Source organism: Ixodes scapularis, unplaced genomic scaffold (assembly GCF_016920785.2).
Source record: "Ixodes scapularis isolate PalLabHiFi unplaced genomic scaffold, ASM1692078v2 PGA_scaffold1__304_contigs__length_218370807, whole genome shotgun sequence".
NCBI lineage: Eukaryota > Metazoa > Arthropoda > Arachnida > Ixodida > Ixodidae > Ixodes > Ixodes scapularis.
This window is the reverse complement of record NW_024609846.1, coordinates 1862881-1934969: the sequence shown is the minus strand read 5'-3', so window position 1 is coordinate 1934969 and position 72089 is coordinate 1862881. Positions and strand designations below refer to the sequence as shown.

The 72089-nt window shown below is 42.3% G+C and overlaps 3 protein-coding genes across 3 annotated transcripts in view; 2 read left to right on the top strand and 1 right to left on the bottom strand.

Annotated features, from left to right (window-relative positions):
- LOC115314217 overlaps positions 1-4031 on the top strand; it is a 7053-nt gene extending 3022 nt beyond the window's left edge. Inside the window, exons 3-4 of the mRNA XM_029973293.2 lie at positions 1638-1727; positions 3891-4031. Coding sequence (XP_029829153.2) covers positions 1638-1727; positions 3891-4031 — 231 coding nt within the window. The remainder of the gene's footprint in view (positions 1-1637; positions 1728-3890) is intronic.
- A 9314-nt stretch (positions 4032-13345) lies between these two features.
- On the bottom strand, positions 13346-41593 carry LOC115314209. The gene is made up of 8 exons (XM_040208417.1): positions 41545-41593; positions 37694-37732; positions 37023-37090; positions 35569-35646; positions 35274-35406; positions 21888-21952; positions 16923-17000; positions 13346-13531 (listed from the first exon to the last, which is right to left on the bottom strand). Exons 1-8 carry the CDS (start codon positions 41591-41593, stop codon positions 13346-13348), a joined length of 696 nt encoding a protein of 231 aa, XP_040064351.1.
- An 8250-nt stretch (positions 41594-49843) lies between these two features.
- On the top strand, positions 49844-59672 carry LOC120838484. The gene is made up of 5 exons (XM_040208424.1): positions 49844-49895; positions 54120-54218; positions 56396-56421; positions 57977-58084; positions 59520-59672. The coding sequence occupies exons 1-5, from the start codon at positions 49844-49846 to the stop codon at positions 59670-59672; spliced, it is 438 nt and encodes a 145-aa protein (XP_040064358.1).
- The last annotated feature ends 12417 nt before the right edge of the window (positions 59673-72089 follow it).

Here is a 72089-nt window from a genome sequence, read left to right as displayed (position 1 = left end):
TGTGCATTTCTTCTGTGGAGAGCTGTCACGTGCCGATTGGCTCTATTGTCTTCATTGGTTCACGCAAGCTGTAGCGTTCGTGCTTTGCCAAGCTGTGCTGGAACGATGAGGTATATGCGGAGTAACATAAATGCTGAAACTTTAGGCATAATTGAAGCTTGCTTCATCCACTGTGCGTGATTCTCGTCCACAATCCGAAATGTCGTCATGATATTCAATAATTTGTAGCCTAAAACACCTAATTAGCATTTTAGTGATACCGCAGGCACGTAGCCAGGGGGGGGGGGGGGAATGGGGCCCGGGCCCCTCCCCCCCCCCCCAAATCTTCCACTTTGCAGGGGCCTCCTCTCGCCTCTCCCCCTCATACAGCATTTTGTCATGGGCGGCATGTAGCCAGCAAACAAAATCCTGGCTACATGCCTGGATACCAGTCATTATGTCCTAAAGGTGGTCAGAGCAACCATAAACGACGGGTCCTCAGTGAAATAAAGCTGGCGCCTTTTGGCTCGTTTTAGGGTTTCAAAAGGCCGCACTTCTATGTCGGTAAGCATTTGACATCATCACCAACGACCGCGTCTCAAGTGGCACAGCTTCTGCCGGGAGCAAACCCGTGACATCATAACCAACGCTGGATTTGTTCAGTTTGACATATCCGCAGTGAACCCTTCCTAAAGCAACGGACATTTTGCATAGTTGCCACAAGATGCGAGACGTCATGATGACTTGGCTGGGACATAAGTACTCATCAGCAACATGAACATCAATGGCACAATTTACAACTGAGCTGGGACTCTAAACTCGTCAAACACAAAGTTTGGGCCGAAGTTAACGGAGTGCACCAATTGGTCTCTTTCGACGATGACTTCGCGCTTTTTTTGCCGGCGTCCAATCGGCCCGCTCCGCGAACTTTGGGCTCCAACTTGGTGTCTAACGAGTTTAGGGGCCCTGGTATTCGTCTAACGGTGGTCAATTCTGAAGTTGTCAGGCTGCAAGGGGGCTTCTGCGCGCGCTAGCTCAGGAGTAGGCGGAATGTGCCCATCTTAGTTGAAACGAAATGTACAACGAACGCTAAAAAAAAGAGTCTGGTTTGATAAGCGCAATCGTTTAATTTTTTTTCTAACGTATTCTTGTGAAAGAGTGAGCATGTGCATTGCCATAAAGCCCGGTCTTCCATGTGCCCGGTTACTCTTTCGGGCAGTTTTGGTATTGATGCATCCATTTTTAAATAATATTGATCACTACGTAAAGCAAGGCGTATTTTGTAGTATGTGCAGTTTGCAAATTGCAAAGAAAAAAAAGGGAAGGTATAAAATGATGGAAAGGTGGCGTGATCAAACAGCTTAGTGAAACGCAAAAAGGTTAATGGGAAATTCGAGAAAACATGAGTAACGGCAGGAAAACAACATACGGTACCTCAACATGTAAACCCAGGAGAGAAAAAAAAAAAGGAACGGACGAAACAAAACTTATCCTTTTTTTTTGTCTGATTGGGGTTTTGTGTCTACCTTTTTGTGCCTGCCATTTTTCCCCTCTGCTCCTGGTTCATTATGTCTATCTTAAACCAGCTCGCCTACACTTTCGCTTTAGCTTCTGTACTATGTGTTTCGTACTAAAGACAGAAACGGGTATTGTTTCAGTTTCTCAATCCATGCCAATATGTCTGCTTTGAGAGACTCCTTCTTCCCAGCATCTCGGTAAGGACGCATCCCGACGGCACGTTGTGCACGGTAAGTTTAATGCTGTCCAGGCAGACTGTTCCAATATCGGGCCCTTGCATTAAGCAACCTCTTTGTAATACCTCTTTCAGATTGAGGACATACACACATAGGCGTGGTTACACCGTCTATTTGATACGGACTCAGAGGCAGAATGAAAACAAAATTATTTTCTTAAATTAAAATTTTTTTGAATAATTTGCTTGAAATCAGATTTATTTGGTTAATATAGATATATATAATTTATATTATATCTATTTTATATCACTCAGATTCATTTGATTTAAATCACAGTAGTTAAAAATAGTGATACTTTATGACAAGATCTATTCTTAAGCCTGGCAGATCAATTGGCCATATCCGTCCGATCACCGATTATTTTGCGCATGAAAGTAGTTTAATTAACTAGCATTTTATTTATGTAGACACGCTTGATTAGAAAAAAAGAGCCTGTTATTCTAGCTAGTTAAAGAGCTGCATTTGTTTTTTTTTTATCTGATTTACTTGCCATGGGACATTACATTTCAAGTTTTCGTGTTTTTTTTTTTCTCTTTTTTATTTGCTTTACATAACTGACGAATGAAGTGGAAGGTAGAAATAAAGCACAATGATCTGATTGCCCAAAAGAACACTTGTTTTTGCTCGTGTTAAGGAGGACACAACCCCCCAAAAAAAAATTTCTGCAAGAAAAGTTGATCTTTAATAATGCCATATTTACATCCACCAACATCTAGAGAGTATTCAGAGAAAGCTTCATTAGTTTACACTCCATAGTTAATTGTTTTTATAATTTAGTTTCGGTCCGCCGATGCTAAAAGAAATGTAGAGGTTGGAACACTTCGAACGCATTTTTTTTAATTCCACTTTTGAGCATAAATTTCACTTTAGGAAAACTATACTTTTGTTACTACGTAACTTAGATTAATTTTTGTGAGTTTTTCTGGGGTGAAATTTTAAGGGGAGATAGCTATGAACTTGTATATTTATTTTTGTAACTTTTCATGCTCAAGAACTAAACTCTTGGACAAAAGATGGAAATCTAAAGAAAAAAAAAGTGTATTTGTGTTTATGTGGTCTTTTTGTCGTGAAAAATGGTATAATGTAGAAATATAGCTCCATTGTTATCTCCTCTGAACTGTCCTATAGCAATATAACACGTGAAAACGACAAATGTGTAAGTAATTTCAAAACGGTAGTTTTTCTACGCAAACATGCCCACTTTAATCTTTTAACATTTGCAATTTTGGTTATACTTCACTCAGGTTAACAAAATTTGGTCAGAAATGTTATCAACAACAACAGAAACAAGCTCTGTAAATGTCATTTGAATCAGACAAGTGGTTCAAGCATTCCTTTTTTGGGTAGTGTACCCCCTTAAACCTGATATAAATATTGATTCTTTTATGATATTTTGATTTAAACATAAATTAACAAATGGACACAGAGAGGAAGCACCCAATTATAGATAAATGGTAAATAAAATATTTTCAATTTCTTTTTTTTTGCCTGAAAGGTTTCATTCAAATCATGATAGTACAACTGGCTCAATTTAAATCACGAATTAAATAATAATCTATATATCAATGTAAATATCTATAATTTTAACCGTTATCCTGCTCAAAGGGCTTGCGGAAAGTGAGCTACAATTGTATAACTTTGCCTTGAAGTTTGCGTAAACAATAGTTTACCCATCGCCTCATAATACTTTGTGCCTACTCGAGCAAGAACTTCAGATTAGGCAAAGCAGTGAACTTCAAATGTGTCGCGATATCCAAGCAAGATATAGACTGCTGCCGAGGAGAGGTGGGGGGGGGGGGGGGGGGGAGCGGAAGATTACATTATCGGATTTGTTTGCCTGTATTTTTGTCCAACAGTGATAATTCAAGTCTTTCGTGATTTCTAAGACGTTTCCGGTATGTACCATCAAAAAGTGAGAAATGGCAAAAAGAAACATGATCTCAATAAAAACAATTGTAAATGTACTTTACTCACAGAACAGATTATCAGCTTGTATGCTTTAGTCTGAAATAAACGGAAGTCAAAGATGTTGTACCAACAATTTGATTTTGATCTTATTTCTTCTAGGGTTCTTAAAATGAAAGAACCCATTAAGGTGCACCGTTGTTGCTCGATCGAGTCTGACATGCGTTTTTTTATTCTCTTCTTTTCCTTTAGTCTGCGTTTGGAGTGCTGGAGATTGGATCCTGTCGCAACGGAAGCTGCGTTCAGTCCCCATCGGAATCGACGGTCCGGCCCGTTCAGCCAACTAACCAGCCACAGACAACAACACCACATGCCGTGGAGAGGTCGCCTTGAAACACTACCGACCGGAATTAACCAGTTTTGATTCGTGTGGTATCCTGATGCTTAGGTCATGGGTGACCCGTTTACAAATATTACATGTCACACCTTTAATTATGTAATATTGTCACCAACCGTCTCGGCGGAACGAAGTACCGCAATACAAATTACGATTTTATAATCTTTCAGAGCTCGGGTTTTGTTTTTTCTATGGTATTTTGTATATGAGTTGCAGATGTTTCCTATTAAACTGACAATAGGCAATAATGAAGGTGCCAATTTTTATGTAATGGCAAGTCTGAAGCAACTAAATAAAACAACGCAAGCTTCAGTATTCTATATAATATACAGTTTTGTTGTCTTTGCAGTGCAGTTAAACTGTTGCTGCTTTGAGTGCGCGTTCATATTGCTGAGTTTATACGTCTAACTTCGCTCATGAGTTACCATAACTATTGTTTTATTGTATATGCACAAGTCGACAGCACACAGAAAAGTAACGAGACACCGTTAATAACACTACAAAAAGTGAAAGCCGTTTACAACTCCCTGTAACGCCGAATTGGAGCGCAGCTCTTGGGCAGGAGGAGGGAAGGGTACTGAGGGGAGGGTAGACCCCTCCTTTTCCTTCTCCTCCTCTTCCCCTCATTCTTTAATATGCTCCGGGGGTGTCACGTGACTTCCGGGGGAGGGGGGGTCACGTGACCTCGGGGAGCGGGCCACGTGACCTTGGGGGGGGTCACCTTGGGGGGTCACGTGACCTTGAGGTGACCTTGGGAGGGGTCACGTGACCTTGGGGTGACCTTGGCGTCGCCGTCGGCGTCGGCGTAACCAAGGCAACCCCAAGGTCACGTGACCCCCCAGGTCGTGTGACCCCCCAGGTCACGTGACCTTGGGGTGATCTTGGGAGGGGTCACGTGACCTTGGGGTGATCTTGGGAGGGGTCACGTGACCTTGGGAGGGGTCACGTGACCTCGGGGGGTCACATGACCTGGGGGTCACGTGACCTTGGGGTGACCTTGGTTACGCCGACGCCGACGCTGACGCCGACGCTGACAGCGACGCTGACGGCGACGCCGACGCCGACGCCGCTCAAGCCGGAATCGGGCGCCTAAGAGCTGCGCTCTAAAAGTAAGCTAAATGACACCAATATACCTGAAAACCTAGGAGTCCGAGCGTCATTACCTGTTTAAAAGTGCGATTTGTTTGATGCTGTATAAATAAATGTTTGTTACAAACAATGCAAAGTGGAAGATGCATTCCAAGTGAAAATGTACCCCAAGCATGATGTGCCTTTCAATTGCCGTAACATACAAAACCCAGTACTAAGATCAAATTTCAACCACAGAGTTTATAACTCAGATCAGCAACTGAGGGATCAGCAAAGCGTTAGTGGAAACGGGGTTATTCAAAATCTCCAGGTAAGTGGACAATTGTTTGTGTTAGGGAGTCTGCCCATGGTTGCAGATGAAGTATCCATAAAAGTGTCCTCGAGCAATGCCGATGGGTTGACTTTCACGAGTGGCTACAGTTTCTGGACATCAATTTCAAGTTTTAAAAAATCATGCTTGCTAAAAATATGAGCCAAGATCTAAAAAAAATATAAAAGATATGCTTCCCTTTGATTTTGCGCATTCAAAGCTGGTGAAGAGAGGAGAGGCAACCTCATTGATGCTCACCGCGCTAGGAAATCGCGTGAACACGTTGCTAGATCAAACTACCACAGCCAAGGAAGCCGCCTGCAAACGTCGAGTTATTAAGAAGGCAATCTTATGGAAATCACCGAAAGCCTCGTGTCAAAGCTAAACAAAAAGGGAAAGTGAACCGGAAGGCATCTTGAAAAATAAACAGAAATTGGCGGTTTTGCCGCACATTCATAGACTGTCCCATACACTTAAAGAGATTGTCGGTAATTACGGGGTTCCTGCTGCGTTCGCTACACCGTCAAAGTCATCCGGATTATGCCCAAGGGTAAATAATAAAGTACACAAGGGGAAGCGTGCTCATAACAGCATGTAAACAAATATGTAGATTGCGAAACATCGGTGGTTTACGAGATACCAACGACATGGCGGGAGTGCGTATATAGGGTAGACGGGGAGATGCGCAAATGAGAGGGCCAGGGAGCATGACCTTTCTCTAATGCGGTCACCTTCAGAAAAGTTGGTCGTTCATTGTGACAGGTGCCCTTGTTCTCCTGGACTCAATGACATGCAGACGTTGGGACGGTATAAAGCAAACAAGAAGATACATCTCCCAGGCTTTTAAAATCAGTGTGAAGGGCGATGAAGCATACATCAGCACATCGCCAATCTTTTTATCAGATAATAAATTTGAATTGATCTCACGAGAAGTTTTATTATGAGCGAATGGTTCGCTTGGGAGTGTATATATGTTCGTCTTTTCCGAATAAAAATTCAGTTGACAGTAGCGCATCGTTTGGTCCAATTTTTCCTGTTGTCTTTGTTCTTTGGCGCATTTCTAATCTGAGATTAAAGTGGCCTCCAATGTGAATTCAGGTAATATTTATTACGGAGTGATGCTATAGATAGAAATACACTCTAAAGTATAAAATCATCATCCTCTATTTTCAAATGGCCGCTTGGTGTGCACAAAGGTAGAGTTTGTTGGACAGAAACCAAGATTCCGATTCAAAAGTTCTTAAGGCCTGTGCGAGGGCTGAAATAAAAGTCTGTATTAGATTTGTTGTGAATATTTGCTTAGCTCATACCTAAGGCGACTGTAGAAAAGACATAGAATAGACACTACTACACATATTTATGCTCATTGTTATGACCACAAAACGATTGTTATAATGTTAACATACAAAATGGAAATGCCAGTGAAAATAACATGGCTATTATTCCAAGAATAACTGATTGAGTCCGGTCGTTAGCCATGAGGGATCGACGGCAGGGTTGAGAAGGGCAGGCGCCCATCGTACACAGAGCACTTTAATAACGAAATTTACGGAGATCGCCGTTGCGAGTTGCCAAAACAGACTTCTTCCGTGTCCCTTGGTCACGGCATTTACGACAGCCTGGTTGTCACAGATGATATTAGATCTCTGAGTCGTTACCAGGGCGGGAAGGCAGAGCGAGGAGGCCTCTCGGGCGTAGATGTCGGCGGCTGGCCGAGTGACGACCGCGAGGTTCCCAACCCTTGTTGAAACTCCGAGGCCGGTTGAGCTTGCGTGGGACGCAGTTAACTACGGAGGTTGGGGGATGCGCCAAGGAACTCAGTGTGGGAAGCACTTTCACACCATCTTCAAGGTCCCGACATAGCCCATGGGGCAGATCAACGTTCCAGGAGGCCTTTTTAAATTAGGGAGTAAGCACATGGTAATAAAATCTATACAGTAAAAACAAGAATATATCCCGAAATGTTTAACTTGACGCTGAAGCGTCTTCTTGGGGAGGTCTGTCTCCAAGTGGTCCAAAGACGGTAGTGAGCAACTGAACGCGGTCGACTGTATGTCTGATCATCCCCATCCCTCGAGGACAAACCCGAGGAACGTCATTGTTCTCTGCGGTTCCTCTTGGGTGTCCTTTGGGTTGACCTCAGAACCGCAGGTCTCGAGGTCGGCCACAAAGCGTTGGGTCTCCGCCGCCAGAAAGTCTGCTTCTGGGTGTGCCAGTAAGATATTTTATAGATGGGCCCAGGCTTAGAAGCCTTTTGATCTAAGGTGGCGCGGCAAGGCTGTGGAAAGCTGTTGCATGAAAACGGGTCTGGTTTCAACCTGAGAGGGAGACAACTAAATGCGTAGTAATATATGAGTTTACGATATGAAGTCGGTTTCTCAGTATTTGTATCCTTCGAACGATTCTTGTTCGATAATTATCTACTATGTAGTAAAGAGCCTAATCGGACTAGAGGTAGAATTGCTGAGTAATTTAAGCGACGGTCATAACTTAACAAGAAGCACGTTATTTTATCGGTTTTACTAAAATTTCCACACACATCATGCTTCAATACAAATTATCGCAGAACTACGGAACGTGCTAATGCTTTATCTTTTTTTTTTTTTGCAGTCAGGGTAGAAAGCCATTTACGGCTTATGCTACAATTAATTAGAAAGTATCTAGAAATTACGTCAAATCGCAAATCGCAAATCGCCCATTGAAACACAATTTTTAACGCTTTTAAAATATTTACAACAGAAGGTCGCTTGCTCAATCGGTTCCAGATAAACGCACCAAAACAATAATGGTCGTGAAGGTTTGTAGCAGTAAGCACATACGGGGATAAGTAAAGTCATAAAAAGTTGCGACCAGTTTACCGAAAGAAGAAAACAGTATAACTTTTCGCTAACTGAAGTATGGAACAGGAAATCTAAGTGGAATTCTTGCTGGAAGCCTGAAATCCAGTTTGCAGACAACTGTCTGAAAAATTTGGAGTGGAGCGGTTGAATTTTCAATTACATAAAGGAATAAATAAACAAATAAGTAAATAAATGAATAAATACATAAATAAATAAATAAATAAATAAATAAATAAATAAATAAATAAATAAATAAATAAATAATAAAAACTAAATAAATAAATAAATAAGTATATAAATAAATAAATGAAAATACTAACAAGGGCAGGAATCATTGTAACTGGAAAAATTTAGATAATTAGATTTAGAGCAACACCTTTGATAGCGTGCTTTTTTCTTCTAAGCTTCTAGTTGGCCTTGTAATTTGTAATCAATGGCCAGATGCTTAAAACGACAATGCACGGAAAAAAAATTGATTAAGTTTGCAAGCCACAACCAACAAACCAAGGGTGTACCGTGTTTACGTGGCTGGAAGACTTTCTGCTTTTTAACAAAGCCCAGGCTCCCACGTTTCAGCAGATACATTCGATCGTCGCGTACTACATAATAACTAAAATAAATAACGTGATCAAGAAAAAGATTTGCTGGGAAAATGCAATCTATGCAGAAACAAGTTTTTGTGTGAGGACGTTATAGCTGCACCATAAGTAGATCGCGATAATTCTCTTTACGCGTTTTTCATGTGACTGTGCAAGATGTATTCTTAAACAGCGCATCTATTACTCAAGTGTACGATTCGTGAATGCCGCATGCAGATAGTTTTTTGAAGGTTAAGTTGCATAATGCACGAATTGATCTTGCAAACTTGTTTATTGCCCGTCTCTCCTGCGTGGTTAATAACGCATTCGAATGAAATAATGAGACAATTCGTGGTTAGTTAAAAAGGATGCACCAAGTGAGTCACACGGGTATTTTCAAATCAAACTTTATTTCGATAGCATACAATGGGCAATTTTGATGCAATCGATCATGTGTGTTATTAGTTAAAAAATGGCTTTTTAAAAGCCTTGAAGTGCATTCTTCGGTTCAGTTGCTTCAAACGAAGTTACTCTTCGCTAGAAAGAAAGGGGGGTGGGGAGGTAAAGTATGAAGATTAGAAATTGATCGAAGCACATTCACTCAGAATTTATTGATAAATGGGCTTCTAGCAAGCGTGGAAGGGTCACTGCAGCGAGAAAGAATAATTTTGTTGTATTTTTCTTACAAAACACGCCAATTATGCAAGAACAACGAAGAAAAAGACCGACCAAACATGAACGTCAATCCGTTGTAAACCAAGTGTATAAACTCCATAAAAATTGGTGTTTTTTGCCTGTAATTCAAAATGACGAAACGAAAAGGTGAGCGAAGTTTCCGTTTCTTTCTTTCTCGTTCTCAATCGCTAATTGCAATTTTTTATCTCAAAGGCGGAGCGAAGGAGCTGAAAGATGGATACCGTAGCTTCCGCATCCTCTCTTAGTACGAGAACCATTTAGTGATGAATTGAGAGAGGGAATACGCAGAAAAGTCATCATCATGGAAAATTTGAAATTAACCTTTTTTGTGTTCTTTGAGAATATTTGTGACATGATTCATTTTACGCGATCAGACTTGTTCGACACTAAATACTCACGTTGTCTCGTAGAAAGAGATTTTGTGTGACAGTTCATGGTGAATTTCATTTTAAAATTATTTTGTAGGTCTATTACGGAGTTGTAAAAGGGCGAAATAAGTGAATAAGAACAATTCTTTTAGTTGTTTTAGTTAACAGGTTATTCCAAAATCTTAATTTATTCTTGGAGCACGGTGACAATTTTACCACTTTATGCCTTCACATAATGATGCTACCAAAACTTAGAAATGAAATCAAATACGTTTAGGTTATTTTGCAATCATCTGAGGTAAATAACAGAGAAAAGCGGAGCCTGAAATAGTGTTTTCTCCATCTTAGCGTATTTAAACTGATAAACCTGGTTTGACCATTTAAGAAGGCTCTATCACACTGGTGAGACGTCCGATTAAAATGCTATTAAAGCTCATATTTGGAGACTTTTTCACTGGACGTGTTTTGATTATTTGATGCAAGCATTTCAAGTTCACTTAAAATTTGGAAAAAAACTCAGATGAACCTTGAGGCCCTTTATTGCAATTTATATTTTTATATAGTTTTCGCAATTGTAAAGAGGTACCAAAAAAACTGAACAATTAATGCTGTCCATGTTTAAAAACCTTGTTCCTAGATTTGTTTAGAGTTGTGGTGAGACTCCGCGTCCTCAATAAACATGCTTGAGTACGGGGCTAGAAGAATAACTAAAGTTGGAAAACATTTTTTTTTTTTTTAAGGTTACAACAGTTCTTCGGTAATATTTAGGCGGCGCATTTTGCCGACAGCCTGGGGAATAAATTCTGAGAATTTATACCGGCGGTCGCCTCTGATTGGCCACCTGTGACCACGTGACAACTGCCGGTAAACCATGCGTTATTTTTATTGCCCGGCACGAATACTGTGGCTGCCAACAGTTTTCAAATGAACTACAATAGGGATTGATGGAAAGGTACTCAGGCATTCTCGTGAGAATAAACCATAGCGAAAAATACACCGTGACGTACTCACAAGATGCTGTTTAAGACGATTGAAATTGTGGTTGTGCTACTTGTAATGCTTGCCCTTCACGGGAGGTATGTCCGTGAGACGCAATCATAGCAGAGTAATCCTACAAGTTCATAAATACGCTGCTAAACTCAAGCGCGATTAAGATTACTCTCAAAAACAAGTGCACTTGATGAAACTTCAATCATTTTCGTCCGGTTTGTTGCTATTCGCTTAAGTACTTCCACTTACCGTGGATACAATAATATAGTAATTAGTGTCAGTTTTAAGGTTCGGGCATCCTGCCTGCTATCCTCCCAATGAAGTTCTTGACGCCTCAACTGTTCCTTTATAATATACTTCGACGCCTTCGCATCCTGTTCAGAATAAAATGATGGAGCTTCCGGCAACAGTGAGTGGCTGGCCAACATGTTACCTACTTAAGGTAATGCCCTAAAGAGGTGACGGAATATAACAAAAACAAATTCTACTAGCAGCTGTTACGTGGGTGCATATAGCCAGCTGTAGGCGACTGCCGGTATATATTGTGGCTTCGGGTTGTCGGCAGTGTAATTTTTTTAAATTAGTGGTTGGGTCGCTCAGGGTTACTATACTTAACTCAGGATATTTCATAGGGCATTTTCAGTCTCAAAATACTTGTTTCAGTTTGATAATTTATCCCATGTTCCAGGGCAAAAAACAGCTACCGGATAGCCCAAAAACACGATTTTCGTATTCGACTTATCAAATATTCGGAACTGAAGAAAATCACCCATCTGCGGTATGCGCTTATTTTGAATTCTTTTTTACACATTCCGTCCATTGAAAAGCACAGCGAAAGACCCCAAATACGTGCTCGACCTACCCCCGTCTTTTTCTGCGCGTCCGTCTGCTATAGGCTACTGACGCTTTCACCACGTGTTTTTGAACCGGCTTTCGAGGATTCGTCTTTAGGCCGCCAGGCGCTGTGTATATTTGACGCTCGAGAAGGCTGGTGATCGAACCTGCCGCCAAAGCTTTCTGTTCTAGCCGCTAGGTGCCGTCGATTTCGCTTGAGTCGTCAATAATATCCGAATGTCAATAGATACATATGCGGACCGAGCGTTGTAAGCCAGCAGCAGCCACGCCATCGTCCGAATGCCGTCTGCAACCGACGCGGCAACGCTGTCTTGAAGTCCATGCAAGGCTTCCAATAGACTACGCCATACGGGCAGTTACGTCTCACTTCGCCCCACTCCGTTCTAAGAAAATTGATTATACTCTCGTGGTCGAGCGTGCACCAAGCGTAGTCAAAACACCAAGGGTTTGATACGCCACCTCCTTTCGCTATCAGCGTCTACGTTCAGAACGGCGCGTCCGACTTGGGCTAGCGTTGCGACGTTCGTTTTAAGGCTGAACCGCAAGTAAGCGATTTATCGAGCGACGGGACAAGCGACGGTGACAACGAGGACAGTCAGGGAAAAGGGACGGAAATTTCTCACTGTCATTTGTCGCGTCCCTCAGTTTTTGGATTTCTAGAAAACCTCGTTCATCGACATTGTCGCCTGCTCCAGTGGCTTTCATGCGGTTTGCTCTGTCGCGCAACTGACCGCACGACAGCGAATCGGGTCGCCGTCGCTTGTGTGGCCGCTCGCCAAATCGCTTGCATGCGGTTTACACCTTAGCCGACGAGATACGGGGGATGGCATCTGCCATTGCTAGGTTTAGACGCTGTGCTCACGAGATTTACTATAAAAAATACACTTTGTTGCCATGGTCACGCTGACCAAAGCAGACGGACTCTGTTGCGCTGAAGAAGACTGTGGGATGGCGAGACCAGATGCGTATTTGGGATTTTCGCCGTGCTTTTCAATAAGCGTAACATCAAAAAAAAAAAAGGAAGAAAAATTAGAAAAGAAGGTTTTAATTTAGATGGCTGATTTTTTATAGTGCCCAGTATACTGACGAGCCTTACACGACAAGTATGTTTTTAGCTCGTAATTTGAACGAAGGTTTTGGGCACTTTAACAGGAGGCCATACTACCGATATGCCATAAATTAAATAAAAGAAATTTATGTGAAAAAGGGCAATTAGAAGTTCAGGATCTCCCCTCGGCTGTCTCGGAAATATGTCGGCACATTAATTATAAAATAGACAAGATGACATAAATAGGAACGAGTAGGTGTTGATCAAATATATAACAAATAAAGACAAAAGTATTTTCTTTTTTTGTCATCGGATTTCAGCCTCGTAACAAAAAATGAACACATGCGTTGTATTTTTTTGTTGTTGGTAGAAATGGATTTTAAAAGAGAGCCCCGCCCAACTCGAAACAGTTGCGTGTGCTCGCTTTCTTTCCGCCTTGTGTGCACATCTCGGTATGGTCAAAAGTCCTTAATTTCCTCGTTAATATTTTTATTCAAAACGTACCATTTTTATACTACAATTTAAAGGATACCAATTCAAAATAGACGATATGCGCTGGCATGTGTTTTTCTGTATGATTCGTACCTGAGTAAGTCGGAGTTCGTGATTAATTCTTTCTTTACATCTACGGTTTCACTCGGATTACGAGAAACACATGTTCCATTATGGCACTCTCCCACTGTAAGTCTTACTTCACCTGACTCTGTATTGTTCTGATATACCTGGGTTAAAAACAAAATCAAAGTAACACGTGAGGGTTATTTATTCGATCAAACTGAGGAACGTTATTTTGAGGCGTCAACTTTGAGAAATAATTTCAGGCAAAACATTGAATGTGAACTGTACGTCCAGTATTCCTCAATCCCAAAACTGATAAAAAAAAAAAAACAGGTTGCTATTAGAGCGGCATTGGAGGTTCAAATGAAACTACACTTTTGTCACTGGCAGCTAACCAAACGTAAGGCATGGCAAATCCAAGCATGTTCTCACTACGCAGCAAGTGAGATGGCGGTACCAGGGCGTTTAAGTAACTCGTTTTCACTTACCGCTTCGAGCCTGGCCAACTGCTCATGCGCAGCCGCCTACGCTGAAACTCAGAGCGGCCGCGCATGCGCAGTGGCGAATGCGCCACTCTGTAGGGTTGACCGGGCGCACAAAAGCGGTCTACCAAAACTCGCTAATAACTGATAAGAACGCTCAAGAAGAAATCACAAAGCAAAAAAGGTGAAGATACTGAGCCTTGCCCTGTGTCTCTTAAGCGCCGAGTGACTAGAGTCTGTCGCAACATAAGAGCTATAGGAGAGCCCCAGAAGAAGAACAATCTCTCCACTTAATAAAAGTTCACTTGGGCATTAGGAACAAATTTATTTACGCCATCTAATTTTTAGAAAAAAAAAAAGACATTGTCGAATGCTCCTTCCCCCCTGTGACATCAAAAAATCTTTGATTTCGTGCTGAGAGCAACGGTGCTCTCAGCACTCAGTTGAAAAACCAGCTCAGTTGTGGAACTTTCGCGGACGGCGGGTACTCCCCTCACCTCCTTTACTCCGCCCCCGTCGTTAAAAGTGATATCTATATTTCTCTTTTAAAAACTGCATATTCCATATGGTACGGTCAAACGCCGGCTGTAGGCGCTGCGCTTCAAACCATACGTATTTCATAGAAAGTTTTGTAGTTACTCTATCAGCCGTCCTCATAACGGTGGCGCGTCGAACGGCCGGAGGCGAACTCCGGGAGGAGAGGGGGCCCACTGTACGTGGAAGCAGAGTCTATGGGCATCCGGCTAGTACTGTAACTGAGCTAATCTAGTAACGTTGGTACTGAGTCATATAGTGACGTCATTTCTATACGGGAATTAGATGGTAGACACTTTCCCGCAGTTCTTATGTCGCAGCATATTAGATTCGCTGATAGTTTAAGAAACGCAGGTCATGGCCAATCCACAGCATTTTATCATCACTCCACTACCTATAAAATTGCGACATTAGGCGTTAAAAAACCCAATAACAAATCACAAAGCTATAGGTAAGGACAGCTTAAGAAACAGGGTCCGTGACCTTCACACTTCTTGCTTCATGATTCATTCTTGGGCGTTCTTATGGACTAATACCGCAGTCTTAATACCTGTGTATGCTGCTCGGGAGTTGTCACTCCTTGCGTTTCTCATGATTTCAATGTATAAAATCATTGATATAATAAGCAACATCCTGCTTACCTTAGGTTCTCAGTGGCTATGTAAGATACTATCGAGATTTCTACCGCCAGGAGTTTATGAAAACATGAGCCCTACTTTCCCCATCGAAGAAGATTACTATTCTCACGATTGGAAAAATATGTATTAGCTCTACATACACCGGAAAAATCAATGACCGGAAAAATAAATGCCCGGCTCAAAGTTCGGTTCACAAGGTACAGAGTGTTCTAAAAAGATAAATATTACAAGATTTGTGGTCGCAAAACTAAACTACGCATCGCCGAACGCTCACTCTCCGCCCAATTGCAGAGCTAGAGATACGAACCAGGTGCCGAAGTTTGAGAAGTAACCGTTATCTAATTCAAAAGTTAAAGCGATTTTCAATTGTTTCAATGGGAAAATGGCGGTCGATTACATTGCGCTGAATGGCGCCGGTTGTAAAAAAAAAAGTCATTTGTAACTTTTGTATGAAATAACGGCTACTTAGTAGGCATCTGGTTCAGACCGCTAGAGCTGAATTTACTAGGAGAATAGAGAGATTCGGCGTTTCGTGGTTTATTTTGCAATAAAAACAACACTAATATATTTTTTTAAAGGCGGGAAGGGGGGTACCCCGTATGCACTGTAACCACTGAAAAATATAGAACAGCAGGGTGCGTCTTTCGAACGCCTGACCTCCAACACGCGTTTAATGCCTTTGCCATGTGTTTTCTGGGTGCACGTGCCCGAGGTGCACGAGACGTGGAACGATGTCGAAGGTAGGATGTTCGCGCTGGAGGTTCCTCCCTGCCGTTCTAACCTAATCAGTGGATACAGCCATGGACTCCTATATATACTAACAAAGCCTGGAAAATCGCCACGAGAAGTGGCCGCCGAAATGGAAAAGGTGGAGCGGTAGGCAATGGGTGAGAGGAGAGCCACGTGACTGGCGCCCCGCTGTGGCGAGATGCCGAAACACACTTCTCCCGTGCGAACAAGTGTGTTTCGGGTCCTCGCCTCGCCAACAGCTGTGTGCTAACGTCCACGTTCACCAAAAAATGGCTCTTTGATGCTCTCTGCTACCAGATCCTCGCGCTCCAAATCTGCGACCGGGCACTCTATGGCTTCGTCGTCGAACTGCCAGGCTTTGTGAGTATAGAAGAGGATATGATACAGCTTATGACTCCATTGATAGGTTTGCGTTGAAACGCCCAAAACGCGACCATCATTTTTTTATGCAGTCGGGAGAATAAAATTAATATTTTTGTTTAAGACGTTACAAGTTACCCACGAATGAAGACCAGAAAAGAATACGACAATGGCAAAAAATGCAACGAATAACAAACTTCTCAAAATTTACATTGGAACTGTTTCCAAGTGTTTTAAATTTGGTTAGTTCAAGAGCTACGCCATATTTTAGAAAATTCGTGATATAAAATAGAAACTCGGGTCTTTATTAATACATTGCGTTAAATATTTTTTTATTAAAAGTTGCTAAATTTTTTCATGAATCAATGAGGCGTCAACCTCATTGAGTTGACGCCTCATTGAGCGTCCCCCAACCTTCAATGAGGCGTTCTCATTGAAGACAGGAAATAACTTAGTACCCAGAAAAATTGTTTATAACAATGAACTCATGCACCCACAAGTAATTCATGCCACGTGATTAATAAAGTTCGAACTATAAATATACTTTCTTTTCAAATTTAACGCTTACAATCAGAGTGCAGATAAGAAATTACGTGTTAAAGGTTTTTGCACACAGACCAGGTCTAGTCCAAGTGATGCGATAATATAGAATTGGCAATAGGCCACGTTTGTACTGCTAGATTTGATGTTTCCACAATCGCAAAACATATATAGTCGTTCTCTAGCATCACATTTGGATTTATTAATGCTCAAGTAAATTAGGTAATATATATAAACAATATTTTACGTACAATACACAGTGTGCAATCCGGTCGTATCGTTTTATTTAACTGAGATTCACAGGCTGTGCACGCCATGGAAAGTAAATACTGAAACCAAGAAAAGCACGAGGACGTAAACAAGTCATGGTCAAAATTGTAAAATTCGACAAACATCCTCCTTCCATCACTAAGGTAGGGAAAAAAAACCAACGACAAACTTGGCCTTTCAATATATTTTTGTTTTTTAATCTTGACACTTCACATAAGGGTTGTGAAATTAACTGATAGTCCTACGAACTAATCGATTAATGAATTCTTCACCGTCTAATTTTTTCACCGATTGATCGGGCGAAAACGATTCATTTGATGAGGCTCGCGTGTGAATCCTCTTCGTCACTTTTAAGTTTAAGAACAGGGACTTCAGAGCAGATGAGACTTCTGCGCCTCCGAGGTTATATGTTCCTTGTTTCAAAGGCCAAACGGATCCTATATATTTCATTCACCTCTGTTCTGCGTGAAAAGGTATTTAACAGATCACTAAATGAATAGCATTAATAAACCAGCTGGGTAATTCAAACGGAATTAAATTGGCAGTATAAAAATTTTATGTTTGTGTTACATACATTTTATTTATTAAGACCGTGGGGAACCATGAGTAGTAAAATGAATTTTGAGTCCGTGTAAGTCTTGTCTGGAAAGATTTGTTGCGTGTCTCGCGGGTCTTATTTTTTCATATTGTCACGAATGACAATTGAAGAAGTGATGAAAACTGAAGCAAACTAAACGTTTAATGGGGCGAACTTGTGCCCAAGACAAAAGAGGAGAAGGTTAGCGTCGCAGGCGTTGATGTCGGCTAAACAGCAGGATCGAGTGCTTGGGCGAAACGGACTCCGCTCGCCATGCGGAGTCTCGTATGTACGCGCGTGAGTTTCTGGAACATTCGGCGTAGAACTTTCCGTGCGCAGAAACATTCGGAAATCGATCAGACGAGAAACTTCTCGAACTTACGAGAACGGTAAGTTGAAAGAACAAGTAAACGAACATTCCACTGACTGGAATCGAATGTAGACTTTCCGCGCGGCAGTCAAGCGCGGTAACCATTTGAACGCCCACGCGCTCTCTCTGCGACGGTTGTGGAAATATAGCGCTTACTAAATTACCCGTTGACGCCAGAAAAAAAAAAAGTATATATATTTTTCGGTTCCTTTGCCCCTTTTAAGCCCCTCGCATTTGGATGCATGTTAAACAGGCTAAAAAATAAAATTGTTTGGTTTTATTTAACCGTACGTACTGTTCCTTCAAAGCTGAGACTATATGGTGTTTCCGAGTCAGGTGGTCCAATGATGGTACGTGTCATATTTTGTTTATATTTATGTAAAAATACATGTTAAAGCCATGTTGATGGGAGGATATTTCAGCTATATGAGAACGCCGTAGCTAATTTTATTCCGAAGATATATCATTACCCAGCTGGAGGCGTGGAAATTGCCAAAGTTTAGCTGTGGTTCTTTGCATAACCGTCGATTTTCCACTGAAGCAGGCACGTGGCAATAATAGTTTCTACTCATTTTATAAGAAACGTTTACAGCATGTAAACAAAATATGAAAAATTACAATACGAAATTGGCATGCAATAGAAAGCTACGAAACACGTCAAGTAAACACGTTTTAGAGTAATCCGACTTTTGATTGGGCTAGTTGGTCTATAATTGACATTAATAAAACTACAAGGGCGAGCAGGCACACTTACGATAGGACTGGCGCATCAAGGATGAAGTGGCACGCATGCGACCAGTTTAATACACATTCCCAGACCATTTACCAACAAACGTCTGTATATAAAATGACGCAAAATGTATTAAAATGGGAATATTTAAATGCATCTTATGAAAATATAAAAATATATGCTTATCCATTATTGCAGTTGTGTTATTTATGCAGAAAAAGAGTTGATTTCTCTAAATCTGTAAAACTGCAAGTCAATATTTAAGAAAGACTTATTTTTTTATTTGTTTTAAATCCTCCTTACTGATCTGCGGTATATTAAACTAGTGATGGCAAAATATTGAGTAACGTATGCCCTTTGAGAGAGAAAAATGACTACACACTGTCACTCAAATCGAGCTTGCTTGTCTTTGTTATAGGGGCTTTACCGCACTGTTCTGGGCCCAAAAAGGCATTTTTTTTTAGAACCGAAAAAGGCTGTACAGCGGTGCTGCTCTATCGCAGGGTGTAGGCAGTAGTGCTGTCCCTAGCTTAGCTTTGTATTTGTGTTTCCTTGCGTTGCCTCCTAAGACGCCCCTCCCCCCCCCCCCCCCCCCTCCCCCCCTTCGCCTTTTCAAGACGCTTCAAAATCGAGTGTTTTTTCTGAGCGCCACAGAGTGCTGCGCATGACATACATCTTTATATTGTGTATATTCTGGGTCGATTCAAGTCTTTTTAATTATGCCTATAATGTTTCTAATTGATTTGATACCTTAAGATTTATGAATTAGAAAGTTAATTAATATATGTAATTATTCCCCTGCTTATATCAGCACTGTCCTTTTTTCCTAAATGTGCCCTTTGGCAGGAACAAGTCACATCAACCTTTTTTTCCGTGTGATGCATGTTTTTTAAAATAACGATTTTGCCCGTGTTTAGTGAAACACATTATACATATATGTATAGGTATATAACTCAGCGCTTCTCCTAAGGACAGGCTTTATATAGGGTATTTATTTTACAGCAATATAAAATATATGACAGGCTCTCATTGTATAAACTTACGTAGAAACACCCAAAAACAAATCTGTCGGGATTATCAACCTCTATTTGTATTCAATTGTACGGTACGCATTGATACTTAGAAATGATAAGCTGAATTATTTATCGTCACACAATGTTGAACACCAAGATAAATACTTTCCAGATACTACTTCCCTAGCCTTGCCTTCGTGGTGACAGACCTTCCTCGTGTGCGGGTTTTGCGTTTCGCGGTAGTGGCTGCACATACAATTCTTAACTGCCGGCAGCAGTAAAGCTAAGCTATTGGAAGCACGACTTTCTACACCCTACGATAGAGCTGCCCTGCTGTACAGCCTTTGTCGGTTCAAGAAAATGTCCCTTTGAAGCCGACTTCGTGCGGCAAAGCCCCTAAACAAAGACAAGCAAGCTCGACCTGAGTGATGGTTTGTGGTCGTTTTTGTTTTACTTTCGGGGATCATATGTTACTCAATGTTTTGCCATTAGCAGTTAGTTAAACATACTGGAGAAAATTAAGGAGAGATTAAAAGAAATAAAAGATAAATTTTTAGAAATATTTACGGGCAATTTTGTCACATAAAAAATGAGTTGACTTTCTGAATCAGTAAGACGAGTAAAATAATGGCTAAACATATATTTTTATAAATTCGTAAAGTAAACTTCAAGATGCTAATTTTGATACATTTTCATTTGTGAAGGTGTCTCTAAAACGTGTTTACTTGACGTGTTTCATAACGTTTTGCATAAAAAAATATTCCTTGTCCCTGGGGGACAATATGGGGGCTATTTTTTGCAATAAATCGGCTAATAAATTAAAATTCGTTAATGAACTTTTTAATTAGTCAGAATAGTTATATGGTTCCAATCAGAAATTTGCTGAGCGTCGTCCAAAACCCCTAAATCTGTAATTTTTAGAAAGACTTTGAGCGCGTGAGAAGCGTAGTACTGTACTAAAGTTACCCCTCGTGGAGCAGGTACAAGGCTGGGGCTAGATAAGAGACGGAAAAATCGCGCAGGCGCCTTATCGCAACCGCTAGCTTTGTACCTGCTCCACGAGTGGTAACTTTAGTGCACTGCTACCCTTCTCACGCGCTAAAAGTCTTTCTGAAAAATGACTGATTTAGTGCTTTTCGATGACGGTCAGCAAGTTTCTAACTGGAACCATATGTCTATTTTCACTAATTAAAAAGTTAATTAACAAATTCTAATTAATTAGTCGACTTATCGCAAAGATTGGTCACCCTTATAATGTCCCCCTGGGTGTATAACTTACTCGCACAAACCTCATAAGTGTAGCTTTCATGGCTTTTTTTTTTAAACAAATCTGCAATAATAAAAACACCCACCCGCTGTATATTTATATATATATATATATATATATCCCCTGTACCTACTATCTGGTGTGAAATCATCCTATTTTAACAGAGGCTTCACTAAAATAGAAGCTGGCAGGCCTCGTGTCAGTTTTTAACACCTTCGAGAAGGCGTGTATACTAATAATTTTTTATAAGTGGTCCGTTCTCGTAGAATCCAATGAAATACTCGCAACACAATCTGGTTTTTTAATCAAGCATTTTTCAGCGCTGCCGGCTCATAAACTCAACCAGTATAAATTCTTTATAAATTATTACGTCAGAAACTCTTGTGCACTCTGTTTCTGCCGCCGACCTTATCATAAAAGGTTTTGTGGACATTTTGTTTTTTTACAGGTTAAATAAAAAGTTGAGTTTGGTGATTGTCGAGCCACTTGCAGACCCAGCTCACGGGACTCCTCACAAATCTCGGCACCGGGTGTCAAGTCGACCCATGCCAAATCGGCACGGGTACACAACACGTCCTGGATTAGCAGGGCACTCCTAGCCGACACTGGAACGGTATGGAGGATCATAAAGAAAGTACTGCTTTTGTACTAAGTGCGGTTGGTCCTCCTTGTGTTCAAACATTTTGCACCAACCCCCCCCCCCCCCCCCCCCCCCCCCATCTTTGACACATGCTTCCCTATGAGTAACAAAGGGATACACTGACGCTGAGGTAGAGGAAGTGAATGGAAAGTAACATTATAGGCAGAGTACAAAACAGAAGTTCCAGCAGAGAGCAAGATTAAAAAAAAAAAAAAATGGCGAAACAAACGCATTACAAAACAAATGAGGAAATTAAATTAGACGCAGTATTTGAGTGAAACAAGTAATGGAAATAAAAATGGAACTTCGCAAACGGGCTGGAATGGACGTTTCGGTATATTTTACTTACCTTCCTTGCTTTGTCTTGAACCCTTGTGAACCCACAACCGGGTAGCTGTGGAATTTGTTCCTCCTCTGCGACAAAAAAGCGGAAGCTTTTTGTTTGATAACACGCAGTTGAAGGCAGCTCAAGAAAATAATAAAACTGGAACAAATCAGTTTGACAAGAGAGGCAGGTAACGAAGTTTAATAAATATTTGTCTCAGGATAGCAACGTATTTCTTTTCTTATTCTGTCTATTAAACGTGGACCTATTTTCAATATATATTGAGAATATATTGTCGATTATCTGTAGTGACGCGTGTGTGGAGTATTATAAAAGAACGTCTGATTTAATGCTTCCAAGATACCCACAAAAAGAGTGATTAAACCATTATCTTAAATTGAGATGTCCCACTTTTCACAGAACCTAGAATTCATAAAGTATAAAATATCCACTAGTGATGCGCCAAATCTATGACGAATCATACACGTGGCACGGGATTAAGACTGATTTGAAAAAGCTGAACTTCTAACTTCCCCAACCCACACGTTTTAAGAGTAAACACAAATCTTCTAAAAGTATAGAGAGGCGTTTCTGCTCGCCCATGCACGCGGTAATATATTTCCAAACGATACAAGCAACACAATGGCCGCACAATACGAGCAGGTATTTTCAGCTCCTGCTTTCCTGCGTGCTGACTTCGGCCCGTGGAACGAGTTCTTGTTTTTTCGTGGGCCATACACCGCAGAAGAACACGTCATCATCGATACCAGGCACGTTCCTCGACACCGGTATGATGACACCGAGACACGCCGACGCCATGGATCAGCCCCTTTTCATCGATGCCTATCACTCGTCACCGTCATCGACTCTGGCTCACCCTGGTGGCCAGATGGCCTGTATTTATACGCCGCTACACAACTTTTTCGCCAGTGGGCATGGCGGCACGACAGCAGTGCGCAACAACTCAATAATCACCATGTATTTTCAGGTGAGTAACAACGTGTCGTATTTCTGCAAACGAAGCGACGACATTTTTTTGTTCGTGCTGCCATGCCCCTGTGCCTGTTTGTCTATTGCGTACGAGTGTTTTTGCGTTTCGTTCCGTCTCCTTCTTTCGGGAGACGTTGAGTTAAACCCTGGTCCGGATGACCTAACTTTGCAAACTGTTCTTGATAAACTTGATGCAATGAACACATCCCTTCTTTCTGAAATCAGAAGTGTCCGCGCAGATCAGGAAACGGCGACCAAGTCCTTAGCTGAATTAAACTCGCGGGTCTCGGCAATCGAAGACAATCTAAGCGATGTTAAAGCACTAAGGGACGACATCGCTTGTGTTAAAGAGACCGTGTCTAAAGCAACAACTAGCGTCGACCAGGTGCAGCTCCGCCTGGATGACGTAGAAGACCGCTTACGCCGAGGAAACCTTGTATTTCACGGCATTAGCGACGCACCAGAGGAGACCTGGTCTCAATCGGAAGAAAAGGTTATTTCTTTGTGCAGCGAAAAACTCGGAATTAACCTTGAACCTTTAAATATTAGCCGGGCTCACCGCATTGGCCGTTACAGCCCCAACAAACAACGCCCTATAATTGTTAAGTTTGCATTAGGTAAAGTACGGCAGCAGCTTTTCTCCTCCCGGCTTTCGTTGCGAGGAACGAACGTCTCGATAGCAGAAGACTTCTCGCAAAGTACCCGAACGGCCCGCAGCAAATTAATCGAATATGGAAAGACACAGGCAGCTCCCTTTAAGATTTCCTTCAACAGGCTTCTATTGAATGGACGATGTTATATGTACGACCGGTCTAACCATACTGTTTTTGAATGCCCGCGATAGCAACCACCTAGTAAAAGCTTAACACAACCAGCTACTGGAATTACAGCACCATCAACATGTACCAATGCGAACGATGCCAATACATTGTCTTTTCTGTACACCAATATTAGAAGCCTAATACCGAAGCGTGACGACATAAATGAATTAATCGATGTTATGAACATCGGTGTTATCGCACTAAGTGAGACCTGGCTCACGTCAGAAATAACTGATAATGAAATTTTCTTGAACTCAAGTCACCAATCTTCTTTTGTTATATTTCGCAGTGATCGGGTTTCAGGGAGAGGCGGTGGTGTCCTCCTCGCTGTAAAAAACAATCTTCATCCACGAAAAGTGAACGTTGTGTCTGATCTAGAAATTGTAATTGCTTCCATCAACTGTTCAAACAACATTGTCATTGTTGGGGTTTGTTATCGCCCACCTTCTTGCAACGCTTCTTTTGTTGAAAGGCTGCATGACGCACTGTGCGACGTGAGAACGCAGCACCCCTTATCGAAACTGGTTTTGGTGGGAGACTTCAACTACCCAGACATAGACTGGGGCGAAGATCTGCCGTCGGCAACGGCATCTCGAAATGAATCGAAACTTTTCTTAGATATGTGCCTAACGTTTAATCTAGAGCAACTCGTAACGCAGCCAACAAGGGTAACTGAATCATCATCTTCGATTCTAGACTTAGTCCTCACGTCGCACAGCGAAATAATAAACGATGTAAACATCATTAATGGCCTCAGCGATCACAAGTGCATACACTGCTCTTTGAACATTAAAAACAACGCAGCTGTTGAATCATATCGAAAAATTAGAATATATGGAAAAGCAAACACTGACTTGATCAACCTCGGCCTGAAGTCTTTTATGGAGTCATGTATGCCCAACTTTTTTGATCGTTCTGTACAAGATATTTGGATGCTTTTTAAAGAAACGCTACTTTGTTTAATTGACCGTCATATACCACTAATACAGTTTCGAGAGAACGAGTCAGCCCCTTGGTACACCCGAGAGCTTAAAACGCTCTGTAACCGGAAAAAGAGATTGTACCGACGTGCCCGACGTCTAGACACAGATCAGGCTTGGTCTTGTTTCTCAGATGCTTTCGCACTGTACAAGTCGACTGTCGCGAAAGCTAAAACACAATTTTATCAGAGCGATCTTGCCGCTATTCTCAAAAGTAACCCTCAGAAATTTTGGAAGATAATAAACCCCCACTATCGTAAACCGGTTTCATTGGTAAATGACAACGGAACTAATCTCTCTGATGATGATGCTGTTGAAAAGTTTTGCGATGCATTCTCCGCTGTGTTTAACAGTAGCGTCATCACATCTTTGCCAGATAATGTAACCATGTCGTTTCCACGAATGCATCCAATTACTCTCACGGAAAACGGCATTAGCAAGTTGATAGATGCACTTAAGATCTCATCGTCACCAGGGGCTGACGACATAAACAGTAAAATACTAAAGATTACTAAACCACTGTCAACTGTTTTTCTAACCTTTCTGTTTCAACAGTCCATAGATACTGGTGCTATTCCTGACGACTGGAGGGAAGGTAAGGTCGTTCCGGTCCACAAAGGCGGCGATACGCACTCCCCTCTAAATTATCGACCCATATCATTAACTTCTGTTTGTTGTAAACTCATGGAACATGTCATTCATTCCCAAGTTATACATTTTCTAGAACAAAACAATTTCTTTTTTCCTAATCAACATGGCTTTAGAAAACATCGTTCTTGTGAAACACAGCTTGCCGCTTTCAGCCATGACATTCATATTTCCCTAGAAACCTCTCCTCAGGTTGATGCTATCTTTCTCGATTTTTCCAAAGCTTTTGATTGTGTTTCCCATAAACTCCTACTAACAAAACTGTCCGCACTTTCCCTTGATTCTTCCGTTGTAGCACGGATTGAAAATTTTCTCTCTTACCGAACCCAGCATGTGCACATCAACAACTGCCGTTCCCGAAGCGCTCCTGTAACCTCTGGCATACCGCAAGGATCTGTTCTTGGACCCCTGCTTTTTCTTGTATATATTAATGATCTCCCCCTTTCGCTGTCCTCTACGGTCCGCCTGTTTGCCGATGACTGCGTAATCTACAGGCCCATAGCTAACACAAATGATTCACTTAATCTGCAGACTGATCTTGACCGAATTAATGAATGGTGTTCAAAGTGGCAAATGCTCTTAAATGCTTCCAAATCTAAATCCCTCTCTTTTTTTCGAACCCGTCAACACCTTCAAGCTTTTTACTCTATTGGTAACCTCAATGTTGATGCCGTCTCAACTTACAAATATCTTGGCGTTCACTTCACTCACGACCTCTCCTGGAAGACTCATATTAACAACATCATTTCCGATTCAAACCGCACTCTTGGTTTTTTACGCCGCAATCTTCGTCTCGCGTCCTCATCTGTCAAACGCCTCGCATACGTCACATTAGTACGCCCAAAGTTAGAATATGCATCATCAGTCTGGGACCCTCATCTTAAATTCCTTACATCGGACATAGAATCACTTCAGAACCGTGCAGCTCGCTTTATAACGTCTCAGTACTCCAGGTTTGTCAGCGTAACTGAACTTAAACAAAACTTATCTTTGACTCCTTTATGTTCACGCAGGCGTATTGCTAAACTATGTCTTTTTCACAGGTTTTACTCCGATGACCAGCTACATAGCTCATTCATCTTGCCACCTCATCGCATATCTCCTCGTGTTGATCACCCTGCAAAAGTTGGCCTTCTCTTTACCCGAAACACAGCATTCTTTAAATCTTTTTTCCCGGCGACATCTGTGGACTGGAACGGCCTGCCTGAAATCATCGTCTCCACCCAAGACATCGGCTCATTCCGCGAATTGTTATCATCACATCTCCTATAACCCCACTCCCTTATGTAATACCCTAACTCCAGGGTTCTTAAGGTATTTAAATAAATAAATAAATAAAAGAGGATCGCTTTTTGATGCGGTATCTTGCACAGAGAGCCATCAGCGAGGCCCTAAAATGGTTGATACATAGTTATTAAAGATCAATGCTGAGTGAAGAATTCCAGTGTAACGAATTAAAGACACTCGGGCAGTCGCAATGCAGTCTATGGTGAAAGTAAATACAAATGAGCCACGCGTCCTGCTTAGCGACATTGTCTTTATTTTCAGCTAGTTCAGATCAAGGGAGTTACGTGAACGCCACTTAAACACTGCTACAGCGTCATCCTCAAGAAACACAGAAAGGAGGTGAATACAACGAAACAGCTTATTGTCATCAAATAACAGCAACATATAGTTCAATATAAAAAATTACGCGTCTACTTTTGTGCAAAGCACCTGAACAGCCAACCGCAGAAGTAGACGAAAATAGCGCAACAGACGACGAGGCTGAAAATATGTATGGTACCTAAAATAAAGACTGCTTTGTTGCGCTGCTCGTGACGTAGGTATGCAAAGCGTCACGCCCAATATCAAATTGAAGGCTCCAGTTGTGTCCAACAGATATTTTCATTTGACATGAACCGTAGCCGTGTAACCGTCAGAAATGAACCGCTAATTTATATATCAAATCGGTTCGGCAAAATGTTTATACATAACGAAATTAAAACCTCTAGGCAGATTCTTCAACTGACACCAACATTTGTACACGCAGAAGGTGTCGGGAAGAGGCACTTCCCGTTATAAATACAACTAGAGGTAGAATTTTAACTGCCAGATTAATAGGATATTGTGTTCGATGCAGAGTTGTACACGTTACTAAAAAAAGTAAGGAATTACATTTTCAATTACCCATGGTCAAATATAACGAATTAGAGCTGCAATTGCACTTCCATAAAAGTAAGTGACCATTACTTCAAAAAGTAATCCGTTACTTTCGCGGCATTACTTTCAAGCTTACTGTCCTAGGGGCAAGAAACAACACACAAGTGCTATGGAAGCGTTTATTGTTGCCGCAACTCACACTTTTGTGACCTTGAGCAACATGTGGCTCTCACAAAGTATCATCGGACATCTGACCTCGTTTCTACGTGAAGATGTTGTCCGCTGCACTAAACACCTTTTCAGTCCACCTTTTTTCAAATAGGTGCTGCCACCTGGACGCGCGACTGAGTGGCTAGAAAACAACGCGTTCGCAAGTCATTCCCTACCTGCTCGACACCCAGAACGCCAGCTAGATCCTGTTGGCCCATTGAGACGCTGTGTCCTAACTACGGCTCCACCAAACTTCGCTTTTCTCCCCAGTGTAGATTATCTTGATCCCTGAAGTTGATACAAAGAAGCCATCTCTCTCTTTTTCTCTCGGCCAGAAGCGCACAGATTCGCTACACCAGGTCGCGTGCACATTGATGGTTATTTGTTTTTAGAGCGCAGCTCTTAGGGGCCCGTTTCCGGCATGAGCGGCGTCGGCGTCGCCGTCGCCGTCGGCGTAACCGCGCGGTGCATTATGGGTAAATTTCCCCGCTAAATCTAACGGAAAAATTTCCCCGCTAAATCTATCGAAAAAATTTCTCCGCTAAATCTAGCGTAAAAAATTTCCCCGCTAGATTTAGCGTAAAAAATTCCCCGCTAAATCTAGCGGAAAAATTTCCCCGCTAAATCTACCGGGAAAAATTCCCCGCTAAATGTAGCGGAAACATTTCCCCGCTAAATCTAGCGGAAAAATTTCCCCGCTAAATCTAGCGAAAAAATTTTGCCGCTAGATTTAGCGGGAAAATATCCCCGCTAAATCTAGCGGAAAATTTTTTCCCGCTAGGTTTAGCGGAAAAAATTCCCCGCTAAATCTAGCGGAAAAATTTCCCCGCTAAATCTAGCGAAAAAATTTTGCCGCTAGATTTAGCGGGAAAATATCCCCGCTAAATCTAGCGGAAAATTTTTTCCCCGCTAGGTTTAGCGGAAAAAATTCCCCGCTAAATCTAGCGGAAAAATTTTTCCGCTAAATAGGGAGTTTTCGTAGATCGTTTTCGCCGTCCCGCAAGGCCCTCCGCAACCCGCTACGATAGCGGGAACTCCACAGTCAAAGTTATCGGCGCGCAGGCGCAGTAGCAACTTCTTCGTTGCGGAACGCTTAGCGGAGGGGGCAGCGCGGTCTACGAAAACTCCCTAATTTAGCGGAAAAATTTCTCCGCTAAATCTAGCGGGAAAAATGCCCCGCTAAATCTAGTGAAAAAATTAACCCGCTAAATCTAGCGGAAAAATTTCCCCGCTAAATCTAGCGGAAAAAATTCCGCGCTAAATCTAGCGGAAACATTTCCCCGCTAGATTTAGCGGGAAAAATTCCCCGCTAAGTGTAGTGGAAAAATTTTCCCGTTGAACCTAGCGGAAAAATTTTCCCGCTAAATCTAGCGAAAAAATTCCCCGCCAAATCTAGTGGAAAAATTTCCCCGCTAAATCTAGCGGAAAATATTCCCCGCTAAATCTAGCGGAAAAATTTCCGCGCGAAATCTAGCGGAAAAATTTCCCTGCTAAATCTAGCGGAAAAATTTCTCCGCTGGATTTAGCGGAAAAAGTTCCCCACTAAATCTAGCGGAAAAATTTCCCCGCTAGATTTAGCGGAAAAAATTCCCCGCTAAGTCTAGCGGAAAAAATTTCCCGTTTAACCTAGCGGAAAAATTTCCCCGCTAAATCTAGCGGAAAAAATTCCCCGCTAAATCTAGCGGAAAAATTTTCTGGGGATCACGTGACCCCCAAGGTCACATGACTCCCCCCCCCCCCCCCCCCCCCCCCTGCCCCGAGAGCAGGTAACCCCCAGCACCCTTCCCTCCTCAAGAGCTGCGCTCCAATTCGGTGTTACAGGGAGTTGTAAACGGCTTTCATTTTTTTGTTAGAAGGAAACACTTTGAACTCGAGAGTTTGCCTCTTATTGCTTGCATGGAGAGTCCGGATATTTCTATCAGTTTGCTTCCCACTTCGTTTTGGACGAGCAAGCTGACAAGTTAAAATGTGCAAGCAGCTCCCTCCCCCACAGACACACACACACACACACACAAAATATATATATATATGAATCGAGGTTTTAGGTGACGTAATGAGACTTTGAGTATCTAAACAATGTGAGGCCTTGTGTTTTGTAAATTCAGGTAACAGCATGATTCCGGTAGAGCTTACCTTACAGAAAAAATATCATATTTTTTACGATATTTTTGGTCAATATTTAAAGTTCCCATAATTTCCCTCCACGAATGAAAACTGAAATATGTAATGGTTTAGAACCATTCCCTTACGTAAAAAAAGTAATGAACTTACTTTACAATTACTTTCTGAATTATGTAATTATTCCCTTACAAAATTACTGGCAACTGTAAGGGAATAATTACAGTAACGTTACAAGTAACGAAATTAAGTAATTTCGTTACTTGTAACGGATTACATACAAGTCTGGCTCCATGACTCTTTGTTTACAGCCTTTTACAGAGTATGCGTTTGTAAGCTATAATTCTGAAATTTTTGGCCAACTTCATCCTCCCAACTGCCAATGTTCTCAGTGCAAACTTTGAAAGCCCGAGGTAAATTAAACGTATTGCAGGTCTGCTGGACAATGAAATGTAGCATTAACTCTCACTTATCAAAATAACAACAACTACAAAAAAAAAAAAAAAAAAAAAAACTCCTGTAAATAGAACGAAAAGCAATTAAAATTATAAATATAATGATTTAAAATATTTTGTCGTTACCGATCTCCTCCGGGCGCCACGTCCACAAATATTTAACGCCACGTTTACGCGCCAAAATCAAAGGTAGACGGTAGAAAAATCGGCTTTGAAGCTGAAGCGCGCTGTCTGCCTTCGAGGACGCTGCTCCTTAGACCTCTGGCGCCATCTCGCGGAACCTCGGCAAAAAAGTTTTTGAACACCACATGGGAAGATGAACGCCTCGACGCTCTATTGCGGGACGATTAAGTGGCGCTATTGTTTTTGCAGTTTTCTTCTATAACGTCGTACGCCTTTCAATACGTAAAACTAGTTGCATGAGTTTAAGATACCCTGGACATGATGTAATGATTATTGTGGTCGTAGTTGAAGTAGAAGTACTTAACAGGGCTCGTATAGTTTTGTGTTTACATTAGTACACAAGGCGCCTGAACGCAGTCTTTCGCACCATTTCCGAATCTCTGGGAGTCCAGTATCATCTCCCTAGAAACACAAGGCTAAATTGCTAAGTGATTTTCTGCATTTGTTCTGAATCATGGAGTTGTGAGAGAAACACTGGTGCATGCAACTGCTAAAAATCACCCCCCTAAAAAAAAAGAAAAAAAAAAGAAAGCAGTTTTTTTTTAATGTTTTTCCCCTGTTTTTTTCTTTTTTTTGGCTGGCGATATTGTTTGGCGGTGGAGCATGGTAAAGCCCGCCTTCTCACCGGTTTATGAAGCGTGTTTACTCATTTTCTGTCATAATTTGCCTACATTGGCATTAAAGAAGATGAAGATAGGAAAACAGGTGTGTTTCAGGTCCACCATTTAAATAAATAACTCGCTTTCCCCCGCGAGTTAGCCCATACGCTTCGCTAGAAACTCGGGAGGCACTGACTTGCATAAGCCACCGTGCATACGGATGGAAACAACTGCTTCTGCAGGAAGCGCTGGTGTTCAGGCAGCCTGGAGCTTCAAACTAGAGATTCTTCGTGCAAGGGGCTCTCGGTTTTTTGGTACTCATCGAAAGTTACGGTAAAATTTTTTATGTTTTAATCGAACACAGTCTCTCTTGGCCGTCCCTTTCCCGAGTTCTCGCCACCGACGACAATTCCCCCCCCCCCCCCCCCCCCCCCAGCAACCAGCAACGTTCCACGGGCCCCCTACCCCTGACGGTAGACCGCAAAACAACCTACAACTATTGTTAGCATCATATTCCCTACACTTTTAGTAAAGTTAAAAAGATATTAAAAAGCACTTAAAGTTCATTTCTACAATATTTACGAAAGTATACAATAAGCATACTGCAATAGTTAATTTTTAGTACATTGATACAGCCGTATCAAAACAATTCAAGTATGCCCAAGTGCATGTAGTACAAGTTTTGTATTTACAAGTGTACTTTGAATACTGTGTACAGGTACAATTTTTGTACACTTAAATATAATTCAAGTAGGCTCCCCTAGTCAAAGTATCGCTTTAGTAAACTAAGCATATCTTTTAGTGTATTGCTTTCTACCAAGGATTCCTTTATTTATTCTATGTGTTCTTTCTCGGCAGGCGGTGCTATGCATTCCAATTCAACTGGTGAGAGGGCCAAATGCCGCACAGCAGATCGGAACTGGCACACGGCATGTGTTATGGCAGGCGCCGGGGATAAGCTACAGTCGACTTTGTTTTAGCATAACCTGGCAAGTTCCAGATGCTGCGGGGCCAGTGAGTACGAGAACCGGGGTAAGGAATATGACAACACACCGGAGGAGGTAACTACAGTGTGTTGCCGTCATCTTTTAGATGCTCGTATTGGCTCACATGGGGCCACAATGCACATCTTTAGTCATTTTCTAAGGTTATATGGGTGACATATGTACCCTGAGATACCTGCTCAGGGTACATACGCCACCCGTGGTCAGAGACGTCTAGTCGGAGTAACCTATATCAGCTTTGAGGACTTCAGGTCTTCAGATGCAAACAGTTCAAAGTTAGCTTCACACGTGAATTCATGTACAAATAAACGTCGTCGACGAGATTTTGATATGAGACTAACGGAGACTTAACAAAATGAAGGAACGCCTAGCCGGAGTGGTCAAAGAGATCGGGAACCACTGGGTTCCTTTTTTATGTTTTATGGCAACTGCCGACTCTTTTTGGAGGCGAGGATCGTTGACGACACGCTGTTGGTGGTGGCTGACTACTACGTCCAAAGTTCTGCCCTGTCAATGCTTTCTAGCGTTATGAATTCTAAATAAAATGTTATTTGACTCCATGTTAAATGGTGTTACTTCTAGACTAGCTATAGAAAATCATGAAATAGAAAATCCGTAGAAACAACGAAGAGGTCATAGGAATGTTAGAAAAAAAACAAAAAACGCGGCACTACTTAGAGGCAGATATTTTGTCTTGCTATGGAAGGTGGTATTTACAGCGTCTTGTACTGTGTGTATTATGGTTTTACGTGCCAAACCTACGACGGGCATTTGGCACGCCCCAGCGGAGGACTGAGGATTAATTTGAACCACCTGGGGATCTTTTGACGTGCAACCGAAAGCTCGGTTACACGGCGCCTTCTCCGCAATAAGCCTCCGTCATATTGCGGGCACCTCGGTCGGGATTCGAACCCGCCACCTGGAGTCCGGCCGAAACGTATATATATCTATATATCTATATATATATATATATATATATATAGAGAGAGAGAGAGATATAACTGAAAACAAATATTAAGTACGAGCGCTTTAGAAGGGAACATATTTGAAACTCCTAACGAATCAGGAGAGGCGATGACATTTTCGAATTCTTGTAACTATGAGTCGTGACGATGCATTTTGCCTCGTCGACTCATTGTGTGATATCATGGCTACTTGAAACCAATTATTATGAACAAAGTATCTAGCCTTGAATCAAGTAAACCAACGAGAAGAAACATGGTCTGTATATAAAAAGTAATATCAACATTGTTATTTGCAACATTCTAACATCCAACTTTCAACTTTTTTTTCCGCTCCTATAAAACCGCCAAAAAAAGAGAGAAAAACAACGAAACGATTTTAATTCAGTACATAAAATGGTAACCGTAACCCAACTATTATTAGCGATAGCGGTACGGAGCTCGTGTCACAAAAAATCCGGCGTCGCTGGCCTGACGAGAAAGGCCGGCGCCGGTGGCCTGCCGCGAAGATCCTGATTGGTAGATAGGTTTATGACGTCACAGCCACATGACCTCGGTCGGGAATTTCAAGCAAACCACAACGCTCACGTGAAATGTGACGTCACGAGTGGTATGAAAGTGATTAAGAAACATGGTATGGCAATGCGAATTAAAAGCCGCCGTATGTCTAAAATAATTTAACTTTATAAAGTTTAAAGAAAAAAAAAAGAAAAATCTTAGGCTGTATTGAAACCCACAACGCTTCCGGTGCGAGAAGGACACGTTATTGGCTAGGCCGCTCAGAGACGCTTGCACGGCTTACGAACGAGCGGAAATTTATATGTTTAGTTATTGAGTTCCACTCTTAAAGGCGAAGCTTGGGCGTCCTCCAAGTTTAATTTTCGGATTGATTTCCTGCTTAGGGGGCAGTGAAATCTGCCATGCGTCCAGCTGAAGTGAGCAGAATCTGTCCCACAGGTAAGAGACCTATAACGCTCTTAACGCGACAGAGTTAAGGAGCTGGTGTAGGAGAATAGCTCGCGTCGGTGGCGTCGTGATGGGAAAATCCCGACTTGTCGCAAGGGTCATGGTGTCACAGCCACATGACCTCGCGCAGGAATTTCAAGCAACCCACAACACTCACGTGAAACGTGACGTCACGGAGGAAGGAAAGGGGTAAAAACATGACATGTGATGCGGCTTAAACGTTACTGCATGTCTCAAAATTTTTTTACTTTATAAAATAATTTATATACTGCCTTAAGGAAACAATTTGAAGAATTTTAGGCGGGACTCGAAACCCAAACCCTTTCGTTGCGAGCCAGACATGGTACTGACAAGGCTACGCAAGGCACTCTCGCATGACTTGGGAATGAGCGGCATTTATTTGCTGGTATGCGTGCCCGTGAAGCCAAAGTGAGGCGACAGCAGCGGCAGGAAGATCCCGAAATGCGACAGCGGTTCCGGATGTCGGAGCGCACTCGCGTCTCCGAGCATGAGACGGAGTGAGACAGCAGAGCGAAGGGGCCCGATAACGCTATCGTATTTCACTTTTATTTGGACAAGAAATCGGGGTCCAAAGTCTAAAATAAAGTAGCTAAAAACACTGGGTTTCCTGTAACCATGCTCGTTGTCGATTTCTATTTTTTTAATATATATTTCGATTGTTATTATGGACGACTTAGGTTATGGGCGATTTTTCAGGGAAACGGTGGCGTTCATGTTAGCGGGACATGACGCTATTAAGCTCACAGTTTTTTTAGAGCGCCGCTCCGGTTTCCGGCTTCAGCGGCGTCATCGTCGCCGTCACCGTCGGCGAAACCGCACGCAGTGCATTATGGAAATAATGCAAGCGGGCGTAACCGCGCGGGCGTAACCGCGTGGTGCATTATGGAAAATGTTCCCAGCTAAGTTTAGCGGGAAATTTTAGCAAAGTTTCTCTCCTACATTTATCGGAAAAATTTCACCGCTCAATTTAGTGACAAAATTTCCCTGCTACATCTAGCGGAAAAATGTCCCCCCTAAAAACCTAGCGGAAACAATTCCCCGCCAACTTTAGTCAAAATAATTCCCCGCTAAATTTAGAGGAAGAATTTCCCCGCTAAATTTAGCGGGACATTTAGCGGAAAATTACCGCTAAATGGGAGGGGAGCAAAACGGAAGGGGCAGGAGGGGTATACCCTCCCTTCCGTACCCTGCCCTCCTCCCCCTCAGGACCTGCGCTGTAATACGGCATTACAGAGAATTGTAAACGTCTTTCATTTTTTTTTTCCACACATACTTATATATTAAATTTTCGCAGAACTAAAATATGCTTACCGACATCAATATTATTGAGCGATACATTCATTTCTTGTTTATATATCTCGCTTTCGTTGCTTATTTCACACGTCATGTTTTGACATACTCCAGAGAGAATGAATAAAACAGGGCCTGATGTTCCAGACACCACCTGGAAGGAGATATATTTAAAATTCCCGCAACATTTGTCGGAAATTCACGTAAACAATTATGTTAGATTTGCCGCTAGCGGAGCAGCCAGGACAATTTATGAAATAAGAACGTGCGGCCAATTAAAACAAGCACAACACGAACACTTTTCCGATCGACTTACAACACATTTGTCGCCCTCCTTCGGCTTTTCCTCGCCACAACCGCCATCACAACGTGGTTTCAGTTTAATTGCTTCGTCCTGTAGATTCAGAAGTACAAACTCCTGCTAACAATGTTCTAACATTTTTTTAGGTAATAGTACACGATAATTTTTACATTTTTTAAAATAAATTTTTATTGAAATTAGCATACCTGACATTACTGAAACTGATAGCGGCATTAAATATCAGCGAACATTGTGTAGAACCTTTTCCTTCTGTGTAAATAAACACGAAATTAAAATTAAAAAGATGAGAAAATAATGCCCCCCCCCCCACTGCCCTCCAAAAAAATAAAAAAAGATAAAATATATCGCGAGACATATATTGAAACAAGAGCGATTTTGATATCTAGGAACGTCAATCAGAAATAGAGACATGTTTCGGAATGGGTCCTACAAACGCTGAACTTTCAAAAAATATTATGTTTCCGAATTGCCGAAAATAAAGTAAAAAAAAAAAAACAAAAAACAAAAATAGCGTTAAATTTACGCAGTGATACGAATTTGTAGTGAAGAGCGATTCCCTAAAGGTTATTCTATTTGGGCACATTTTATTTGCAACAAGCAGTAGAAGCAAGTTCCAGTCTAAAAATGTGCCTCACTAAATAAATATCGCGCAATTTTTATCAGTTTCAAGTTTTTTTATTTACATATGGAGGTTATCTAGGCAATTAGTTTTAATTTCTTTTTGGAAAAGAGGGGGGGGGAGTACAGTGTTGTTTTTTTAATATTTTTTGTGTTTGTCGTTCAAAACATTGTCATTTGCCGCCATACCAAAATTAAGAAGAAAACTTAAAAAAACTTCATAATTCAATAAAATTAAAAGGTGTGACATATCGTTCCGTTGACAACGTAACTAAAGCATTTCGCACCAACTCAAGATTGGTTTGCAGTTATTCCTAACCACCGTCCAGCAGCTAGAGACATGTCACCTTGGGGTGGGAATTCTCGCTTGTCTGAAAGCGAGTTCTTGTACCTTGAGTTCTTAAGAGTTAAAATTGTCCCCAGAATAGCGTTAGGAAAAATATAGATTTCTGAAATCTGATAACCAATTTGGCGTTTCGTTTACAACAGATCTTATTTGATTGGAATATGTCAGCTGAGAAAATGCATCTGTATATAGATATTAATTGGCTAATTAACTCGTCAAAGTCATTTTTAGCCGAATATATCATGTACGTACATGCAAGCCTCAACCTTCAGCATTGAAAATTTCGCAACTAAGGAGCGCCTATGGGACGTTATGTGCCTACGAGATTAATCAAAACTATTATTTGGGCTCGATAGCACTTGGCATAGTTATTTAAATTGGATACAAGCATAATACGTTTTTAGACACGGTACTATGTATGCATTGTTGAGAAGTTAAACAGCTAATTTTAGTCTATATTCGCGATAATTTATGGAATGCTTACCCCACTGCCAAATTCGTGGCTCTGTATGCATTGAGGTCGCCGTGGTCCTGGTGGCCAAAAAGGAGGTACTGCGCGCAAGGAGCAACACAAATTAGCTACACACTTTAAAGAATTGGTACTTTGCAGTGAGACGCGCACAGAGCTCTTGTGCTTTCAGATTACACTGTGCGAATGTGTTTTGTATTTGTGATGTAGTCCGCGTCAGTTTAAGAAGCGTAGGGCATGGCTTATTATGATCGCGCCTCTTGGTTCTTGATTAATTCTTCGGTATCCTTATCGGCTGATTCCACGATCTCATGCCGACAGTAAGTCGTCTACTTCCTTTGCAGGAGTTGCGGGGACGTCCAAAAGATGCCAAGCTCCGATTGGCTCCTATTGAAGGATAATGGTAGACTTCAAAGTAAGCTGCTTTGAGGTCTACACACTATCTTTCATTCAGAACCAATCAGAGCTCGGCGTCTTTCTGACGTCTCCACAACCCCTGCAAAAGAAGCGGACGAATCTGCGCTTCGCATTGGCTTAAAAACGATAATGAAATGCTCGAGATCCTCCACACCCTGCGTTTCTTAAGCTGTCAGATACTGCGGTTGCTTCTAAGAAGATTGATAATAAAAGGTACATTATATCCGATAGAATGTTCTAACGTTCGTAATAGTGAAATGATTTCTCACCAATCCCACCGAGCATCGCTGGAACATTTTCTTGCACCGCTGCATGAAAAATCAATATTTGGCGGAATACAGTGAGGCAATATGAATGTTTTAGAGGGCACGGGAATACTAAGAACTGGTGATGCACCTTCATGTCTTCTTTTCTTTTTTGCAAACGAACACCACTTTTAATGTTGCCAATCCATGCTTTAAATTAAAAAAATAATTATCCTATTGTCACTGCGAGAATGAGAACACAAAGTAGGGCTTTCAAATGTCCCGCCTCCGGCGCTATTCCCTCCGATAACATTTCGGCGTCTCATAAGCTTCTATCGTTCACGCGCAGCCAAAGCACGACGGAAGTCAGTAAGCACGTGCTAGAGGCTGTGCATCCGCAAGAGACCCCTGCACTTGTTGTTCTGTCTGCGACTGTATAAATTAATTCGGAGTAGCTGTATATTGTTCTGTTAAAATGAGAACTCGTTATATATGTCTAAATAAACTTCAGGCGCGCTGCTGAACTACGGAAAAAACTTGATGCTGATACATTATGGTGCGGAGCAGGGATGTGCAAGATACTTTCAAAAACGAATCGAATTAAAATCACAAAATGATTTGACAAAAATGAATTTAATTTCAAATTTAATGTTATTAAGAAAAATATTCAAAACATAATGCACACAAAGGAATAACCGTAAGGAAGATAACCTTTCTTATAGTGGATATTGTTACCAACACGCTCGTTTTGTACTTAACTATTTAATCCTCTTCAAATACTTTTCCAAGTATATTTGGTAACCATATTTTGACACTTGAACGTTAAAGTTAACCCTCTGAAAAAAAAATCCTATGCCGAAATAGATGATGGAGCATATATGCTACGATAGCCAAGTGCACAAAGTGGAAATCTGAAATCTAGCCATAAAGCGTATTTACTACAAAATCGGGCCGAAAGAATCTTGGGCCGGAGCTAACAGGCCGTGTCGGGCAAGGAATCCTTCTTGTACTTGAAATAAATTGTGCAAAAAATACTATTTCCAAAAGGTGAGGGCGTCTCGAGCTGCTGATCACTCGTAGGTTTGATAGCACAGAGACTACGGAGAAGAAAACAATAAGTGAGGCGCAGAGCCGGAAAACTCTGGCCTGAAATGCTTGCTCTCCGATAACCGCCCTAACGTATGTGTTGCAAGTACGTGTGTAAGACACATACTTGCAACACAAAACGAAAAAGCCAGTGACTCAATTCGGCGCGTGAATTATGTATTCAAATATTTATTTCTTGCATATTTATTGCGATCGAACCTGCCAAAAATCGGGCCTTTGACACTCGAGTCACTCTTTAACGCCGTTTTCACACTGGCGGTTGGACCGCGTTCGCAAAGTGGTTGCGGACGCGGTTGCTTAGAGATCCCATACAATTAATTGCACGCGAGTTTGGTTATGAAAAGGAGCGGATCCGCTTTGCGGTTGCGATTCGAATGCCAGTTTGAATGCGCCTTATCTGTGGCGGGCAATACGTTAAAAATAAGGCCCATTCATGCGTCCTTTGCTTAGTGGTTATGCCAACTGCCCAATATTCCCCTCTTTTATATTCTTTCCCGTCGCCATTTTGTTAACCTCAACACCGATCACATTTTGCACCTAATAAAACGCCAAACATACAAGGGCAAGAGAGTGAACAATACAGGGTGCGGCTCTTGTACCTAAGTATTTTTTGGTGCTTTATTAGGAGATCATGAACCACTGGCCCAAATTGCAGTTTTAACAGATTGTACGGCGGCTTTCATTTCCGCGGGGTGGCCGATGCTAGGTAGTTCGGCGGTTGCGAGTGTAGTCATCGCGGTATTTCTTAGTTTATTTTGCTTATTAATGTTTTGATGCAATGAGCTTCACGTATTGATGACTCTCGACGATATACGAACATTCTTATGTACTTTGAAGTTCACATTACATAAGCTGTCAATCATGTTTTGGATACCTTTGTAAAAAGGTGAGAGCACTAAAGAAAGAAGACTCCCAATAAATATTCTGCTTATTTTTATACCTGTACCTCAAATTATGAACTCGTTCCCTTTCATAGCCACTTGTACAGCAGATGTTAGCTACGGGTTCGCCTGATCGGCAACCGGTAGTTGTTTGAGGATTACGTGTAAGAAGATAGCCGGCAAAGAAGCGGAGGTAGCCACAGTAACGAGATAGGCAACACTGGTTTGTCAACAACGGGCACCGAGAACGTGGAGGGAGAACTCGCGCAGCAGACTATAGGTATGACTTCCTGCCAGCTTCGACATCGATGACCATAGTACTAGCGTGCGGTCATTTAATTACTATTGTCAGAGCCCATCAAAAACTGCTGGTTGACAGTTATATTGTACAGGTAAATTGCTTATCTCAAAGACCCTGGTTTCCCTATCTCAAAGGCAAACATGCCTCTGCCTGTCTCTACGTCCAGACGTCTTGTTTGCTTTCACAAAGCAGGGCTGCTCCCTCTTCATTACTGACATTAATATGAAACTAAAATACAAGATCAAAGGTTAAACTAAAAGCTGAAATAACCTTACATTAAAATATATCAGTGCGATGTCTTGTTAAACCGACTACCCTGTTAAAAAAATAGTTACGGTGCAATTACGCAGGATTCAATGTCCATAGCTTTTCTCTACTGTTTTGTTTGCCATTAACCTTTCTACTAACTGTCGCGATACTTGAGGGCGTTTACATAGTAAAAGACGTAGATGTTCCCTCCTCCCCTTACTTAATGTATTTATAACAGTGGCGGAAAATTAAAATAACACAGAAATAGCATCGGGTGCCTGGCGAGCTGACGTGTGATACAGCTCAACCCACTTCCCTTATTAACACACAACGATGCGGTCATAAAATGAATGACTCGGATACATTTTTTTTTCGAACAAAAAGAGAGAGAAAAAAAAATGTTTCCTTCCCGTATTCGGTTCTTGCAGGATTCAGATACATATAAGGTGGCGCTCGCTTATAGCTATGCGTAAACCGCGTGACAGAGTTCCCTTAGTACAGAAACAATCCGCCCCCACATTATGGTAGTAAAAATTCAGGAGGGCGCCAGCCGAATCGCCATTTGGTATCATTTATGGATGAAAACGAGGAGATATTACATCCAGTGATGAAGACTCATAAAACTAACGCCAGGTCGTGTTCTAGCGTCGCATGTTAGTTCCTGGATGAAGAAAGAATAAAACAATTAAAACAGGAACAATACAACCACGTCTTTCATGTGAAAGAAAGAATGAAAGATGAAAGATGTGGTTTTGTTGTTCCTTTTTTAATTGTTTTGTTCTTTCTTCATCCATGACTTAAACCAACACGCTCTTCTACCAAGCATGTTAGTTCCGTGTGAATATGAATTGTTTGGACTACTTTCGAGAGGATTAAAAAATTTTATATGAATTGGAAATACTAGAATAAAGTCAGAATATCCTATTGAGATAGAAAATCTGTACGCCACTTATTTGGGATTCAAAAACAGCAGTGATTGATTGGATGACAAAGTGAGCTTATCACGATTTACACTGTCAAATATGAATTACATACTTCCATAAAATTAGCATGTTTTAATTATTTTTCAGTGGTAGCGGCTACCGGCCGGTATGCTTAGTTATATATAATTTTAGTGTATATTTAGAACATCAACTTATTGAATTTTTTACCTTGCAACTTTTCCACAGATCTGATTAAAAGCAATAGATTAGAGAAAGTTGAAAGTGTTTTGTTGGAGACTGCCGGTTATGTTAAACCAGATGGTCGTTAGCATAAGAGCATGCTCACCGAAATAGCGGTGTTCACATATAGGCTCGCGAAGAGAAAACCGCGTGACATAAAGAATACAATATTACCGACGAGGATCGCCAAGACTAACTGCAGCCTCTGGATTTTCAAAGCCATTTGGTGAAAGTACACTTCAGAGTTTGTGCAAGGAAACTATTTTGCCGTAGAACCGACTTCAGACATAGTCTCATCGCAGTTAATATATACTCACAGACATGTGCAGTATTTCTCACGTGACGTTCATTTTATTCATTGTATGAGCTTGACGCACACTACGAAGCAACTCTTCATGCGCCAATCTGAAGACTCAAGAACTTGCGTATTACGCCACACAGAAAATGCCTTTCAAGTGTGCCGGTTTTTTTTTTTTTTTTTTTTTTGCAGCTTTTATTATTTTGGAAAGTGCCGATCTTTGCGAGAACGCTCACATCCTCATCTGCCAGGCTGTGTTCCGATGAAACCGCCAATATAGGAAACTAGAAACTCCGCTTAAGGACTAAAATAGGATCTATTAAAAAAAAAAAAGTAATTTCAGGCAAAAACATACAAATGTTCAAGTCTACCTTCACAGTGTTTTTACCTTAAGTTACTGCTGCTAAATTCTTTTTCTCTCTTTGTTAGGTCTTTTTGATTGCCTTTACCCACTTAGGGATACCACCGAAAACGGGAATGGTGATTCGGCCGCTATATTAGGGACGCCACCAAGTAAGCTGACGGTGTGCTGGGGCCGCCTCGCATCAGGTCACTGCCAAATACGTTGTTGGTAGATGTTTACGTTTTTGTTTCAAACATCTCCCAAGATCTCGCTCACTGGGAGAGAGAGGAAGAAGACTTGAGAAAGAGAAAATTCAAACTCGTATGTCACAGCCAGAAGCCAAACGGTCATCATTGGTGGGGGGGAGGGGAGGAAGGGATAACAGCTGATAGACGAAACAAATATGGAAGTGAAGAGGCGTGGTTATTTGGCAAAGCCGACTTCGCGGCAGCGGATGGAGCCGCAACCTCGAGCGACTGAAGGAAGGCGGTAAAAACCGACGAAAAGGCGTGGTGGGAGCCTCTTGGTTGTAGAACCCAGCGTTGAGATGCAGGTGGCCCAAGCGGTATGCGAGTTGTCCAAGTATTGTCACCACGTACACCAGCACCAAGCACCATTTTATTTCGAGTTAGAGTGCAATGTGCAGGTCGAAATCTGCGGTGGAGTTGGGAGGGGGAGGAGGGCAGGAATTGATTTTCTTGCGGACATGTAATAGATTCCGTTCCCTGAGTAGGGGCGGTCGAGCTTAGGCTCTCGCTCACTCTGGCCAGGAGCGCTTCTGGCACATCGCCGAAACCATGTCTGGACCAGTCTGACCAAGGGTGTCGAACCGTAACCGGAATTGAGCCGCAACCGGAACTGAACCGTAACCGGAACTGGGCCGCTTATTTTGCCCGAACCGGAACAGATCCTGAGCCGAAATGTTCGGCGCCATTTTGGAGCTGAATTTGCACCGCAGCAAAACAAAAGAACCTTCCGAACCGGTCTCCAATCGTAAAAGAACTTGTTGTTGGGCTAGTTGGTGTTGACTGTATGGAACCATGGTTAAAAGCGCTAAAAAAGACGTACACAAGATAGAAGACAAACATGGAGCGTCCGTGTTTGTCTCCTATCTTGTTTACGTCTTTTTTAGCGCTTTTAACCATGGTTCAATACGGTCTCCAATCGGGCGCGTATTCGCGCTACTATTCCGTTCGCCGTGCGCCGGAAATTGTGAGAGGCTTCGCGCTGCGGAGCAAGGTGTTTCCACTTGCGTAAATATATTTGTAAGCATATTTTACAGACACAAAGGTCAATAACTGCTCTTACTGACTGTCACAAAATCGGCCTGACCCGCTCAAAGTCACCGCTCCGCCGCCACGCCCCGACGGGATGACGCACTGAGCCTCCGCGGAAACAACTGCAGCATCAAATTCGGGTTTACTATGGTTGATCGAACGTCATTTCATCAGAACAAGAGAAAGTGTTGTTTATCGAAAAGGGGAGGGTGTTTAAAAAAAGGCTCCCCTACTTCGCGCGTGTATCACTAAAGCGCCTGGTACCCCCCATCCCCACCCCCTTTCCCCCCTGGTTAACGCGGCTTCGCGGCGACAGTCTGCGGCGGCTCATTTCAAAATTATTAGCACACCTGGCCCACTCGTACACCCCGCTTCGCGGCGGCAGAAGTTGCTAAAAGCAGGCTTATCGCTATTTCCTCTGAACTGATTTTTTCAGTGATGCGATTCGATAAACTGGGCTCCGTAAAACGGCGTTTGCTAAAACGAGCTTCTCTAAACCGCATGCCCCCGATCAAATGCATCCACCTCCGGCACGCGCACGCCGGCGGGGGAAGACCTGGAAAATTCGACGAGATTCCTCACGAGCCACTCCCGCGAGAGACGGAATGCCGCGGGGCGCCGGCACTCCCGCGAGACGCCGGTAAACATAAGCAAGAAAAGAGCTACACAGAGCGGAGATCCGACCATCCGACCCCGGCTCAGCCGCCGTGACTCCCAGATGAAGACGGAAAGCGCTCTAGGGTTCTGGCGTTCTCGGATGAAAAACCTCCGGCCTTTTACGAATGTTCGCATGCCTTCCGCGTGCTTCGTCTCCACTTTGCCGTGAAATCCTACTCGGGAAGTAATCCGTTACAAGTAACGGATTGCTTGTAATCCATTACTTTTTCAAGCAATTTTATTATTAACACATTACTTTTTTTCGGAGCTAATTTTCAATGTAATTTCGTTACAAAATATTGGTAACGGATTACTTTAATTACTCGTTATTTTTGAAAGTATGAACATAATACAGAACTGTAGTAATATGAGCAGAACATTCAGTAGCTTAAAGAGCAAGTTTAACTAAATAGAAAACACCAGAAAAAAGGAGAATAGCCGAAAAGAAAACACGATTTTTTGCAGGGCCGGTCACTAGAACAACTAGTAAAAATAGGAAACGAATCACTGTCACCAGGGAAAGTTCCTATTGAATTGCAAACAGCTGTTGTGAGACCATTATATCAAAATGGCAGTAAAAAAATTATAAATTATAGACTCATTTCAATATTGACAGTCATAGCGCAAATTATGGAAAAATTTGTTTTTAACACAATGACATCGCATTGCGAGAAGTTCACTCTAAAAAAAGCTCATGCGTCAGCTTTTTCGCACAACACTCGGAGAGCCAATCACACCAACTTACGGAGGCAGCTCAGCGAATGACGATGCCGAAACATATGTTTAGACCAAAAAACACAGCCTGAGTTGTGACATTAAGCATTGCAAGCGTGACGTTTTGCATTGCTTAATGTCCCAACTCAAACTGCACTTTTTGGACTTAATATATGTTTCGGCATTGTCATTCGCTGAGCTGCCTCCGTAAGTTGCGGTGATTGGCTCTCGGAGTGTTGTGCGGGAAAGCAGACGCACGGGCTTTTTTTAGAGTGTTCTGTTTCATAAATGAGTCTCAGTATGGATTCCGTAAAAATAGAAGCACTCAACTTTTGCTGGAAGATCTTTTAGTTGTCAGGCGCCGCAGCGTTGCATATGCCTCAGCTTCGCAAACATTCGCACAAAGGGTTCGTGGCGACAAAGCGGCGTGCTGTGTCTTGGTCAAGTAAGCGGAGCTCGAAGGCATACGCTGCAGTGCGAGTCAACGGAGCGAGCGCGGGCGGCCAAATAACAGCGCACTCGGCTCCCGCGTCGCGATTGTTGATTCAGAGCTCTGCTTACCAATATGACATGTGCGCGGATGTTCATAAAAGGCTCCTCTCGACTGCACGCGGGTCAAATGAACCAAAAATGAACAGCTAACAGCGCGATAGGAATCGGTAGCAACGGTAGTACACACCCGGGGAACGACGCGCGAAGCGGCGTGTTGCCCGTCGGCACTCCCGTCGAAAAAGGCAAAATAAAGACACAAATACTATAATATATACAAGAAATATCACGCGCCGAAAAAAATAGAAACACTTAGAGGCCATAACAAATACACTGGAATAGATAAGAATAGCTAATTGAATTGAAAAACAGAGGATTAAGAGGAGACAAGCGACAAGGCAACGCGATCTCAAGGCAGAGCGGCCAGGCGAAGGATAATCTCTCCCATAATTCCTCGCGCGCGGGCCGGGGCGCTTGGGGGATTTCGCAAAAAATCGATTCCCGTAGCCGCGAAGTACCTCCGCCAGCCTCCGCCGCGCTAGCTATCCTCTCTCTTCTTCGTCCGTATTCTGAATGTATATGCTCATGTTTTCCGGAAAGCCGTCCTAACGAAAATGTAAAATTTCGCTACGTATTCATGCTTCGGGACACGTATTTTTTACGGGTCCTCGTACACGAATCTGGAATACATGTTGGATCGGACCACGCCTAATACGTCATAGTTGCTGCACAATAGGGCACGCTTGTCTGCAATGAATGGTGCAGGAGGCTTTCGCCTTGCTTTATCCCATTTATGTTGCAAAGTATGAGCAGTTATCTCGCCCCATGATTTAGATGGTCTTTCGACTCTGGCCATTTCTAAGCCTAAAGGGACGCAGTAATTGTCGACATGGCCATTTCTTTCGAATCTTTTTAGATTGACTTGACTCGATCGACGGGGCATTGATCGCGCCAGCATAGCAGACCACGTACCAATCGCCGTGGGAGCCGAAGTACGCGATTTTCATTTTATGAAGAAGGTTTTATGTACAGTTCTTACATGCTGGCCAAACATGATGCCGGTGTGGCGCCCGCCATTCAAGGCTAACTTCTTTTTCAACGTTTCTATAGCTGAACTTTGTCGTCCTCTTTCTCAGTGGGAAGGATATTTTAACGAGGCATGTCTCCACTTCAGACGACCAAGCTTCGAACAATTTGCCAAACACGGGTTTATTCGGTTTTACCTTACCCATTATTTGCACCACGAGCAAAAAAACTGCTTCTCAAGCTCAAATGTATGCCGCGCTGCGTTGCGAAAAACCTGCAGCACGCTTACCTAGGTCCCCCTTCTTCAGAAAGTTTTCTATGAAAGCCACTTTATTTTCGCAACAACCAGTAGGTGACACGAGCTACCACTCTCCAATAAAACACGGAGCTATCGCGCATCCAGCCCTCGTCAAACTTGGCTAGGTACTTGTACGAGCCTAGTCGGGAAGGGTGTTTAATTTCTTGCCACACTTAAACCTAACCGGCTTCGAGTAAACGGGCCCTGGTGCCTGGATGAGTCCTGTCCTGACAGATAGAAATAATTTCGCTCTGGTTGCACCCAGTCATTTTGCCAAATATCTTGTATAGCTCTTATGAGTAGCTGTAGTTGTCTGTATGCCTTCGTCTTTTCAGCAACAACCTGGTAGATTTTCGGAATGCAATGTCGTTGGATGGGAAGCTGACATACTCATCTGGGACTTTTTCAATTCGAGTATACATTTCTAGAGTGGCAATGGATATCTTGAGAGGTATTCCGATGAATTGCTGATTCCTGCTTTGTGTTTTACATCAAACAAATACTGCTGAATTCGGAGTGCAAGGCACTGTATGCGGGCCGGCGGTGATGACCTTGGGTTTTCCAGGCTGCTCACTAGAGGCTTCTGATCAGTCAATACGCGGAAGTTGGATCCCCATAACCAATGTGGAAAATGTTCCATGCCCCATACCGCTGCAAGCAATTATCCCTCGATTTGGGTATAGTGTACACCCGCCGGCAATATGAAGGTGAACGCCAGACAGTCGACCGCTCCGTGCTATCACCGCGATGACGCGGCTACCGTCACGCCTCGCTTTCTTATCGCGATATGAAGGGGAACGCCGAGCCGTCCACGCTCCGAGCTATCAACGCCTGGACGTGGCTGCCACGCTAATCCGAACCGCTTCGCTCGTAGTGCCCGGGAGGGCGCTACGAGCGAAGTGGCTTGGATTAGCCGGTTGCAGCCGCGTCATGGCGCTGATAGCACGGAGCGGTCGACGGCCCGGTGTTCGCCATCATATCGCACACGACTGTACTTGTTATCCTACCGATGAGCATAGAATAATAAATGTTATCTTATTCTTAAAGAATATAAGTGCCTCTGGCGCAGGTGATATAGACCTCTTTCGAAATTGCGTGCCGATTATTCGAAGGTCGGAACCGCTGCACAATGGCGGAACAACTGACATCGTGGAACGTGCCAGTCATTCCATGAGATAGCGAACGTCCGAGCGCCGCCAACGCTAGGAGCCGACGAGCCACTCAAATTGCGGAGAAAGTGCAACGTCACTGCGTTCATCACTTTTTTTCTGTGGATGTGGTTTTTTTTCTATTCCAACCGAACTAGGGGTGTGCGAATAGTGGTTCGAATCGAATAGCGCAGTCATCCCTATCATCAACAGCGCAAAGAGAGCCGGTTGCATCGGCTTTCATTTTCACCGCGAAGGCCATGAATGACGTTGTGCTATTCGATTCGAATCGCTATTCGCACACCCCTAAACCCAACGCATAAAGTGTGCCATGACGTTGCGGTTTTTGTTCCGCCATTGTGCAGGGATCCCACAGCTGCCAACAGAGGGCAGTATTTCGAAAAGGGTCTATAAAACCTCGAGCGTTAAAAGACATCTGTTCGCAAGTGAGCCCACCGCTTACAAACATATGCAATCTAGCCGTTTCTACGGGCGTGTTCTCAGCTCAAAATTAAGCTGACACGCGTAGCTTCTATTCATATGGGTGGCCAGCTTGATCGTTTAAACAACTACAGTCTAATTTCAGTACTTTTAATACTTGCTGAAATAATGGAGCATGTCATAAACAAAACACTTCTCGGATTTCACACCGCGAATAACATAATACCAAATGTGCAATACGGCTTTATTAAAAATAGGTCTACTGAGTAAGCCTTTAGAATAAAAAATAAGAACTTAGAGAAAAACATGTTGATAGTGGGCATATTCCTGTACTTCAAGAAAGCATTTGACAATGTTCATAAAAAGCTACTATTAAGAAAAATTGCTTTCTATGGCATTCGAGGTACCGCATGGTCACTCTTTAAAAGTTACTGAACTTCCAGAACGCAAAAGATGTCTCGACCTCGACGTCTAACCACTATATTTGTTTTTCGAAACCAGCCAATAAGAACTAAGCGTTCTGACGTCATCGTCATCGCAACCCCTGTGCAAGAAGCAGACGAACTTGCCCTCTGCATTCGAAAGTGTAAACGCACCATAAGTCGTAGAAGAGTAGTAAGTTGGGCGAGTTGGTAAACGTTGAACATGGTTAAAATCGCGCACAAAGAGACGAGGACAAACGAGGAACGAACACAGCGCCTGTCTGTGTTCTGTGTTCTGTGTTCCTTCCTCGTTTGTCCTCGTCTCTTTGTGCGCGATTTTAACCATGTTCACCATAAGTCCGGCTGCAGCTGGCCGGCGATACAACGGCATGGAGCTTATCAAACAGCGCGAGAAGTGCATCTTCACGCGCTCGTCGTCTCTGTCCGTTTGTTGCCACCGGCTCAACTAATCACGCACAGAAGAAAGCGCAGGATCGCGGCCCATTCACTGCGCGCGATTTTTTTTTTCGGTAATAGCAGACGCACGAAGGTAACGAGTGGCGTGACGATGCAATTTCGGTGCTGCTTAACAGGCTCCATCGGATTTTACTGCCGCTTGAGGTCGGACTTGACGTGAGGCGAAGTTAGGCCCCTTTTTATTACCATCGATGTCTGGTCAGTGCCTTACAATTTTATTCTTTTTTTTTTTCCTGTGAGATTTTGGCTCCGTCGATCTTATAAATGCGTAGTTTTCAGTGAAATACTTTGTAGCATAAGAGGCACATGATATGAATAGTACCGCTATGACGCAGGTGGTGAACCAAGAGAAACGTAACGAACAATACAAAAGCAGTAGAGTTACAGCAGCTATGTTGCTATGCGAATTTTGCTCCGGGCTGGCTTTCCGAGAAGAAAGAAGCAAACAACGCGAAGAATGCGTAGGTGTACAAAGTTTATTGTACCAACAGTGGCTACGTGCACACAATGTACCGGGGCCTTTTGCTTCTTTTTTTTTTTTTTTAAGGCTTCAACTTTACTTCGGAGGTTATCCCAAGTCAGCGCTACAACAAACGAAATAGCGAAACATGTCCCTGAGTCGTCGAAAGCAACCGGTTTCAACATAGAACTCACACGAAGCGAACAATAGTTAAAAAAAAATATATATATATATATATATAACATGAATACATTATCATGAGTCAAGCAGACCAATACTGTTCGTGGGCATCTGAATCACTTTTCATATAGCGGATCTTTATATAAAGCCAGATCTTACAGGCAGATCTTTATATAACCCGAACTTTAATTTAGTCTTCCCTTGTTTAGAGAATCCTGGTGGCAGTCACTGGAAGTTGTAGAAATGAACATTCCTCGAATATTCGTTAGTGGCCTTTTAGTTTTCTGGATAATTGGTAAGTTTGTTCACTCTTCAACCACCTATGGGAGTACCGAGTTTAGACGTTGTAGAAATATTATCTCAACGGAATCGACATTCGCAACGACTATCTAAATACTTATATACATCTCATGGACGTCGATTGAACATAAAGATGTATACGATTATACAAATAACATTCCTGGGGAAGTCACAACTATTATTATTTTTATGTTATTTATTATTCAATAGTTGCGAGAATACGGGGCTCTTCATGAAATATTCAATAGTTTGATGTGCATGTCGAATGTACTGTCGCGCGTAGTTTACTGAAAACAAAAAAAAAATGCTTAAATACTTAATAGGCGTTTAAAAATGACCACATGGGACCTAGCAACATGATTTATAACGTCAGACATTAAGAGAAAAATAATTTAAGAGGTCATGTTTTACAAAAAGCTTCTAGAAAACGTTGAACTTCTATAACGTGAAAAAAAAATTTAGCTCCCCCCCCAAAAAAAAAAAAGAAAAGAAGGAGAATAGTATTGTTAACAAAAATTGCAGTTTGGTAAGTAAGCGAAAATAAATCTCACGTGACGATAGCGGCTTTGGTGAACCGCATTCATAAACCTATTATTTTTGTAACTAGCATATTAAGTTATTAACTTTCAGGCACGATAATTAAATGTGAAACAATATTTTAAAAAAAGAAGTCGTGATTTGACCCTGAGCTCTTGTTTCGATGTGACTGATTTGGCAAAAAAAGTTAGTTGGAATTGAAGATAAACATTTTATAATAGGCTAATAATGATTACTGTCTTGCTACGCGTACTTTGTAATAAACTTCCGGCGATAAGCTAACGCACTTCTCTTCTAAGGCACTATGGGGTGGGAGAGGTCGTCGCACACAGCAGCCGCGGCGATGTTTCTTGTATACTTTAAAGGCGTGACTAACAAAGGCACTGTTTAGATATGAAATAGCAAAAACAGAGTAAGGAAAAGTGAATGGCCCCGACTGACCTTTGATATGCAGTGCTCAGCTCGCCAAATATTCTCTTTGATCACGATTAGAAATTGCCATTAATGTTACACGTAAGACAGAGTGAATGCAATGCAGAACATAAAAACAAAGGATGATTTATATAAATCCTGGCTTTATTTTAATACATTGAAAAGGAAACAAGCCACATTTAGTACAATCTATCACCACGATTTGTTGCTGTTGCCAGAGAGAAGTAAAATAACCAGCCTCAAAACTGTCCTTTAAGTAACAAAAGCACGCCATGAAGTAAGAGAGAATAATTAAGTAGCTACAGCAAATAATAATTTAGAAACTGCAGAGCAATTATTTAATTACAGAGTCAAAAGCCTTCATTTCAGCGGAAGGTTAGTTGTGTTGGTTACTAGGATACACATAAGCTAAGTAATCGTCCTATCTGACGTTCGCGCGATTGGCCATCAGGGTCGCGAGAATGTCCGCCCTTTTCTAAGAATGTCTAAGACGTATCTTATTTTTGTTTCGGAAACAGTCCGACGCATGAGCTCTTAAAACATTAGACGTGCCAGTAAGATCGATGTTCCAGTGACCTTAGAACACAAGCACGCTATGGATAATACTGTCTAGTAATGATGTCGCTTCAATTTGCGTACGATGAGATTCATCTGCTGTCAAGATCGCGTGGTGCCCGCTACTCTTCTCTTGCTGTTTACGCTTTCACGCCCCTCTCTCTCGTACACACACACACGTACAAGAACATACGGACCTTAAGTGGTCGTTTCGTAATCCTAATTGCACAAAACCATGTTTTGTAGGCAGGGTAGTTCAAACCGCGACGACACCCCAATTTAGACTTCATTGCATACCTGACAGCATGCATTATAAGTGCAGATATAAGCTTGCTCTCCGCTCCCGTGAAACATAAATTAACACTTCAAGGCTAGCTGTCCTACTGAGTACCATGTACTTGGATACGCAATTGGCACATTTACCTTTCAACCTTTCAATTCGGTGACGGGCTGAAAACCACATATTAGCAAGATGTAGCGAAAGGCAAGTAGCACTATCACCTATAGCTTGGTGCAAAACCTTGCGCACTGTAATGCGCGGTCCAAACAAACACTTATTACGTTGCCCTGACCACGACACTTTAAGACTTCTGCGGCCCTCTCTGACGTCACTGCTCTGTTTTACGCGTTCCGTTTCTTTCTTAAGAGTTGAATATTTTTCATTTTTCCGGCGCCTGTATTCCCGGCTCCCGAACTCCGCGCCCCCAGTAGTGCCTGGAACCGAGCGACGTTGCCGATGTCGCCGTGTCGCAGAGCAGACGACGCGCTATTTCCTAGAACGGGGGTCTCCAAACTTTTTGGCTAAGGGGCCGGATGGAGGCTCTGTCTCTGTCTCGAGGGCCGGAAATAGAAGTGGGCAGATGTAGATAAGAAAAATCTAAATAAATAATCCTAGATATCTAAGCATTTAAATATACAATATTTGAAGTTAGAGTAAACATGGAACAAAAAGATTCTAAGGTAAATGAATGCATTCACTTTGTTATGAAATTTAATAATTTAGCTGCTTATGACATCACACAATAATTGGAGCCCAGAAAACATAGCAGCATAAACAAGAGCGCATAGGAACTTTGGCACGTTCACACAGGGCAGAAGACTAGTGAGAACGATAGAAGTTATGCTGACAATATTTAATAGCTACGGCACAGTACACCAAGCACAATATACATCGGGAAGTAAATTAATTTTAACCTACTTAGTTACCCAGATATGGAACAGGAGACTAGGGTGTGGATTCTTCTAATGACTATGTCCAATTACTAATATGACCAGAGGACACGCCTTACGGTAGTCAGTTTTCTCTCGTTTTTTTTCAGGTAACTTCGTTCACGCGGTTGGTGCGCGCCGCGGCGCCGTTTTACACGCGTTTATTTTTTCGCCAGTAGCAGTGGGCGTGCTAGAAGCGGGCCGTGGGCCGGGCTCCATTGGGAGGACTGCAGCCAGCCACGGGCCGGTCGTAAGACCTCCGCGGCCGGGGTTTGGAGACCCCTGCTTTAGAAAGAGGAGCGGTCGCAATACACATGTGGCAAAAGTACCTGTGTCGCGCTGACTATTATTTGCCTCTTTCACCCGTAGTCTAAGTACGTTCGCGTTTTCGGGATGGCCGTTCGAATCTAAACGTAAACTTTGCTCCGTTTACTTGCGCCAGAACATAGTTCTTTTTTCCTGTTGTGGCAATTAAGCGTTGTATGTATCGGCTTAGATTTCGCCAACGTTACTAGAACCACTCAGTTGGGAAACTGTCATAGAGATTGCTCTGAAGAAGCGGTCCCGATCTGTCCTCCGGAACCGAGCTAATGGCGAACACAACGCCGCCATTTCTACTGCAGCGGCCACTCGAGGCCGCTGCACGTTACTTCTATTTAGGCCTTAATCGGCCATTCTGGCGCCGAAACAGATACAGCGGAAGAGGGTACAGGGGTGCCACACCCGTCTCCCCAGCGGACGCGCCGCGAATTACTACCGAAGTTAAAATGCACCTAGGTCGGGACGCGCTACCTGAAGGCACCGCTGAGGAATGGTTGTATAAAAACAATATCAATTGTTCCGCAAAACCTTGCAAACTAAAGATTATAAAAACATCACGCGCCCTTCATTTTGTACTTAATTCCAAAACATTTTATACAAAAAGAGTCTTTTCCATTTGTTTTTACACAAAAACATGCTTTCTGAAAGCTCAATGTGACCACAGTTCAGACAAATGATAAATAGTGGCGCTGTTGTCGTATTTAGCTCGGTCTCAGTGGACGCAAGCGGCCCAGGTTTCGACGGCGAGTTTCCCAACTGAGTGTTTTAGTAACGTTGAATTTCGCTTAAGATGGACGAATCATATACAAACAGCAAAGGTTTAGATGACAGCTTTTATTAAGTATTCAGTTCACCATGCTTTGTCTACCATATTCAGCCTTCATAAGCATACAAAAAATTATGAACTTGTGAGCAAAAGCTGTGATTCAACTGGCGCGAAAACATTTTTTTTAGCCAATATCACGTGTAATTTTGTGTATTTTGGCAAAATTTCATTTCGATTTGGTCTGCTACTTGACCTCGGGTGATGGCAATGCCTTCTGTCACCTAAACCTTATTTGCTATCGTTCTGTGCATAAGGTGTTTTATATTTCGTCTTATGGTATTCCCCTTTTAGTTATTCATTAGATCAATACAATTGTGACTAAATAAATACATCTTTTAGAGACGTGTTCCTGCACACTGATTCTCCTGTCAACCGCAACCACACTCTTACTCCTGCCGATTCTTCGTCAGCTGATCAGCCAGCCAGGGGCTGTAGCAGGTGAGTTTACTTACAAACTGTTCACAATTGAGAGGGCAGGGCTCAAGAATGTACATATAGCCACCCAGCAGCATCCTGGTGACCAGGTGTGACTTTTTTTATTTACACCAATACATTAGGCTAGCACAAAAAGCTTGGACCCTTTGGCGTATGCCATCACAGTATGTCAAAGGTCCCTAGCATCTCAAGTTGGCTCGTGTTATTCTCAAAGTTGCAATGGAAACGAATATTCCCCCCCCCCGCCCCCCGCGTAGTAAAGGTCAAGGCTGACAAGAAATGGCACACAGAGAAATTAGACAAAATATTATATTATTGATGCAGGCAAGCTAGTGTAGTGTGATACAAAAATATAAATGAATTAACCCTATGTATTTATGTTGTGGTGTCCACTGTCCCCACGTATTGGAGTTAGTGTGCATAGAAATAAGTCTCTGTCCAAAATAGGAAACTATTCACAGTTAATAGCTCTCTATATTCAGTCAAAACGTACAAAATCCTGCACATTTGGTTCGCAAGGTGCTCAATGAATTTTGAAATCCGGACTACTAAACCAAAGCGCTTTTTACAATGTTTTGATTTAAAACTATTGTTCTTTGTTATGCAACAAACTTAGTTCTTCCTCGCACCTCATTGAGAAAAGTCTGCTACTGGATGTTACTCCGCGCGGGGTAGCATCTAGTCGTACATGTTTCTCCATGCGGAATAGCTTGTGGTAGATTGATCACAAACAATAATTGCAGATGGAAGACCTTGCAGTTTTAAAGTTATGGAGGTCTATGATGATTATGAGTCTTTTTTTTACTCAACGTAGCTTGGGGCTGAAATCACTGTCTGGTTGAGATTTTTCATTTTAAAACGTAATGCTCCGTTCCCGCATTTTTAGCTCCCCCCCATCGGTTTTCATATTTTCATAATCCAGCAGATTGTTATCATTGTGAGTCGCAAACGTGACGGGAAGTTTGTAATTTTTAAGAGCACAAAATATGGAATATAAAATGTAAAAAGTAGGTATGTTCTTAACTTGTGATTCTCAAGGCGAAACCATCGTTCTCAGTCAACAAGCAGAGAAGATCATCCGTTGCAATATAAAACGTAATAATTCGAAGTTGATTTCAGAGCTTCGAGAATGTCAGTGGATACAGCCCGCGAAACATTCATTTCTCGTATACGCTTTTTATATAACTGTGAGCAAGCAGCCCGTTTCCATTCACGTTTTTGGTTATTCAGGAATGCATAGTGTTGACTCCACACTAGCATGGCTTTATCATGGAAGCGAGAGTTTGTAGTAAGCAACTCTCGCAAATTTAATTCCAATGGAAATGTGAATAACCCCTAAATGCGTCGGAAAGCGAGATTCGTGGCTTAGGCTCGTATGGCAGTAAATTAGTTATATCGTTCGCCGCTTCTGCGAAATGCCAAGCGCTTATAGTATAGCTCTAAGGTGTTTCTTTGAGAAAGAATGCCATGACACATAATTGCAATTTTGTAAAGTTTCGTTTCTAATAGTTTACAAGCTTTCACACTTAGTAGGAACATGTTTTCGGTTAGTTACATAACTTGATACCTTTTGTATCCACCCATTGAAAGAAGTTGCCAAATGTTTTGAATGAGGGAAATGATCAGAGTAGAACACGATATGGAGATTTGCCAATCGCAAAATGCTTAAAGTAAAATAAATAAAATATCGGCCTTCTAATTTTTCTTTTTACGATTTGTCGAGAAGAGCATTATTTAAAGTAGGACCACACTACATTTAAAAGTAAATGTAAAATTTAGGAGCAGTTCTATATAAGGCATTGGAAAGACATAGCGAAGCCTTTTTTTATAAAATGCATTAAGTTGATGTAGTTGGTGAAAGTTGTTCGCGTCCTTAGGTTTGTAAGCAATCTGAATTATTTTCAATATAAGATAGTTTATTAATAATAAAAGTTCAAAACAATATTGATGTTTTATTTTGCCTCAGGCCGTTTTTTGCAGGTTTGAAGCTTTTTTATTTGTGAAGGCCTAATGTTTTGCTTCATTTGAGACATTCTCTTAGCCGTCCATGGTAAGCTAGCAAAAAAATAAATAAATAAATAAATAAATAAAGAAAATATAATTCGTTAAAGAAAATATATTTGAAACTCTCCCTTAAATATAAATCACCACTTACGAAGTTCATATCACAATCTCGACAGGTTTAAGCAGATGTTCAAGAGTTTGGGTAAGTTTAAACTCTTCCTATTCCGCTAAGATATCACAATCGCGGAAAGAAATGCTAATACAGGAACCTGAACTAGGAAAATAATTTTGATATTTTTTACGACACGGTATGCATATAGGTAATTGAAACGGGTTTAACATTTTATTCAAATTTAAAAGCACCTCAATTAGAAACAGGAAAAATAAAAAGAATGACTAGAGGTCTTCCAATTTTTCCGTTAAGGGGTACTCCGTCAATTTTCTGAATTATCGGCCTTTATCCTTTCCGGTATGTTATTTTGTAGCACGAAATTCAGCATAGTTATTGTGAAATCAGGAAATAAAAATGATGTCAAAACGAACATTAAAATATACCCGCGCTTTTCAATGCCGTGACGTCCCTAGGCAGGCAGGATTGCATGGTGAGCAAGTAGTTTAATAAACAGTCTGCCGGCTATTTGTTTCGCTCTGCTGCGCGGGTGCTGTAACAAGCTTTCAAAGCCTTCACATGAAACTATGAAAGTGCATGTAATCAGTCGGGAACAAATTCTAAAGTACCAAGAGTGAGCAGCTGTATGCCGCTCGTGTCACTTTTTTATTCGTCAGTATAGAAACCTTTAGTTAAAAAAGAAATGTGCTGCCCGAAATTCTAAATTCAGTAGCTCTGCAGTAAAAAAAAGTTTTTCTTTATATTTTGGCTGCTATTTCAGCGATGTTTCTTGGTCTGCTTTGCCAATCTGGATCCAAATCGGGGACCATGTTGAAAACGCCGGAATGCCCCTTTAAGGAACCTAATAAACGCTAGCTGTACATGACACCCAAACATACTATTTAAACGCCGTTTGTCATGTAGTGTATTGGTGACTTTTAAAGCAATAGCTTTATATGGGAACCCACCACGTCCTTTCTTGGTCGTGTGGTTTTGAAAGAAAGACGTCACAATACCACGCTACGTAATGACATCACATGGCACCACAATTTAAGACTCATTCCAAGTTCACCGCTAAATTTGGAGGGGCAACTAGAATTGTGTAGTCTCACGTGACGTCGTGGTGTGACGTGACGTGTCAATGTCACTGGACGTCACGGTGTTACGTGACATCTTAGTTCCACGGTACGTGACGTTGCGATTACCCTTCTAAATTAAACGGACAAATTGTTGACACGTTGTCAACAGTTCCCATCAAAAGCCTCAAGTCCTGTTATAACTTCACTGTATTTGAGGGTATGTCTAAGCCAGGCGAGTTTTTTTTCTCAAACATTCGCACTAAATTACATAATGATCTTGATTGCTCAGGATCGTATAATCAGCTGCCAAGACCTGAAAATGTTAATAGTATCAGTTAAAGCCAACCAACACACACATAACTGTTTAATGCTTGTACCTTCGCTAGATGTGAAGACTAATACTTGCAGACGTATTTCAGAGCACAGCGTTCAGGTTTAACTAAATGTGACGAGAATAAACGAGGGGACAAGAAAGTTTCACCATGCTTGCAACTTGCTGAGAACGAAATGCATGATTCGCTATCTGGGCATGTCTATCGGATCTGATACTTCCCTTCGCGTATTTACAGACTGTACCTTTCTTCTCCTGTTACTACGTTTGCCAACGTGGATCTCTGCTTCAGTTTTCTCTTCCGGTTCTAAGCCTGGAAAAAAAGCCGGATGGAACGCACTGCAAGGTACACACAATGCAAACGTTAATAAAAGGTTAAATGTATTCGCTACATAGTAAAATATGTTGTGGGCACTTTGTTTTGGAATGAATAGGGGAGTCAATGAAGTCTACCACAGGACTGAGAAAGCTCAACCAACGGCATAATGCAGTGATTGCATCGCATCTCTTTTGATCCTGTCTTAAGTATCGTCACGACAGTTGTGTTTGTGCAAATAAAAAAATTGCGCCGCGAAATGGCACGATGACCATTTTCGTAAGAGGATGCTTCGGCATATTTTGGCTACTATGAGAATTTCAAAACGACTTACATAGTTATGCATGCATTATACATAGCAGAAAGTGTCCCCCCCTCCCCCCACCCTCCCCCCCCCCCCCCAAAAAAAAGAGACTTGTTTGTCACCACCAAAAAAACAAAAGAACTACGTTTTGCAGACCGATCAGTCTACACCCAATTGTTGCACCTAGCAGTGCGGAGAAATGCCGAGGTTACAGAACTAACCGTTATTTTATTAGAAAGTTGCACACGATTTTTCGGAAATTTCAATGGAAGAGAAGTACACGTTCTTGATAGCTTGCGCATTTCAGTCCCATGTTTTTTCGAGTTTGTGAATAAAAAATATTGAATTTTTTCGATACCATTTTTTAGTAGAGCGAATAATTGGTTATTTAAGCAAGAGAGCTGGTGTAGTTGAATTAATAATACTATTGCACTTAATATCAAAGGGCGCGAAATAAAAATAAAGGCCTTCTAAGAGTACGAGACAATGCATAACAATATTGTATCTCTCGCGAATTCACTTGTACATGGTGACAAATTTCCAAAGTAACGTTAAAAAGCTATAAAAAAGCCTTAATTTCTTCAAAAATGCTACGAATAATTGCTCCTAGGTGAGATATTTTATTATCTGTTTGCCAACAGTTTTTTACATGGCTGAAGCTCTGTGTTAATTAGTTGTTTTTTTTTTTGGCCAAGACTTACACTAACATTCAAATATATTTACCATATTTAAGTTCATTAACAACTTTCGATGCTAATAGAACTCAAATCGATGTTACAAGAATGTTCGAAAATGAATAAAAATTAGATTAGATATAATACAAAACTTTTAGATATCGAAAATAGCGAAAACATGTGACACAATGGCGGCGTAAAAATATTGTAGGAAAAGACAACAAAAAAGTAGCTAAATTTCGTCTTCAAAGAAACTGCTTTCTATTAAAAAGTAAAGTTTTCTCAATGGTCAAACACAGTTTACCATTTTCGTAGCTCCTGAAATTACCTGTCTTTTATACATGTCTTTTTGCATGTTTTTTTTTGTACATAGAAACCACTTAGGTCACTATAATATTTAAAACATAAAATCCTACAAACCGTGGGAGATTAGGTTTTTTCTTTCACCTGTTCACAAAAATATTTGTTTTTATATATACTTTTGCAGCGGTTTGCGGTTTTCTCTGGAACCTGTCGGCGAGGAAGATGCGTCACATCTAGTGGCGCTGGAAGTGAAGGATCATTTGATTCAGAAGATTATTTGGATAAAACGAATGAAAACAGCAGTGCCGACGCGGCGCCGACCCGTAAACAAAAATAATTAAAAAATAAACCCTACGAATCTGCAATGGACGCTGGTTCTGCGTGGAGGCAATCAAATTGAATATTAAATAATCAAAAGTCTATTGTGGTTTATTATTGGCATGTGAATGCTTGACCGCTCTATCCTAAAGCTTGACCATCTGGAAGCAAAGGACAAGAAAATTGTTTCATTTCCATTTCATTTAATTTATTATCCCTTAAAGGCCCCGCCAGGGGCATTACATAAGGGGGGGGGGGGCAACACAAAGAAGCACACAAGTAGAACTTTTATACAATAAAAACAAAAACAAAACATAGAAACAAGATGTGGCTGAGCACTGGCCATAGGTAGGAGCATCGCACTGATTACATATTAAATATAGACGATACAGCATGTCTGAAGAGGTCGGGGTCACAGATGAGCACTACATGGTCCCGTAGATTGTTCCACTCTATTATGGCAAGAGGAAGAAATGAGCTGTTCAAGGTGACAGTGGAACCATGGGTGCGACGTACACTAAGGGAGTTAAAAAGTCGTCGGGATGAACGATGCGGTTCTAACAGTAGAGACTGTCTGAGTAGAAAGTGGTAATAAAAAATCTTCTGGAAAAGACAGATGCGTGATATTCTTCGGCGAGAAATGAGAGTGGGGAGGCATAAGGAAGCCTTCATGGCCGACTCACTGGCGGTGCGTTCGTAATTAGAAAAAATGAATCGGGCAGCACGATTGTGAATAGATTCTAAGGTGTTAGTGAGGTAAATCTGGTGTGGGGACCAAATGGCAGCAGCATACTCAATCTTCGGACGCACAAAAGTTTCGTAGGCCAGCTGGCGCAAAGCTGGAGGGGCTGAGTGCAGACAGCGTCGAATGTAACCAAGCGTTCTGGAAGCTGCGGCGTGTATGGAGTCAATATGGAGGGTCCAAGACATACGGGAAGAAAAATGAACGCCAAGGTATTTGTACGATTGAACACACTCAATTGTTGATGAGCCTAGAGAATATTTGAAAAGAGATGGGGAATGTTTTCGAGAAAAACAGACAAACATACATTTAGAGTGGTTTAGTAACATTAGTCATTGATCACACCATTTGGTTATATTATTATTGACACAATCATCAGCAAATAAACGTATGTTAGAGGTGATAGAATTTGGAAGGTCGTTAATAAAGATCAAGAAAAGAAGCGGACCTAGGACACTGCCTTGTGGGACCCCAGACAAAACATCGGTAAGGTTTGATTCTAAAGTGTTGACGACTTTATATTGGACTCTGGATGAGAGAGAGCTGCGAATCCAAGATACGATTAAGGGATGAATATTGAGTCGCGATAGTTTTGCGAGTAGGCGTAGGTGAAAACCCCGATCGAAAGCTTTGGAAAAGTCTATGAAGATGGCATCCGTTTGAAAGAGCGATTCAAGGTTAGTGTGCAGGTCGTGAGGAAATTCAAAAAGTTGGGTGTCGCAGGAATAACCCTGGCGAAAACCATGCTGGTTTTGGAAAAAAAAAGTTATTACAGGTGAGGTGATTCATGACGTTAGAGAGGACGATATGCTCTGAAAGCTTCGATGTAATGCATGTGAGCGATATGGGATGATAGTTATCAGGAAGGGATCGATCACCGCTTTTGAAGACAGGAATGACCCGACCAATCTTCCAGTCCGTTGGAACGCAGCCGTCTGACAATGACTGGTTAAAAATTAGCTGAAGAAATAAACAGGAGATGTCTCTCGTGTTCTTCAGTATTTTTGAGCAAATTGTATCAGGTCCCGAATTGTAAATTGTGTCAGGTTTATTATGCTTCAGACATTTTATTAATTCGTATAATCTATGATTAGAATCACCGTCCCCAGAACATTGCACTGATCAACTGTCTAGTTGAACTTTCAAGTGTTATTTCTATTTTATGTAATATATACCGTTAAATATACAGTTTTTATTCTTCTAGTCGCAGGAAGCGATAGTTGTTGCCAGTTCGATTTCTTTTTTTACTGTTGGGTATAAAGTGCGTCAAATATCTGTTTGTTTGTTTTTGTCTTTCTGATCGCAGATTCAGTATAGGCTGGATGAGCCGTATTTTTTTCGTTTTTTCCTCCTCTACTGAATATTTTATGTGAAGTTGTCTTGTATATTTTTGTGACCTTGTGACCCAGACCTCTCACAGCTCCTTTAGGGGTGAACAATATTCCTAAAAAAACAATAAATAAATATATACGAATGGATGAACTAAATTGATCTGCGATATTTAACGAGAAGCGGAAGCTTCTCTGGATTAGCATCTTTACAAAAACATTTATTTTTGAAATCTCTACACTCGAAAATGACGTCTGTCAGCCTGCCGTCATACCAAAGGTTATGATAGATCCACCTTTTCAGTGTGGATCTATGCCGTAAACACCACGGACGTCGCAGAAATACTTTTAAGAAATAACGTTCACTTCTCGAGATATTTTCACACGCAGGAATCGCCGCAATTGTAAGAGGTTCATACCCAAACAAAACGTGGGTGTCTGTGTATGTCGTGCATCCTTCTAGTGTCAGTATCGTTCTTTTTCATTCAACGCAGCACAATTCATTCTAAGGATTATTTACTACTTTTAGGTCGTTTTAGCTGAATAGGAAATAGGTTTAAAATTCTTCAGTGTAATATTACGACGGTTGCCGAGCCACGGCACTGTCAACACATCAGCGTGTTGTCACGGTCAGGACGCCTAGACGTCCTTGAAGAGCCGTCCTAAAAATTATATCGAAGAGGAGAGAGTAGTAAGGACGTCCTGATCACAAAGTTTTTTATTTCTTCTCTAAGATTTGCTTTAGTACCAGTAAATAGTTGCTCTTGCAATTAGGACAAAAGCTGGATCTCCACCAACGCAAATGCCAGTGGTGGAGCTATTGAGGGCTCTCCGTTAAAACTGCAATGATGTCCTCTGCATCCGGGCTTGGTGCTTCATCAATGTTATTATAGGTTATGATAACACTACTTATACAAAGTGTGATTTTTTAATATTATTAAATATCAATCCTCAACAAAAGACCCAATATTGTAATTACTTCTTTCTCTTCCCTATGACTTCCTTTCTCTCGTTTTCTGTTGTCTCAGTTTTTCGGATGACATTTTCTTCTAAACGTCAATAAAAAAATGGTGCACATTTAAACTTCTTAGAAAGAAATTCTACGTTTATGAAATGTCAAGTATTAAAACAAACGATTGATGCTAGAAAACGATTTTTGATAAAAAACCCTCACAAAATCTGCTTTCGCAAAAAATAAAAAAAAAGCAAGTTGCCTTTTCAAACGAAGAAAACACAATAACACAAGAACAAGAAATATTCGCTCCCATATATCAGATTTTTTTGGCCTAACATTTGTCTTTTGTCTGGGAATTTATGGCATTAAAATGCTTAAAAAACCAATGTAAATCCAATCGACCTACTTTAGCCAAAGCTTCGGTATCTTGGCTGTATTTCTAAAAAAAAAACATTCCAAAGTTAGACTTCATCCGAGATAGTTTGGCTGTCATCTGGCACCTTTGGGTCTAAATCGCCTTTGTTCGAGGTTGGGTCTCGAGTCGCCTGTCAGAAGATTTCCGGTTCCGGGCCGGCGTTCCTTCCCCGCTGTCGGGCTCCCGTTGAACGAGGTGGAGATGGGAGACGTTGGTGAAATTCGTAAAGACTGGTTTATATACTTGGTAGCGTATGTAAACCGGAGTACATCAGAGCACAGCGGACGGGCGCTTATATAACAATTAGTAGAATTCCGGGCCGACACGGCTATCGGTCGGCAGAATCACCATATCACGGCGCGTCGTGACGCCATGCACTTCCTCTCAGCACCGAAGCACTGGCACCGGTTCGCTGTCATACCCCTGATCGCAAGTCGACATGGGGGAAGGTTTCTGGGGTGTTTTCACACCAGATGCTGAACGATGAATTGCCAAGCACTACGTGAAAGAAAAAGATACAAAAAGAAACTTCGTTGGGAACAATAGATGTTCATCTGCGGTTGTGTGCAGCAGCACTTTAAACCGGGGAACTATGCACTGGGATACCACATAAAGAAGCTAGTCCCTGGTGCTGTGTCCACACTTTCCGATGGATCTTCGAAGGACCTAATGCCTGCACCTAAGAGGGGCCAAATAGCACCTGGTTCAAAGCAGTCGGAATTTCTGCCGAAGAGTAGAATGAAAAGGGCAGATTTCTTGGTGAGGGCACCATAACTGCTGCGCGAAAAAGTCCTTACAAGATTGAGGGGATTATGAGCAGATTTAACAAGACGAACTAAACTTCTCTCAAGCACGCGCTCACGTACCTTTGACTGCAGTGCCAGAGAAGGTTGTCCTCGAATATAGTAGTCACTCTTCCTGTGGTAGCGCTGCGGCACATCTCGCGATCGCCCATGTGCGATTCCAACTAATTAAATAACAGTCGTCATAACCTAACCCCTGTGACAATGTGAAATAAAATAAATAGCGAACAACACGGGCGACCAAAGAAATAAAAGTACAAAAGACACAAACGACACGGCGAATTTGTGTCGTCTGGTTAGTGAGTTTATCCTTCCGTGTCTCAGGGGTTAGATTACAATGTTTTCTAACAAGCTCGTCCGCATGGTTTTGCTTGTTGTGAATAGCAGTACTGCAATGCAACCATATGTGTTGTAATGGCTCACCGAAGAGGTCGTAAGATAGCGAGCGTGCGTCCAGTTCGGTTGTTGTGGGATCGGTCTATCGCTGGGTTCAATCTAGCACACCAGTGGAGCTTTTTACCGGGTTCTTTACCGCACCCGCGCGTTTTTTACCCTTTTCGAAGGGAAATATGAAGTAAATCACGCATTGTTTGTGCGTGCCACTGGCGATACAAAAGAGGTTCAGATCAAACACTTGCTGTTTTGTAAATAAACGTGGTATTTCACTGATATACGTATTTTTGAAGAGAAATAGGAGTGTACATATACTGACTGTTTATGGACACTCCCCTTTCTAGGCGTGCTATATTTAGGCGTACTACATTATCTTTCGTTCGTTAGCAAGCCTATTTTTGCAATGCACGGCGATATAACCGAGAGCACTTGTTGTTAAACATAGTCTAAAATAAAATATAACCTTGAAAATAAAAAAAAAGGTCTTGACAGCTGGGCTTTTGGTAAAAAACAAACACAAAAAACAAACACTGTGTATAATATAGTCGGAAGTACAAAGGTTACATGATGAAAACTGTGGTGGTTGCCTACCACCATCGCACAACGCTCTCGCTTTGAGTCCCACAGGTAGACTGCCGCATCGTTGTTCTCTCACGCTTCTTCGTCTCGGCAGGCTGTTACCAGATAGCGCATGCGGTCTCACGCCATCTAGTCGCGTCTTCATCGCGCAGGAATCACGTGTGAGACCCGTGATGCCGAGAGGTCAGTGCCAACACAAGCTGCCCCCGAGAACACAACCTTGGCTTCGTAGGCGAATTGAGGAATGCGCCCGGCGAAATAAATTAAAACGACCAACACACAATGGCACTCGCTTACATTGTGCAGAGCGGAATGTCGTCAGTGACAGGTCAAGAACCCAGGAGATGCCCCGCCCCGAACGCGTGAGCAGCTTTCTGCCTTTGATATCACTTCGCCGCATACGCACACAAGGACCGAAAGAAGTCGATGCGCGCGTGGTGGAGGCGGAGCGTTAAGGCCGGTTCACACATGCAGCGAAGCGCTAATGTAGCGCTTCGCACGTGTCGTCTGCTACTTATTGTTTGCCATGAACAACAGTATTGACGTTGCGACACAAAGCTGGTGAACGCTCCCGTCAGCACGCGCTTAGCGCGAGGTCAGCGCACCGCTTGGAGCGCTCCGCTACATGTGTGAACAGGCCTTTAGTAGAATTCCCTACCTGTCATCAATCACAGGCATCCAATAAATTATAACAAAGACGCTTTTGAAGGGAAACGCCGGCAAGCCAAAAGATAGTGCACATCTATGCTCGTTGCGACATGAAGACAAAAAAAAAATGCTTTGCGCATAATTTATGAGATGAGCGAAGGAGTCCTTACAAGATTTGGTAGTCGAAGGAATAAAACACACACACAAAAGAAACGATGGTAACGATGGATGCTTTTGAAACGTCTACGTCTTGATGAAATAGCAAAACGAATCGAAGCTGTACCGACATATATCTTAATTTAACGGAGTAATGGAGAACTTAAAAACGTTCCGCAAGGAGCCTGACTTTATTTATTGTGGTTCTTGAGTTGAATATTAGCATATGCATATACTTACAGGAAAAGTTCTGTATTCACGGTTAGCACAGAAACTATTTTTTTTTTCTCGCTTAAAGGTTTTACGGAAAGTAATGTAAAAACGGCTGACTTATCGTTTATATACATGTTATATACAATAATGTTTATATACATATAGAGGGCGTCCCAAGTCACCAGGCTCAATCTAAAATGGACCGTAAAAATCGACGCCTACACGTAGCAATCTAAACTTTTCGTCAAAGGTGTATTTCACAGGTCGGTTTTTTTTTTTTTTTTGTAAAATTACAAAGCGTAGTTCGCTTTCTGTAAAAAAATAGGGCCAAGAAACTTGCCAGCGTCAATGGCTGGCGGCGACACAGACGACCAAGTCGAGTTGCGGGGTGTGTTTGGCGCGTGTATTGACAGATGACGTCGGGAGCAGCGTCCGAAGGTGTAGCCGACTAGCGAAAGCAGACGACGCTCAGACGAAATCCGTTTGCAGCAAAAAGCGCCGTCGTTATGCGAACGCGTTTTTTTTTAGCTTTAAGTTTTCATTTTAGCGTGCGCATTTGTTTTGAAACCAAATAAAAATTACAAAATATTATGTTCATATTAATAGCGAGTTCGTTTCACACGCACTGGCACCGTTCGAGTTCTCTCCCAGAATGCATCGCACTCACAGAGTGTTGCACGGAAAACTGGACTCAAACGAACCCGCCAAATGCACCGAGTGCAGAAGACTGATGCTGGCGCCATCTATGTTGTAGAAAAGGTACCGACTTCAAACCGAAACTAGCGCCTTTCTGTTCGGAGTGATGCGTGGGAATGCGGGAATGCAGTCGCAACCAACGTTTATCTACAAACGTTGGTCGCTGCATGCAACCTGTAGTTTATAGTTACGATGACTTCAAGCAGCTAGGCTGCCGTAGAGATAATTACAGACGGCGTAAATTTCCGCAACCAGCTGTCTACAAAGCAGCTGGTTGCGATCTTTCAATTTTTATAACCGTTTACACTGAAGAAAACTGATGATGCTCTCCGAGCAGAAGCTTGATCCGTTTGAGCATGGTATTACGCGTGAACCACTGAAAGGGTACGGCTTAAAACTAGCCTGTTGGAATATCCAGCAAAACTGGGACCTTCGATTTGGATCGGCATTATAGGTGGATTAGATATTAGCCTTGGTGAGGGCGTCGAGAACGAGAGCTTTCTCGAACAAAATACGACGGGGCAAGTTAGCTGACGTAGGTAAATGTTAAACATGATGTTGCCCAATCCTCGGGTGAAGTCTCCATCTTTAGCTTTCTCTGATGCTCATTTGGCAGTCAGAGGTTTCCGCTGGGGGAGCTTTGTCGACAAATGTTAAATTTTTCACCCGTACACGGATGGTGATAGACATCTCGGGGGCCGCTGTTGCCTTTGTTCTGAGCATTTCTTTACACACTAGTATATTTCAGCGTTTGTACGGCAACAGAGCAATTTAAAACCTGAAAATAAATCACGGTTTGTCAATTGCTTCCTTCGTGAAATAGCAGACGCTCACAATTCAAGCTCGTGTTTGATTTCGTTGCCCGCGGGACGCAATTTCTATCAGAAAATCTACCTTTTTTTTTCCGTTCGGTTCCGCGAAACATCGTAGCAGACGAACCCTCGTCGTCTGCTCCCGCTCCTCGCCGGCCCCACCGGAGCGAGGCATGACGGGATTGCATTTTGGCGCACTCCCGATTTTCTCGGTGCAGCGAGTGCACGCACGCGTGGGGTGTCAGCGCTGAAACGAACTCGGAGAGTGCAACCACTCGTGGAGTGCTGGCCGAAACGAACCCGTTCCACGCTGCGAGTGGGCACGCGTGGGCACGAGTGCCGTGAAACGAACTCGCTATAATAAACCACGGTGGTCGCGTGCAGTCTCTATGAAGAGGTAGCGCCACCTATCAATACGAGTGCCAAACGCGCCCGCCACTTGACTTGGCAGTCTGCGTCGCCGCCGGTCGTTGATCCTGGTAAATTTCTTGGCTCTATTTATTACAGAAAGGAAGCTACGCTTTGTAATTTTACTTGAAAAAACCAACCGGTGAAATACACCTTTGACGAAAAGTTTAGATTGCTACGCGCAGGCGTCGATTTCTACGGTCCATTTTAAATCAAGCCTGGTGACTTGGGACACCCTATATTTACATTGGGAATGTCCGGCATCGTCCGGAAGCCTACTTTTTGTCTGGATGCGTAATTTGTATTTACACGTTTGCCTTTGGGGGAAACTCTTACTTAGTGGAACTTGATGCCTCCTCAAACTACTTAGAAGTTGGCAGGATTTAAAGCACTCCTTCGCAAGCACTAACCCGCAAGTTACTATCCTGCTGTACAAGACACGAAATACCGGTAGATGTTTCCGCTCATGATGGTCCAAGATTTTTATCGCAGGAGTGTGGGCATTTATCAAGACCTTATAACATGAATCACGAATCTTCAAGCCCGCCTGTCCTTCAATCCAGCAGTCTTGTTAAAAAAATTGAAGATTGATGAGCCAATCTAGAAAACAAAATGCGACAACGTGGGAGATTATTTTTACCGTAGTATTTTGGGTGATGGATCTTCGTCTTTGCTACGTAGTGAATCTTCGGGGGAATAATACTGTGCTGGAAAAAGCCGCGAACACAACCTCCAGGTTTTTCATCTCATCCAGGGGTCCCTGTAATCAAGCAGCAGCAGAACGAGACCGCTGGGTATCGCTGAACAGCCTCAAGAACGGTGATGCGGTCGGTTATGGGGTAAGGGCGGCCGGTTCCAGAAAGTGAGGGTTGCGGACTGTTGAGGGCCACGCTACTACAAAGTATACAGACAGAACATAACAACAATTACAAGAGGAACGTCTGCCATTTGTTGAGAACGCCGTGTCATTTACTAACTTGGATGATGACACAATCTCATGGCACCAAGAGAAATAGTCGTTTATTTAGAGTCAAGAAGAAGTACACCTTCTTAAAACCTGATTTGCTACTTCCCACGGGACAGGAAAGAAAAGAACAAAAAAGGTAATGTTATTGTATAAAATAATACATATTTACATTATATACATCAAGCTTCTATTGCAGCTTGAATAATCGAGTGTGAGTGAGAAAATAAATTAGTGCTTTCGTGGCCTTATGGGCGTCTACAGAAGTTGACCAAGGCCCAAGGGGGTGTTGCAGTTCCAGTTTTACATTTGGTCCTAGACCCAGCTGTATTGTTACGCCTTTCTTTTTGAGAATAGATTTTTTTTTAAATGTACACAATAAATGGTCACTATCTTCGGGGGAAGAACATGAAGGGTACATGGGTGATTCTTCTTTGCCAATAAGATGTAGGTGTTTCTTCGTATATGCGACGTTGAGACGCAGTCGATGGAGTGTTGTCTCGTGAGCTCTTGAGACGCCTCGTGGCATGCAAAATCTTAATTTGGGGTCAATATGTTTTTCGCATTTTTATTAATAATGTTGGTTTGTCTACACGGTGATTCAAGAAGACGCCAGGCTCTTTAAATCGACCACAAAATTCGGTTTCTTAACCTATCGCGATACGACTTTGTGGAGCGTTGCTCACAGATGGTCCTTTTTTTTTGTAAAATTTGCAACGAGCGAACTTACCCGAGGAAAAAGTAAAGAAAGAGAAAGGCTTGGCTCCTATGAAAACGCAGCGAAGCCACCGGTCTTCAAACAACACGGCACCGTTTCGCACGGGAGACAAGAGATGGCGCAAGCGGCCACAATGCCAACTGCCGCCAACGAACGAGCGACAAGGAACTGCAGTTCCTTGTTGTTACCGCGCCTGTTTTTGTTTCTGCGACTGTCGCCACCTGCGGAACGCGCGCCGCTTTTGAGTCGAAAAGATTGTCTGCTAAAGACGCGGGCTCTCGGCGCCATATGCTCGTTCGTTGGCGCAATGCGTTGGCAGCGTTCGTTGCGCCATCTCTTTTCTCCCGTGCGAAACAGCACCGTGTTGTTTGAAGACCGGTGGCGTCGCTACGTTTCCATAGGAGCTAAGCCTTTTTCTTTTTTTACTTTTTCGTCGGGTAAGTTCTCTCTTTGCAAGTTTAAAAAAAAAAAAAAAGCACTATCTGTGGACAACGCTGCACAAAGTCGTAGCGCGATAGGTTAAGAAACCGAATTTTGCGGTCGATTTAAAGAGCCTGGCGTCTCCTTGAATCACCCTGTATAACGACGATGTTATTTCACTGCCGATTGCTCAAGTGACGGTATAGACCATTTGCTATATTCCCCAAGCATCAAGGAGAATGCAGGGGTTGGTTTTCCACCCGCCACACGCGCATGTCTTTCCCGTAGAAAAGATTCGAAGTAAATAAACAAAATAAAGCGTTGACAAATGTGCGTGCAAGATGCCATTTGTTTTAGGTATTTGCTTTAGAAAAGTTACTACTGCTTAGGCCATTACGTGCGTCGCGTGGAACACCCATCCCTGCATTCTCCTTGATGCTTGGGTAATATAGCAATAGGTCTATTGGAACCGGTTCTTGAAGAGGAGTCTCTTTGGGAGCTTCTCTGGCTGCGTTGTCTGCCCAATATTTCCAGAAATCCCGCAACGCCCTGGCACCCACTGGAGAAATTTATTGTGGCCCTTAACCAAACCATTTTTGATGTATCTCCAGGACTGCGTGAATTAGTTGAATGTTTTAACTTTGTTTACTGAGCGAAGAGAGAGTTAAGAGAGCAGACTTAGAGTCGACGAATATCACCCCTTGGTGTGGATTTCGGAGAATAATATACTGCATAGCTGTTCTGATCGCCGCGAGTTCTGCAGCAGTCGAGGATGCCATATGACTTCGTTTGCTTTAATAGTTGTTTTGGGCCATGAAATATGTATACCGAGAGATGCGGAGGTTTAAGTGGTAGACCCGTCTGTATCAATATGCGTAGATAATGAATAGGTTCAATATATATATTTTTGTGGGGACTATTTGTGTAATAACGGCGATTGTTGTCTCTGCTTTCTTTCCTATTCCTGGAATGTTCGCTATAACTTATAACTGGTGGTGCTGTTGCGATTACGGTCACACTAGATGATACAGAACTGATGGCGTCGCTTGGCCTCTTGCTGCGCTTTGGAAGTTCGAAGGCTTCCGATGAGTCAAGTTCACCAGAAACTTCGTCGTAGGATAAATCGGAGCTCGATGTGGCCGTAAGATCTTCCATCTGGTTGTCGTTTATTGGACATTCAGCCGTGTCTGGACCCGGGCCAGTCAAGGGCATCATGGAGTTGTCAAGTGTTGATCTCGGTAGCACTCTCCTGCTTGAAATCTTTTATATTTGCCTGAATCAGCTAGAGTAGAACAATCAGCGTCTTTTCACCAGCGCACTTCGTCGTCGTTTCCCCTCGTCGCACTAGAAAGACGTGCAAGACATGGAGCAGCCGACTTCAAGTGACTCTAAACTGGACCATTCCTTCCCCAGTTTCGTTCACAGTACTTAATGCAGCTCAGAGGGCTGAAACTTCAACACTTAGAAGATCGCCTCGAAAAGACGTTCGCCTCATCGACTACAAGTCGGCTCAAACGGGGGGGTTTGCTTACGATTTCTTAAGTTAAGTGAGGAGTCATAGGGACATTCGTGTTTTGCATGTGGCGTGCAAAGCTGCTCCTCGAATCGGTCGCCACGCTTCATTCGAAGCACGGACGTCCCTGTGATTCGCGACGTAAGCGGTCGTAACGTAGCGTAACTTAAGACAGCGCCCCTATGTGAGCCGACCCTAAAGTCCGGTAAACGGATACAACGCAGCGTCGAATCGGCGCTGGAAAATGGCGCTGATGTAACTGTGACTTGCATGTGACTTGTCGCCAATGTGGATCTACAATGGTGCACGTAACGTATCGCAGACGTGCTGTTCCACAATGTTGAGCGGCCATACAGCACCGATGCATCGACGCTAAACCAACAACTCCTCGGCAGCCGGTTAACTATAAGGAATTGAGTTGGGTGTGTGTTTATAGAACTTGACGTTCGCCTGCCTCAACGGGCGAGTTGTCTCTCAGTTCTATATGAGCAATTTAGCCAGTGCAGTACAACCGATAGCCTGGCCTTTTTAACGAGCACCACGCAGTAGTGATATACGACCGCATGCCGGTACGACGCTCATCCAGATTGAAACAATTAACTATAATGATGAAGCATGGGAACAGCTGTCACGACATGTTTCCTTCTTCTCTTTTACTTTTGTATTTATATGG

Coding starts and splice junctions, on each gene's coding strand:
- LOC115314209 (XM_040208417.1), bottom strand. CDS start 41,593: ATGGCTTTGAAAATCCAGAGGCTGCAGTTAGTCTTGGCGATCCTCGTC. Junction 35,647..37,022: donor GCCACGAATTTGGCAGTGGG/GTAAGCATTCCA, acceptor CTGAATCTACAG/GACGAAGCAATTAAACTGAA. Junction 21,953..35,273: donor GCTCAATAATATTGATGTCG/GTAAGCATATTT, acceptor TTTTTGTCGCAG/AGGAGGAACAAATTCCACAG.
- LOC120838484 (XM_040208424.1), top strand. CDS start 49,844: ATGAACATTCCTCGAATATTCGTTAGTGGCCTTTTAGTTTTCTGGATA. Junction 56,422..57,976: donor GCAGATGTTCAAGAGTTTGG/GTAAGTTTAAAC, acceptor GCGTATTTACAG/ACTGTACCTTTCTTCTCCTG. Junction 58,085..59,519: donor CGGATGGAACGCACTGCAAG/GTACACACAATG, acceptor ATACTTTTGCAG/CGGTTTGCGGTTTTCTCTGG.